The sequence below is a fragment of the Thunnus maccoyii genome, chromosome 18 (genome assembly GCF_910596095.1).
Source record: "Thunnus maccoyii chromosome 18, fThuMac1.1, whole genome shotgun sequence".
Classification (NCBI taxonomy): Eukaryota; Metazoa; Chordata; class Actinopteri; order Scombriformes; family Scombridae; genus Thunnus; species Thunnus maccoyii.
The window spans coordinates 25,815,896-25,887,984 of NC_056550.1; the positions used below are offsets into that span (position 1 = coordinate 25,815,896).

Consider the following 72,089-nt stretch of genomic DNA (forward strand, 5'->3'; position numbering starts at 1 on the left):
TGAGTGGTTAATCCATTAATCAACTAATGGTCGCGGCTCTAGTTGCATGTATGTGAAGAGTTTTGTTTACAGTGTAATTGAAGCTTGAGCTAACGTTGTGGAAGTTAATTAATCTACACCACCCACATACACACTACAAATATAACTGACTTTATATTTGGAGTCTTCTGTTACACCGTATGTGGTGACCGATCAGATTCTGTGACCTGCGGTGTTGGAAGAAGTACTCGGATGTTTTATTTAAAAGTATCAATACCACAATGTAAAAATACTGAACTACAAGTAAAAATCCTGCAATTAAATCCCAAGTAAAACTGTAGAAGTATTACCAGCTGAATTTACTTAATGTACTCTAGTAAAAGTACAAATTTTGCAGAAAATCACACAAAATTTGCACTTTTACTTTAATACTTTAGTACGGGATTTTTACTTGTAATGAAGTATTTTATGAAGTATTCAGGTTGTGCCCAATTTTCTGCAACATTTGTACTTTTTATACTATTTATATACTTTTACTTAAGTAGGCTTTGAACTTGTAATTAAGTGTTTTTACATTGTGGTACTGATACTTTAAAGTACTTTTTCCAACACTGCAGGTCACAGAATCTGATGGGTCACCAAATACTGTTTAACACCAGTGTTTTAACTAAACTAATTACCGTCACTCCTGAACTTCAGCTTGTTGTATGTGTATTGCTCAGCAGAAAAAGAAGAAAGTTAGTTACCTCACAGCCGTTTTCCATGTCGCACCGTTTCCAAAGTTCTCCTCTGCTGCAGTGAAACTCGTCTGTGAGTGAACCCGCTCATTAAATATTCAGTCAGATTGATCTAATTAAGACTGAGAGCTGGGTTTTTTTTTCTTTATGTGTGTGTGTGTGTGTGTATGTGTGTGTGTGTCTGTGTTCAGCCCCGACAGCAGCGTCTCTCTCCAGGCTGCAGTCTGACTCCCATTCATGAGGAACGGCCCCCCCTGTCAGTAAGTCCGCAGGTCAGGAGCTGCTGGTCAGACTGCCATCCCCATAGAGAGCAACTATTTCAAGTATCGATGACTGGACTGTAAAGCTCACATCAGCTACCAAATATTCCTGTTCCGGTTCTGCCTTTCACAATAAATCGCCTTTCGCGATGACTTTCAGCTTCATCACTGGTGCTCAAATTTCTCGCGACAATTTTAAAGGATGACTCTGGCGATTTTTTCTATATTTTTCTTATTATCAGCAAATCTCGTGTTTGGAGTCAAACCAACAATGAACTCATCCTACTAACAAGTACTGAGTGTTTATCCAAAGCTTGATATATCTTATTCCCCTGTGTTGTAAACCTCGGTTGTTGTCCAAAAACCATTAAAAACATATTTATGAGTCATTCTGCTGCACTGGGCAACATGTTCCTTCATTATGATTATGATATTTGGTCAGTTTGAAACAGCTCCAAAGACTAATACAGTGGAAACCGCCTATAGTGATCACATCTGTCCGGGTCAAATTGATCAATATAAGCGGATGATTATTATAACTCTTCTTTATTTCTCATGCAGATTACCATCTTATTTCCATTCGTATATTTGGGGACGTCTTGTTTGTGTTCTATTAACAGTATGGCTTCCATTTGTATGCCTCACATAAAAACTACAATTCCCAAAGAGGTGGAGCTTCTACCACCAGGGTGTGCACAGGTGTGTTGCATGTTGTCGATGATTAGAATGGGATTAGTTGTTTTTACCTGCCTGTTCAGTATTGAATCATTTCTGCTCTGTTGAAGGTCTGATAGACTGAAAGCTCAAAATAGAGTGAAATACTGCGTAGATCTAAGTGTGCAGAAATCTATTTTTATCAATTATGAATATAAAGTAATGAAACAGACAGTAAACGAATACAGTGCAGCTGTTTCAACTGCTTGTTGTTTCGCTGCTGCATCTCATTGGCTCGTTTTTGGCGGTTTGTGAAGAGCTTCGAGGAGATGACGTTTTTTGTTTCTCGTCATTGTGAACGCAGCACCAACCTCAGGTAATCAGCCGGAAGTAGACGGGTTACTGCGAGGCAATAATGGTGCCGCAGCCGCTAAGTACATATCATATGTGTATCATGGGATTAAAGTAAAAAAAATTATATAATTACCATAGTTTAAAATGTTTTTTCCATATGTTGTCATGCATGAAAAGACTCAAAATGAACACTGTAAGTGGACTAATTGATTACTATAAGCAAATTATTTAAAGCGTGTTGTACAGGTGGTGTTCCTCCTGGCTGGCATCTTTGCCTGCTGCACCTCCTCCGGTGCACACGGGGTCAGCTGAAGGGTCATCAGCTGGAGCTACCATTCACTGATGTTTTACCCAGTACATCTTCCAGTGGGGGGTCAGTGGCCAGTTGGGGACGTCTCCCTGCCATCCCCTGCAGCCGCCACTATTGGGGTGTTGAGCCCCAAAAACTGTCCCTTGAATAGGAATAATTCTGTCCTGAGCTTTTTTGATCCATAAAACTGTAACTGTGATCACAGTAAGCAGTTTCCACTGAAACTTCGATCATGTTTTCAGTCTCCAGAGAGTTGTTCCTTGTGCTTTGTGCCACATTGTAAATTTCTCAGTACAAAGTCCAAAGCGGTTGTGATATGTAGCATAACAAGCTAGTGAAGCTGTAAACAGAACCGCATTCCTGCACATGCTCAGTAGCGTCTGACCTACACAGGACTACTCTCCAGAGACTGAAAATGTTATTTGTGTTTGGAGCCTTTTCTAAACAAACTAATGTTTGTTTAGGAACTAACTAATTAATCATTACTCTTTGTAATGAAGGAACATATCACCCAGGCCCTATTGACCTGTTAGGGGACCCCAGTGTAAACAGTTGTTGTGGGTCCATGTTGGTCCCATTTCACTTTCACATAACAGTCACAACTGCAATCTCAATGCACAACTGGTAACATCTATTTTAACACAGTACGAGTCTGACTTGAATGCTGTCAGCTTAACATAAAGGCTGCAGCAGCACAAGGTAAAACATGCAGGGAAAGAGAGAAAAGTGCATCTTGTGGCACCTTCTAACATAAAAAAACCCCTCGTACATCCTCAGTAACAATCAGACCTCATGCCCTTCCTGTATTTTCAACTGTCATTCATGCCAATTGTTAAATAAGTGAATATCCAGTGAAACGCAGCAGGATTCTCTCTCTAATAACATTAAACTGAAGTGAAACCGTATGAATCATTAGTTAAGGCTTCAACAAAGCAGCAAAATAAGTTTTACTGTCGGTGATGCAGCTTGTGAATGAACAAAATCAGTCTTGTTACTTGCTGTTAAAACATTTTTAACTCACCTTTCTCCCTGTTTTATGCAACAGGTGTCAAATATAACAGGAGCATTGCCTCTTTCTGTAAACTTTCATTCATGTCTGAATGAAGCCAGAAAGCCATGACTTTAACAGCTTCATGAAGCCGGTAATGTTATATATTCCATGTCTGAAAAGGACTCTAGCGTCCAGTATGTTTTGTCATTATTTGGCAGACGCTTCAATCCAAAGCAAGCCTTCAAACTTGATTTTAAAAGTCATTTTGTATAATTTTGAAGCTAAAAAGCTCAGCCTTCAAAATCCCTCAACAGCAACCGCATCACAGTGTTTACACTTTAATTTACACTATTTATTCCCACCCTTATGCTGAGGGATTTCACCCTGTTGCATAACGCTGATTATCTCACGCAAACAAATGTGAACTGGGATTTTGGTTTGTCGTCCGCTTCCCATAGCATGCTCAGCTGCTAGCTGGAATTCGAACCACTCCCATGACGAACACACAGTGACAGAGCATTCATTGTTTCGCTTTCTAACAAATCAGAAACATGCTAATCATTAGTCAAGGATTTTATGTCACAGGATTTGATTTATCTAATCCTGGTTGTAACATTAAGGACAGATGGATGTGACTCGTTTGTGTTCATACGCTTCCATCATGCAAACAGAACTGTATGGCTGCAGTCTGTTCTACTGAGCAAAGACGGGAAAAATAGTCATTAAAAATGTGGCTCTATATCATGTAGGAGTAGATGGAGTTTATAATTTAAACCTTTACATAAAATGTATCACACGTATAAGACTATTGCTTTAAACAGCAGCATCCAACAAGATGCTGCAGTCCTCCAGACATTCTTTCAGAGTTAAAAATGTTGATTTTTATTTGATTTAAATCAAATTTCCTTTAATTTAATGTCATTTTGTGTTCTTTTAGTCTTTCATAATTTGAGTCTGTATTTCTTACTGAGCGTTTTCTGGCTTCAGTGCATGTTCTTTTTCTCTCACTGTTTCTAATGCTCATATGTGCAAAGTAACTAAATACATATATTCAAGTACCACACTAATGTAGGCTACAGTAAGTAGTATTCCACTTTTTATTTACATTTGTGAAACTTTAAAAAAATACTCTGTCTTCTCTCATTTCCTGTCATCTCTCTACTACTTTTTAGAATAAAATATATGTTTTATTCTGCTTCATTTGACAGCTGATGTTTTTGTATATTGAGATTTTACATTTAAAACATCTGACACAATGATAAAATATGATGCAAGGCTACAGTCTGAACTACATCTGCACCACCTGCAACTAATACTGGCACTGATACTAATACTATTACTATTACTAATACTATTACTAATACTATAGCTGGAAGAAGTACTCAGATCCTTTAAGTGAGGGCTTAGGTAAAGGATCCTAGTTATTGTTATTAGTATGGCTTTGGATCAGTTTGACATTTTGACCATCTTCACTTTCCTGCTTGCAAAGTTAGATATAATCAGTATTTCTTGAGATATAGTTGTACATATTATTTTTAAGCTCACTATCATTACTTATTTTCATACTTTGAAACAGAAATTATCATCACATTGAATTTGTGATGTCTAATCAGACACGACAGCTGTGTATCTTTTATTTTTCATTATTTTGTCGCAATTATAGGTATTTTTTTATTTAATTAAGTCAGTTTTTTGTTGGACTTTTTATTCTTAATTTGGGGGGAGGTCCACTGTATAAGACTGAGTCTTCTTGACCTCTGCTCTCACATTTGTTCTGTGATCTGTGACACAGAGGTGATATTTTATGAGATTGTCTTTTGCTGAAAACTAAAAATGTATCAGAGTAAAGAACAGAACGTTTTCATCCAGAGTTGAGTGAAGGAGGAAATTCTTTAAAAGGGCAAAACTTGACGTGAAGTTTACCAGCAGTGACGGAGGAGACATTTAGACCCTTTACTTAAGTTACAGTCTTTCAATTTCATTCAGCAGATGCTTTTATCCAAACTGTCATACATCTGAGAGTTGATACAACACAAGCAGGGATCTAGTCAGGACAGACAACATAAGTAATCGCCATAAAGCTGAGTTTGAGTCCAATAGGACGTAGGTGCCAACAGGCGGTGCACAGAGGCAATGCATAGAAACAGACTTTTTTTAAGTTAATGTATACCAGACTGTAATATTACTCCATTAAAAGTAAATTAATTGAAAATATTACTCTAGTAATGGTACACAAATATTATTGGCAAAATGCTAAAATAAAGTATCAAAAATAAAAGTACTCAATGCAGAAATTGGCCCATGTTATATTATATATAATATTAATACCGCAGTAGCATTTCTGCTGTGGTGGGTTGAGGTGGAGTTTATTTTAATGACTTTATTCAGTGTTGAGTAGTTTAATACAGTGGGGTCAAAGGGGAATCGTTTATTTGAACTATAATTGCATCCATAAGTAGAACAATGACAGGATGTATGACTGTTTTGTTCACTTTAATGTCATAAAAACTGGGACAAAATCTTATCAGAAGGAGGTCTGTGGTCTAATTTGTGTCAGTTAAGGGGTTCTTGATGTGAAAAAAGTTTGAGAATCACTAGTTTAAACTGTAAAAATGTATCAGATTTATAAGATATATTTTGTATGTAAAATCTTAATCTGCAAAGTAACTGGTGACTTTATTACAAATATAAATATAATGGAGCTAAAAGGGCAATTTAGGACAAATATAAGAAGTTTTTTTTCCCATCTCTGTGCAGTGTGAATATATACAGGACTGTGCATACGGTGATTCTGAGGTGTTTTATTGAGAAAGCTGTGACCGGAAGCTGGCTGTGTGACCGCCGCTGTGAGACAGCTGTGTGAGAGGAGCCGTCATGTCGCTGCAGTTTACAGATGAGGAGTTTCAGAGCGCGTGGGGGGAGCTGGACGAGCCGCAGCTGGAGGGAGGATGGGAGCTTTTCACCGAGACGATGGGAGTGAAAATCTACCGGCTTTTCGACAAGGTACACAAATAATAAAAAACTGCCGCTTTTGTAACAGGAAGACGGCTGCTACTGACTGAATGAATGAGCGGCGGCTTCCTCTACAGAGCGCCTGTCATCGCTGTTATCACCGATTTCCATTCCTTCTCCTCCCATAACCGTTTTGACATTATTATCTTCAGTTTAAATCTTTTATTGATAGCATTCACAAACACATGAGCAGTGTTGTCCTAGCGGCCAACATGGGAATTATCCGGAAACTGAGCGAGAGCTGCTGTTGTTTCTTGACTCATAAACCGGCTGTACCGGTCAAACCAAACTCCATTTCGAAATCGTTTAATTAAACGTTGCTTTGACTTTGTGTTCATATTCACAGCTTGTTGAACTTAATTGAATATATTTATGAATTCAGAAGGATCCACTCTTCAACTCGGCATACACCTCACAAGATACTGCCTCAAGATACCTTTTTGAACTAAACTAGAACAAATCAAAATAAATCCAGTTTAAATAATATCAAATTCAAATATAATTAAAACTTTCCTGAAATAAAAATGCTGTTTGTGGGCAAGTTTTGAGCTTAATATTCCATTGGCTTCCATTAATTTTGACTGATGTTTAGTGATATAGAAGCATTAAAAAGGCAAACTATAAGGAAAATAAAGCACATAAAAGGAAGAATGAGTTCATTTCCATTTTTGGCGTTTATCCTGTCCCATGCCTTTCTAAAAATAGGAACAAGTGTAAAAAAAAAGGAAGTTCTGCAAATTTGAAGACACTTGTAAGCACATTTAGGAAATCTACAATAAAAAATATTAAGAACTTGGTAATGTACTTTTTTTCTGCATTATTGCCAACAATCTTGTGTCTTAAATAAACCTTTTGAGTTTCTTAATTTCAATGAAGTTGGCACACTCAAACTATGTTCAAGACAGTCACCCAAATAAGTTTTCTCATATTTGTCTTTTTTTGGAATAAAGGGCTGGAGCTCTTCTTAAATCTCCAGAAAGTCCTAATAATACATGACTATATTCCCAAAAGGATGATGTTTTCAGTGATGTCTAAAGATGGTTTTGGTTTAACATCTTAAGGTCATGTTAGTTTCTCTGCCACTGCCCAGGAGAAAACCAAGTAACATTAAATGGCTGTTTTTGTGAATGGAGTTTGGTGGGACTTTCCTCTCTCTTTAAGTAGGCATAAATTTGGTAAAAAAAATCAATTACTGGAAGTTCAGTGTTTCAGCTTTTTACATTTAATTGTGCGAGAAGCATATTTATGCTTTTATCTGGCCCCTTTGAATCAAATCCAACACACTTCCTCACTCGCAGTGAGAGAGGGCGTAACGCAGACCGGCTCTAATCAGAGTTGTGTGGTTTGGGATTAGTTACATATGTGCTGTGGATGTGCTGTGTGGCCTGCATTTGGAAGAGAGAACTTAGCCTACATGTGCTGTTTTCAGGAAACTGGACTTTATGAGTATAAAGTCTTTGGTGTGCTCGCCACCTGCACTGCAGAGCTGTGTGCAGATGTCTACATGGACTTGGCCTATCGGAAACACTGGGATGGATATGTGAAAGGTAAAAAAAAATAAACATTGTCCCTGCCATCCAGATCAACTGCCTAAGAATTAGTCTTCCTATTCACATAATTAATTTTTATGTCCCTTCTTTGATTTTCTCAACTTTAAATATGGCTCAACATACAAACATGGTTTCACACACTTAAATAACCCTCTTAATTCTCATATCCTATCCTTGTCTTCATGCACTTCTACAGTAACCAGCAGGTAACCTGTTGCAGCTCTAGTCTGTAGTCATATACTGTAGCTGCCTTGTATGCTAATACAAAAATCCACACTGAACCCTATGCTAACGCTTGAAATCTCAGGAGTAATATGTATGTGTTTTTTACGCAGCATTTTCCTCCAACGTAGTGGTGTCTATGGTGATAGCAGAATATTAAAGTAGTTTAATAGTGTCTCCTTGTTAGAGAATATAGACCATAATGTGGACTACACCAGAATTTTAGTTTAGTTCTTTTCCCTCATCAAGGCGGTAAGATTTATGTCCCGAAGTAAACTAGTAAGTAAGTAGTAAGTAAGTACTAAGTAAGGTAAGTAGTCAGTTAGTAGGTAAGTAGTAAGTAAGTAATAGGTAAGTAAAGTAGTAAGTAAATAGTAAGTTAGCAAGTACTAAGTAAGTAGCAAGTAAGTAAGTAATTTAGTAAGTAGTAAGCAGGTAAGTTAGGTAGTAAGTTTGTAAGTGAGTAGTAGGTAAGTTAAGTAGTAAGCAGGTAAGTTAGGTAGTGAGTTAATTAGTCTTTCAGCAGGACATCTCAGACACTTTCCTTTAAATATAATTGACAGTTGAGCAGATCTAGAAAGTATTTTTATAGTGTCTCCTTGTTAGAGAATATATAACATAATGTGGACTACACCAGAATTTTAGTTAAGTCATTTTTCCTCATCAAATTGGTAAGGTTTATGTCCTGAAGTAAGTAAGTTAGTTAGTAAGTAAGTAATTAAGTTAGTAAGTAAGTAAGTAATTAAGTTAGTAAGTAAGTAGTAAGTAACTTGGTGGGTAAATAAGGTAGTAAGTAGTCAAGTTAGTAAGTCAGCAGGTAAGTTAGTAAATAAGTTAGTTGTTCAGGAGGACATCTCAGACACTTTCCTTTAAATATAAAGGACAGTTGAGCAGATTTGTGATTAACTGATTACATTTTGGTGTTGAGGCCAGTTTTTAATTTCTGACATTTGATTTTAGCCAAAGCCTTGTCTCTAAAAGCAGTAATTATAATACAGTCCATTGGCTTAAAATTCTAAGGGCTTGTATACAGCGTCAAGGAAATATATTGATTGATAGGAATGGTGTAGAGAAATGCCAGATGTTTTATTTTTTCTCCTTGACCAGTGTGAACTACAGTTAAAACACTATTTAACGTAAAGGATACAAACAATATTGCTGTGATCTGGAAACAAATTATTCAAGAACAACCAGCTAAAAGGTGAAAAATAGCAGTTTATTTAGTTTTTTTTTTAAGGGTAACAGCTCATTTTTTAATGATAAAGTAAGCTTTGTAAAACTCAGTCGCACCCAGTGCTGGCAGTGAGTAAAGTACTGTGACACAAATAATAACACAGAACAGTTGATGAGATCTTTTGAAGTCTCACATGGTTTCTTCCTCCAGTTGTACAGTTTGTCAAATTTATTTGATATGGATAATGAGAAACTGCAATGAAACCACTGCAGCCCACTGCTGTAAGAGACTAGCGTTGTTGATTAATGTCTTTATTTGCATATTTCCTGCTTTAATCAATGAGATGTGGACAATATTTCCAGTGCATGCCTCAAACTTTTAGAGAATATCACAGTATAAATATCCTCAGAGATCACAGACTAACCCACTTTTCATCGATCTACAGCTGATGTTTAGCTTTTTTATTAAATGTTTATGTCATTTTTATGCAGAGCTCTATGAGATGGAGTCTGATGGACAGAAGGCAATCTACTGGCAAGTGAAATACCCGTTCCCTCTGTCGAACAGAGACGTATCCTTCAAGTCCAAACTTATATTTACAGTCAGTAGACAGGCGAATCTCTTGAGCAAACAAAAATTGATTCTAACTGTTTTTCCCTTTGAACATCAGCAATTTTCTACAAGAGATACTGTCTCTTGTAGATACTGTCACAGAGTGTCTTCCCTAACAGACCGCACCTCAGTATGTGTACATGAGGGAGCGGAGAGATCTGGTTGTGGACAACAGGAAGATCTGGGTGATCCTGGCCAGAAGCTCCACAGGAACGGCGTGTGAAGAGAAGAGCGGTGTGCTGCGGGTGAAGGATTACAAGCAGAGCGTCGCCTTGGAGAGCGACGGCGCCTCTGGAACTAAAGGTAACACGTGATGAGACAAATACCACTATATGTGAGTGCATATAAAGTAATGCTGAAACCATCAGCTGATACTTTGATTGATCGAAAGTTAATGGTCAACAATTTTTAGATTTGATTGATTGTTTAAGTCATTCAAGCACAAATGCCGAACAGTCTCAGCTTCTCAAATATGTAAATTTAATGTATTTCAGTTGTGCTAAGTGAAACAAAAATTCACACAATCACAATATTAATTAGAATATTTTTCAGTTGTCAATATATATCATAATATGGCAAATATAGGCAAAATCACAAGGTAAACAAGTTGATTTCCAACTCAGTTATACATTACATCATAAAACAAAAACTTTTTTTTACAATTTTTTCCGAATTATAAAATTAAACAACAGAATTTTGTAAAACAATAACACGATGTTATCATTTCACAATATGATTACACTGAAAGTAACAGGATGATATATTATATAATATAATATTAATATAATATTATTTATAATTACATTATATATTATATTATAATATTGAATTATCGCCCAGTTCAACATTTGCATTTTGGTTCTTGGACAAATAAAGCAATTTGAAGATGTCATCTTGAGCTTTTGTTTACATTTCATAGCTCAAAGTATAAATCAATAATTTGTAAAACTAATTGCTCATCTAATTGAAATTGAAAAACATGAAGAATGAACTTGTGCTTTGTTTCAGTTTTCATGAATTACTTCGACAACCCTGGCGGCATGATTCCTACCTGGCTGGTGAACTGGGCAGCTAAGGTGAGTGCTGCACTTTTGTTTTACTCATCTTCATGTCAGCAGGTTGACGTCCTATTTTTACTGCTATAGACACTCACACTGCAGGTGTAAATCATTTCCAGTTTGACCAAAAATCATCTAACCTCTTAAAACCTGATTATCCTGTTAAGTAGCTTAAGGGCCTCTGGTCTTCCTGGTGCAGCGCTGCCAACTGCTCCTGACTAGTTACTGTAGAGTGAGTCACATGCAGAAAATATCCTTTCAGGGAGCACTAATCCACAACTTAACATGACTGGTTTGATTCCTATGAATCCAGATTTCACTAAGACATTACAAGCACAGATTTGAGTCTATGAGAAATATTTTATTCCAGATTTATAACTTCAAACTTTTGCATGATTTTGTGTAGAAAGAATTGGGTTTAGTTTATGTGTTTATGTCAGCTCTCTTTGTCTGTAGATATTTCTTAGCAAAGTAGAGGATTTGTGTGACAGGAAAGAAAAACATAGACTGGGAGTATTAAAAAAACAACAACTCAGTGGCGGTAAAGGCATAAAATGGTGTTTTTTGCTGATGTAGTGTAAAATTTTTGTTGTTACTTAGCAGACACAAGTAACATAACTAATAACAAATCAGCCAAAGTAGAATTAAGGAAGTTAGAAATAAGAAAAAGGCAGTTGTAGTCAGAGGTCAAACTGATTTTACAGCATTTTTATAGTTTCAGATAAGCTCTGTGAATAACCTTGAAGTTAATCCCTTAGATAAGCGAATTTATTTGATACAAGGTTGAGGGTAGACGAAAATACTTTCCAAGTGGGCTGACACATTTTTTTTTTCAAAAAGAAGTTTATGTGTTCCAAGAAACAGAAGTTCAAGGAATATTTTGACATTCTGGGAAATGTTTCTTACTCACTTTAACCATAACCCACTTTCATATCTGTACGCTAAATATGAAACTACTGCCAGCAGCCAGTGAGTTACTTTTGCTTTAACGGCACTGTTTGTGTTCAGGGTTACAGGGTTGTTTTTCCATTGTTGGACAGCCTGATACAAGGTCAGTTTGTCAGGAAGAGATCACTCAAGACCAGCATAGACAAGAAGAACTAATGACAATATACAGATGACATGCACATTTGAAGAAGCCTGAGAGTGTCAGTGAAAGATTTGTTTTCAGTACTTTGAGGATAAAACATATTAAGAATAAAATTTATGACCAACAATTGGGAAAAGGGAATTCAAACCATTTCCCACCAGCATGTCATCGTCTTCAAAATGAACATATGTTCATTGTTGAAGTGCTCAAACAGACCATTGATAATGGGCTTTAAAGATGATGTTAAAAGGGTTCACTCGCAGGCCTCAGAGAGCCCTGTCCCTCTGCCTGCTTTATGGTTTTCCACCATTATTGTTAGCAGATGTGTTTTCAGGGTGATGTCAACAGTTCCTCTCTTCGGTGCCCCTCCTGGGTGGGTCCTCTTTGCACATCTGTCACATCATTGATAGAGATGATCCTTGTGTTTTTCTTTTTTTAACAGAGTGGGGTTCCAGGTTTCTTAACAGACATGCAGAAGGCCTGCAGCAATTACAGCAACTACTGCCAGAAGAAATGAATGCAACAGACAGGACACTAGCTCAGGCTAAAGGGCTCTGATAATCTGTATTTTTTTATTATTTTAGTTTTGGGATGTTTAATGATCAAATTGTAAGTGAATGTGGCATGATGTGGGCTGCTACTTCTTGTTGAAGCATGCTGTTGGCTCAGGCATGTGCATGACCGGCCGCCCTCATTAAAAGGCTGGTGTGAAATCAATTCTGTTCCATTGTGCTGTATGAACAAACACTGTATTGTCTTTTCTGTGCAATCACTGTAAACTCCAGGGTTTGGGGGGTGGGGGGAGCTTTTCTGGAATATTTTAAAAGGTAAATTTTATTAAAGACTCATTATTTTAGGCCTTACATGGTGAAACAATGATTAGTTTACATTACAGGTCCTATGACTATCCTCATGCCAGTTACTTCTTGTTTTAAAATTGTTTCCTGTAGATGTTAAATGTGGCCGATGCAGTGTTTGTTTCCACTGGATCCCTCAAATTCATTGTCCATTTCAATTCACTTGAATTCTCTTGTTACAATGATGAGCAAATGACAAATCTTTACTTTCAGAGGAATGTTACCTCATAGATTTTTTTGTGTTTCCTTTTAAAGAGTCGATTACTTATGCAAATATTCATGTTTTAATCCTCTTTGCTGATTTATTATGGGTGCATATAGCCAAAAATACACTATCTGGGATACTATTGTATTGGACTCAGGCTATAATTTCTGTCAATCAGTTGATACAGATAATTATGGATTTGATTTGGTCATGAATAGCTTATTACTGTGTAATATTGCTGTGTCATTATAATTAATAAAACTTTAAGATTCAGTACTTTAAACTGTGTGTTTAATTTTGTCCAGTAGCCTATTCCAGTCAACACCATCCACTGTTACACACTGATGCATAATGATTAGAGATAAGTAAAATGATTAGAGCTGCAACTAACAATTATTTTCATTATCAATCAATCGTTTGGTCTATAAAGTGTCCAAAAATGTTGATCACTGTTTCCCAAAGCCAACTTATTTTACTATCATAGAAGACTAAATAAACTAGAAACTAATTACATTAATGATTAATTGTGAAAAAATATTAGCAGATTAATCCATAATCAAAATAATCATTTGTTGCAGCCCTACTTGAAAAAACTGACCTTAAACCTTTGGACCATACAAAAATCCTTAGACATTTTTATAATTAACATCAATTTTTAAGTGCTGAATAAAATGATTGCTGCAGCCCAAAACATATCTAAAAACACTGAATATTCAAGATGAACATTAGACTTTGTATATCTTAAGAAAACGCTTCATTAATACTATAATATGTCAGTTACAGTTGACTTTTAGCACTTCAGCAACTCTTCTCAACAAATTGCCAGACCAGGAGGAGGTGCAGCTGTTGGACAATATGCAGGTTATACGTTATCATGGTCTAATAGAAATATTAAAGATCTAGTAAGACATTATGAATGTTTGTATCTTTTTGTGATGTGAATGCCTCATTTAGTGTTAAAACCTAAACTTTAGCCAGCTAGCCTCCTAGCTTCTCTTCTTGTGACGTCTGTTTCTGTGTGTGACAAAATAGTCACAGAAAGAAACCCATTATGAGAAAATATACTGTGTGGTCAAGGCTAATGGAACAAAGGCTAGCTTGAAAAGTAGCTTCGACTTTATATCAGGGATTTAATTTCAAGAGGAACACAGCTGTGTAAAACCAGACTGCTAATGAGCCAGGCTAGCTGATTTATTACCTCAGTAAACACTTTCCTAATGAATTTATGGTCTCAATCGCTAGTTTCAATGTTCTGCAATACAGCATTATGTTCATTTTGTAAATTATTGTCCCATTTAATTTAAATTTGACGACAAAGCAGGGTATGCTTTAGGGCGTGGCTACGTTGTAATTGACAAGTCGTTACCCCGGCAACAACGTTGGTATAGTAACGTAAACGTGGCGTAACCCCAGACGTAGCTGCTGCTATTTCAGTGTGTTTTTAGTTCATGGAAGTTAAATATGACATTTTAGTCGCCAAAAAAAGTCTTGTTCAGCATTTGGTTGTACTAAAAGACCCTCTAAGGAGTCCGAGGATCAGTTTTTCCAGTAAGTACATTTTGTTTGAATGGTTTTAAGCCCGTTTTTCGCTAACGAAAATTAGCATTAGCATTATCACAGTTAACCATAGTCTGTAAATGCACCGTACTAACCAAGTAGCAGCTAGCATTAGGGTCAGCTTCAAATGGTTACTTCTCATCACTTCTGGCTCCAAAAATCAAAGATGGCGACGTCAAAATGCCAAACCCCAGGCTTTAAAACCAGGTGGCGGTTGGTGACGTCACGGTGGCTACAACCGTTATTTTTATTCAGTCAGTTGAACTCACAGGTTAGTGAGGTTTACTAGCTAAGCATCCAGGCTACAATATTTTTATTTGCTAGGTTTTGTCATGCAACTTTTGAATGTTTTCTGACAACTTGCTAAACTTTTTGGAAAATGTAACTAATTCTATGTAGGTTCTGGGCTGTTAGCCTGGACCAAGTCAGTTTCCCAAGTTGCGACTTTTATCAAATGTTAGCTGGACATAACAATATCTCCTTGCCAGATCTGTACAACTTATACCAAAATTAAATTTTTATTATCAGTTATATTTCATCTGTTAATGTTACTACAGCTGCAACTATTAGTGAATTAGTTGATCAACTGAAAATTAATCTGCAACTAATTTGATAAACGAAGAAACGTTTTAGTCAATTTTTAAGCAAAAATGCTAGACATTTGCTGGTTTCGGCCTCTCAAATGGGAAGATTTGATGCTTGAAAATGAAAGTAAATTGACTATTTTTGGGCTTTGGACAGTTGGTCAGACAAAACAACACATTTGAGGGCGTCACCTTCGACTGTGGGAATTATAATGGGCTTTTTTTACTATTTACTGACATTTTATTGATAAACCATTAATCGATTAGTCGAGAAAATAACTGGCAGATTAATTGATAATGAAAATAATTGTTAGTTGCAGCCCATTATCTTATATTTTAATTTACAAGAATGTGTTAATATGTTTGTAATGCTGTTGAGTTGGGGCCGCAGAGAAATAAGCTGAGTGACTATGAAGGAAATATTGCAAATAACCTTATTGAACCGAAAATGTTCATGTATTATTTCATTAATGACATGACTGATGTTTGTTTTGGTGGCTTAAAGGACACCCTCGTCCCTTTGTGTGTACATTTACAACAGTTTTTTTTTGCATGATTATTGCTATTTAGAAGATAGTTACAAAATAAAAGTTGGATGCCCTCAGGCCAGAATAAAAATTACATCAAGTTTATCTATTGAGAGGCTTATTTAAGTCTTTTCTCTGATGTGTGATTCTGGAGGAAAAGCCTGTCTGTTAAATGTAAAAGCTACAGTGTGAACATGTAGAGGAAATCAGGAGAAATATGTCTTTTCACAACAGTTGATGCCGTGACGACGTGTTTCTGCATACATAAACAGCGTGCAGGAGCAGACGACTGGGTCCTGAGAAGGTTAGTGTCTAGTGCTGTTGCTTTGGCTGATGTTGCTGCAGCTGTGTGATAATCACACTGTTGTGTACTGTGGGAAATATTCAGGTTTGAAACTGATAATCACTTCCTATCACTGTACTCTGGTGTGACACCAAGGCCTAAAAATCGAGAATTGATACTGTATAAACATAGTTTCATTGGCATGTGCCAGTTCTTCCTAGCATCCCACTGCCCAAACGTATCTGAAAAATAGTTAAACATGCATTTTTTTCATTTGTTTTTGTAATTTTTGCTTAACTTACTTTGGCCTTCATAACTCGGTTACTTTGTTTTTAGTATTGTTTTATTTGTGTTCATAATATTGCATTACCCTGTTTGAAACCCCTAATGGGATTCACCTGGTTAAATAAAAGGTAAATAAATTAAAAAAAAAACAAAAAAAAAAAACAATCTGCTGCTATAAAAGTCTTTCCACCAGATTTTGGAGCCTGGCTGCAGGGATTTGTTTTCATTCAGCCACAGAAGCATTAGTGAGGTCGGCTTCTGATGTTGGGCGATAAGACTTGGCTCGCAGTCAGCGTTCTAATTAATCTCAAGGGTCTTGGATTGTTTTGAGTCAAGTTCCCTCAAATCTTTCATATCAAACTGTGAAAACCATTTCTTGATGGACCTGGCTTTCTGAACATTAGAATTATTGGTTGGTACAGGAAAGGGCGTTATTCCAGACTGTTCCCACAAAGTTTAAAGCACACTGCTGTTTAGTTTATTTCAGTTGTAGTAGCAACAAATCACTAATATTAGGAACAATAATTATTTATTATATTTTCAATTAATTGTTTGGTCTATTTAATGTCAGGAAAAATGTATTTTGCATGTTCAGAACAAGTTCTGGATCTTAATTTTCAAATTATGTAAACAGAAAAAAGCAGCATCCTCACATTGGAGAAGACAAAACCAAAGGTTTGTTTAATTTGCTTGATTGATTACTTTAATTTTCCTTTTTTTTTTTTAGATTAGATTGTTCAGCCTTGTTTTTGCATTTATTTGATAGCAGACAGTATAGAGGCAGACAGGAAACAAGGGGAGAGAAAGGGGGACGCTGTGATTATGTGGTATTTACCATTCTCCTATCATGACTTTAATTATTAATTGATTACCAAAATAGTCGCCAATTATGGCAATAATCAGCTTTAATCTATAAAATGTTAATAGCGTTGCACTGTTCCCACAGCCCAAGGTGAAGTCCTTAAATGTCTCGTTTTGTGTGACCAACAGCCCAAAACCCCAAAGACAAATTGTTGACCCATTAATTCTGAGTCATCAATTAATCATCAGATGTAAACCTAAATTTAGCCACAGCGTTCCACAGATAAGTAGACTATTGATCACAATATTTAATCACACTGCATTCAGCCATTAGAGGTAATTTTTAATAAAAGTCCTGATATTAAAATTTAAGCCCGTTTCTTTCCTCTGAGGAATTCTCAGTGGAAATAATGAATTACAGGGTCATTTCCTTGTTGCCCTTATAATCCTCCTGATTACTCTTCTACCACAGAGTTTAGAGTGAAACCAGGCCAGAGACCTTTATCCCACAATCACACCCTCCCGCTCCTGCCCTTCGTTTTTTTTTTTTTCCTCTGCTGACCAGTCGTGAAACTAGAGTGTTGGCCCAGATGTTTCCTGAGGTAAGAAGATGGTCCTAGTTTCCTATGAGGTCACTGCGCTGGTGGAGTAGCAATCATTTCGGTGGGATTCTCCCCCCCCCCACTACCATCTATCTGCTGTCAGGGAGCGACTGGATATCTGCACTGACTCCATTCTTGAAGTTTATTTTAAAATCTAAATATTGTATTTCAATTGAACATATGTTTAACTGGAGTTGTATCGAAGCTTTACAGAGAAAAAAAAGCTACAAAAGTGAAAGTAAGAGTGATAAAAACAGTAATAACAGTCTTTCAATGCAGTTTAAAAGACCAGCAAGAAATACAGTATGTATGAAGGTACTTTGGCTTTATTAAGGTCTGACTTTAGAGATCTTGAGGACAGACCAGTTGTGGATCTTTATGGTCTGTAGCACAACATATAAACATTTTATATGGTCCGATATGAGGATCAACACCTGTATGTTTTGGTTCAAAGATGATGATTATTTTAAAGACTTGGTATAGTGTTATATTGCACACACAAAAACAATATTTCACATTGGGGAGATATCAATAAGGTATATGCTTTTTTTGTAAGAGGATAACAGATATTCATAAAGATTAAAAAATAAATGATAAATTGAATAGAAACTGTTTGTATACAGTACTGTTTTACAAAACTAGAGGGTTTTCTTTAAAAAATCTGTTACACACGCAATTACCGCAATTTAACTTACTGTAAAACTAAATTACAGTAGGTTGACTGTCTTTATAGTTACAGTAGCAATATTGTAACTGTAAAATGAAGTAATTATACATAACACAATGATACTGTACTTAAAATCACAGTAAGGAAAGTAAGGTTTGGACATCCTGAAAAGAGATAATTTGGTTTTTAGGTCAGTCAGAGACAGTTTTCTCTTTCAGGAAGCGGTATGCTCATGAATGAATGGCTGTGAAGTTTGTTTTAAATGTCCACTGACATTTAACTGACACTTTCAAGACTAAGCTGCTCTACAGGAAGATACATTCACAATTTACCATCTCCGTCTCACAGCTCAAACAGATCTCTGATGTTTTTACTCCCTCTGCTGGTTGAAGTTCTGTATCGACTGTTTGGAGTCTTTATGTGCAATCTGTGCACATCAATCCTGAAGTCTCCACTGCTCCCTTTTATAAATCAGTTAACAGATTCACATTTTTATCGTTTTGTTATGGAACATTGCTTTCAACACAGTGCTGGAATATCTGGGAACATTAGCAAAATTTATTACATTTCTAAATTCTGAGAGTTGAAGAGATCCAAACATGGCGGTCACACTCGTAGCCTCGAGGCAGTGATTTGTTTACAGAGCCAACTTTTTAACAGTTCAGATGTTTGATTATTGACTTTACAATATTTACAGCCAGTAATATATAGTTATATATGTGCATTCTGTTACAAAGAATTTATGTTTAATCACATAAAGAAATCTGATTCAAGTCTGATTTATGGGTCAAATATGCTTTTGATGATCCACCAGTAAAATAGTGAATGTTATAATGTTTGCGTAAAAAACACAGTATCAAAAAGAAGTTGAACAAAACATTAAAAAAGGTCTTAATATGTGTATCAATAGGATATTGAACAATAAATAGCAAAGTTGGATACTAGTCAGAAATACGACAGTTTGCTAAAAAAAGGGGAAACATGTAATGATGTTGGGTGATGCAAATAAAATTTAGAAATTACACAAAAAGTCATGAAAGTGTTTATAAAAATTAATTTTTTTCACTATATAAGGACGTCTATGTGATTTCACCTCTTTACACTGGTGATATTTGTTGTCAAGGGAAATATTCCAAATGAAGTGAAACATGTAAAGTATAAAATGGCTAAAACAGACAATTATGTTGCTCAGACTTTTAGCTAAATGTTCAAAAATAAAACACACTTAACTGAACTTTTCTCCAGTACACATACATGTCTGAGTATTGATCCGGTTTCTTTAGATAGAGTCCGTTGATCGGTCATGTGACTTACTGTACGACATGTAGATTACCACGTTAAATATTCAAAACCTGTTATTAAGATATATTTTGTCTTAATGTTGTTTAAACTGCTCTGCTCCTGAAATTGTCACGTTAAACTTTATTAGAAAGTTTGACTCTGAAAACCATAAAATTTATTTGTGTACTTGTAGTAATTTTTAGTACTTCAGTAATTACTTTTGTCTAAAATGAAAACTCATTGTTGTAATTTAACTTTCTAGGCAAACAGTAAGTTAGTGATTAATGTAACAATACAGAAAGTCACCTCTCTCTCTCCGGTGGGTTAGGAGTCAGAACTTCTCTTCGGTTTTTGATGTTAATTATCCGACTGATTTGATCTGAAATGGCGAGATTTAGTTTCAACAAAGTTCTCATCCGTTTGTTTGGGAATAACATTGGTAGCAGTGACAAAAATCAGACGCTTAGATCTCACTTTAATGCAACATTTTATCCCCTGGAATGTCTTGGGTGAATAATATTCAGTCCTGGAGTCTTTCCACTGCCAGTCTTTTCACGAATGGAAGACAAATATATTTCTTGGCTGGCCATTGTGTTTCAGAGTGAGGTTCTTTTGATTGGTAATATACAGGGCTAATTAGTTTAAGAAAGTGATATAGTTTTTCTGCTGGACTGCTGCTCCCCCTTAACGTCAGCTCAGATTTCCCAGGTGCCTTGCTGTCTGCCAGAGGTAACAAAATAATGGCTCTGCTTGGAAGCCTATTTTTCAACGTCGTTTTTTTATTTTTTTTGTGATTTTTAATAGATTACTATTATAGATATTTGTGTACTCAAGGGAATCCTTGATCCTGAGTAGGCTTTTTATGTGTTTTCTTATTTTTCTGCACTCTGCTTTGCAAAGCAGCAATATTTTGACGAAGGCCTTCTAGCTCTAATGTACATGCAGATTCACATGAGCTCATATAACCTCTGCTTTGGATTGTTTCTTTTTTAATATACAGTGCAGATTACACATTTATATGCCTGAACATTATTTCCTATGATGTCAGGACACTCTGATGGCTGACTTTCTTACATCTAAGCCACAAGTGTCATTACATCTGTTAAAATCTCGAGTAATACAGTGTTTTTGTCATTGATTATTATAGATTAGGGCTTGGTGATATGATCGTAAGTCTGTGTTATAGTCACATGTATACATTTATATCTAAGAATAAGTATTTTAGGCTGCAACTATAATGATTATTTTCATCATCGATTACGCTGACGATTCTTTTTTTGATTAATAGATTAGTTGTTTGATCAAAAAATAGAAAAATGACGTGACAGTCAAAAATCTTGTTTTGTCCCGACCAACAACCCTAAAGATATTCAGTTTACTGTCATAGAAGACTAAAGAAACAAGAAACTATTCATGTTTGAGGAGCTGGAATTAGAGAATTTGGACATTATTTTCTTAAAAAATGACTCAAAAGTATTGATCCATTATCAAAATAGATGGGGACTGATTCTTATTGATTCTGTCGATGAATTGTTGCAGCTCTAAAGTGTTTTTTAATACATCAGTACATGACATTTCTTGTCTTGTCCTGTCTTACTTTTTATGCTTTTCCTTTTCAGTACGACTGATGATTTCTGGACTGGACTTTCAGCATTATGACTGTATGACTGGTGATTTCTGGACCGGACTTTCAGCATTATGACTATATGACTGGTGATTTCTGGACCGGACTTTCAGCATTATGACTATATGACTGATGATTTCTGGACTGGACTTTCAGCATTATGACTGTATGACTGATGATTTCTGGACTGGACTTTCAGCATTATGACTGTATGACTGGTGATTTCTGGACTGGACTTTCAGCATTATGACTGTATGACTGGTGATTTCTGCACTGGACTTTCAGCATTATGACTATGACTGGTGGGTTGGTTGTTATAGCTATTCTCAGTTTAATTCTACAGGTTGCATATGAATTTATTCAACTGCAATGGGAGTAAATTTAGGCTGGTAAGACATTCACAGTGTCTGTAATTTGATCCATTCTGTCTGTCCTCCATCCCTTCCCTGATAAACAGACTGAATTGCCATTTAATTGAATGTAATTTTGTTATTTCAGTAAGTAAACTCAATACAACCTGTGCAGCTGCACTGATCTCATCCATCCTTGTTCATGATTAATTGACAGTTAATTAATTAACCGTTGTGTCGTGAGAAGTGTTTTTAGAAAGTCTAAGTTCAGTGTTTTTATTTGTGCTACAAAACTTCTTTAAAAAAGGTTAACACATAACAGCCTGTCTATGGATACATAATGAATGTAATAAAAAGTAATTTCAACTGTAAAGTGAAAAAAAAACTTGGACTGATAACAGCTAATAATGATCTGATGTCAGCCTAATATTCACCTTCAGGCTACAGGAGTGACATAATGCAGTTTTCATTGCAGTCAACCGTCGTACAACTCGGTGTCAACATTACTAACTTTAGCAAAGCTGCATTTCTCCTGCCAGTCTTCTGCTGAGTAAATCAAACACTGAAACATTCTGAGGTAATTCAGCCTTCAGTGAATGATAATTCATCAAAGCTTAAGTGCTTATTCAGATGACTGATTTCCTATGAAAGAGGGAGTTGTCTTCAGGCGTTGTAATTTAGATGTGATCTATGTGTGCATTTAGAAAACTACAAGGAAGGTCATGGGATTTTTTTTTTTATACCATCGGCCTTTAACAGAACTATATGTTTAACGTTTCTCAGTACATTAAACAATGAATTACATTATTTCTTAGTAATATCCAGCTGTGCTTCTCTTTTGTAATTGCCATTTCAAACAATTTTAGATGATTAGAAAAACTTTTTTTTTTTATTTTAGAGACATTCCTGCCATCTTTCTTGCACAGTCTCTTCTCTAGAACCAGTACTTTATCCCTTGTTAATGAATTTTCTCTTTACAAGCACACAATATACTGTCTCAGTTGCTTTCCTGCAACCACCAGGAGGGCAGGCTTGGGCTTTTGACACTGTACATTCTGGATGAGGGTCTGCTTTATTGTCCTACAACTCAACAAAATCCAGACAAACAGACATTCCTGTGCTGCTGCAGTGAGACATTGATCAAATCACTATTTTACGATCATGAAGTCGTCTGGTAAAGCACAGCTGACAGAGAAGGTTGGAGGCCACAGAAAGTTTTTTTTTTCTTCTTAAATGTACTGCTGGACTTGTGTCCTCACTGTATACACTCTGGAGACCTTTTTTAAAGGTTTTGTGTGTGTGAAAACAGCCGGCTTAGTGTGGATGGAGAAGGCCAAAACAGAGAGATAATTATGGCTTTTTGTGCACATAATCTTAAGCAAATGCGACTATGACGTGTTAAAAGCTGCTTTGTCAGAGGACATTTGGAGATCTGAATCAGATTTAAAAGACAGGTATTTTGACTCTATGAAACATATAATTTTCTATCTTGTGAAGTTGGTTCCTTACATTATGTAGTTTTCTGTACGAGGCTATTAGACTCCATGTGAAAGCGAGCGTTACAACAATATCTGTTAGTGGTTTCCAAAGAATAGCGAACGGGAGATACACTGCAATTAAGACCTCCTCCTCTTTACAGTACACTGACAGTAAATGCATCCTAAATTTAAAAGACTTAACTCTGCTGCTTGTCTGTGCTAGTATGGATTTGATTGCATAACAGTAATGCTCATGAGCTGTTTTCCTAGTTGTTTTTTTTTTTGTTTTTTTTTTTTGCATTCATTAAAAATAATTGTGTTTTCTACTGAGCAGACCACAGACTGGCACCTCCTCTGAGTCGCAGCTCCTCTCTGGGCCAACATAAGCCCTGCATACCAAGGAGGGGACTACTTTGTGTTTACTTCTCCATACCGGCACAGACTGAGGGTCCTCTCCTTTTTCTTCTGTGGTTTCTGGCAGCCAGCGCCAGATTCCTCCATGTCTATCACTGCAATCAGCAGGCCAGACCCGCAGTCAGCCAAGCAGCTTGAAACAAAGCAGCATGAACGGCAGAACATAAAGTAGGTGAAGCGTTTCTTTTTTGGATACTGAGAGGTGGAATCTGTGTTTTCTCTCTCGGTTTCATTTTGCCGTTCTTTGTCACCCACAGGACAGTTTTTCTCTTCCTTCATAAGCCAAAGTGCGGCATGCACTGTTTCCTCCTCAGAAGAGGCACTCAGAGCTGCATAACTTCTCTTTCACTATGTTGCAATACCCTAAACACCATCTTGGAAGCGGTGGTACATTTTCTCCAAGATCTGTCGGTACACTGAGTGTCTGATTTATTGTGATTGCTGATCGGCTCCTGAACTGAACCATTATTCTTACTAAATGAAACTCCCAGGATCCCACACCTCACATTATGTCATTACCCCCTTTGCTCAAACACACAGGCAGCTGTGGCTCAAGAGGTAGAGCCGGTTGTCCACTAATCAGAATGTCAGAGGTTTGATCCTCCAGTCCACATGTTGAAACGTCCTTGGGCAAGATCCTGAACTCCAAATTGCTCCCAAAGGTTGTGCCATCGCCATGTGTGAATGTTGGCATGTAGTGCAAAATGCTTTGAGTGGTTGGAAGACTAGAAAGGCGCTATATAAATACAGCCCATTTACCTACACATACAGTAAAAGCAAAGTATGTGCTGATATGCTAAGTGTTTTATTTAAATGGCAGAAGGTGTAAAGCATCCAGAAAATAAGGGTGTTGGTTGAAAATGCATGTAATGCAGAGACATGTTTACTGAGGAATGATAAACAGCATGATTTGCACTGGCACCATCCAAAGTGCTTTTCTTGGAGCACTTTACCTTTACCCTCTGTGATTATTTGGATTAGGCTAAATTATACTAATACTGTACCACTCAAGAAGTAGAAATACTAGACCTGCAATAAGAGTAACAGTAGAAGTTTTTGTCTTTGAAATATTGAACAAGCTTTCGACCTGTGACTGGTGTTGGAGAAGTATTAGGCCTACAATTCAAATTAGAGTTTAAAAGGCAGGTTTTAGTGTATTAGACAGTTCCTACACTGCAACTACTTCAACTATTAATTAAAGCCACGTATATACAGAATCAGAATCTGCTTGTCGGATGGTTGAATAGCCTCAGAAACCACATCTGTCCAATGTCGTTGGGTAACTTTACGAAACCAACGATCCAACATTCACACCCATTGGCCGGCTGGTCTGAGGCAACAAAGAGTTTTAACTTCTCTCTCCAGTTCTCTTTTATCGTTCTTGACACAATTATTTCTGTCAGTCTTCATGTTAACAACTGAGTGCAACTCTATGAACGTCCTCCGGGAGAGACCGTCTGAAAATACGCCCTGTTATCCCCATATTTTAACAATATCACGTCACCCCCCTCTACGATGGTCACCATTTCACTCCACTTCCAAGTGTGACTGTGCGGAACAGCTAGAAACACTTCTGATTGACGTTGTAGGCTGTTATAGATGAATAAGACAATCCTCATGAAAATTGGTCCGGCTTTTGTGTTGCTGAGTGCTTCTTCTGTGATAAAAGCACTGGGGAAAACCAAAGTTGGGAATGTTTATACTCTCCACACAGTGGCTTTAAAAAGCAGTCTGATGATAAGACTGAACGGTCATTTAGTTTTCACTTCACGTCAGCTGTTTTCTTTTTGAGCAGGGCAAAATAACCCATTCAGATTAGAAATGACTGATGTATCCAACCCATCAACATAATTATCAGCAGCCATAGATGCTGCATTAGTTGTTGCAATGAGCAGTTAACATGTTGATCAAAGAAATATGTCGATTCAAGAGTTGTTATAAGTGTAAATCAACTTAAAACATCCTGTACAGCTACATTAAAGTTGCTGTTATTTTTCTAGCTCTTGCATAGGAAGTTGACATCCACATTCTTAATCTCACTACAAAGATCTGATTGGCCGGAGAAACAGCAGCCATATTTGAATTGCTGAGAAAATCTGAGATGTGGGCATCAATGCAGAGGTCTGAAACCAAGAATAAAAACAAAAACTGTCTCTTTATGAGGGATTATTTTCAACATTTAAATTAAAATAAAGAAAAAATATTTATTAGTCCAGACATAAGAGAAATATTTGCTTAACTACTCTGGAAAGGGTCACGTTTTAACACGTTCCGATCGTCATGAAATGTGTTTTACAATGAATGATAATCCTCAGATCAATTAGACAACAAGATGTTAACAAAAGGATCATTTCAAAGTGCAAAGAGCAGATTTATGAGTTTGTACTTTTTAACATATAATTATGCCTGCGTAATATAATTTTTTTGTATCTTAATTTTCTTTAAATGTCTTGTTTACCCTGAGGTAAGCACTCTTAGTCTGTGGTTTGTTGCATGCTGCATTTTACACTGTAATTATCAAATTAACCAAGAATGACACTGTGCTACAGAACTTTGTGGACACTGATGAAGAGAGTGTTTTTATGAAATTAGGGCAGATATGAATCTCTGTGGCTCCACTGCTGTTTGGGTTTCAGTAACCTCTCACTTTCTTTTTGAGCAGTGAAACAGTTTTTAAGAGAAATGTTTGTTATTTCACACCAAGCGCACGGAGCCAGCAGTAAACCCGTCTGTGAACTTAAGTGCTCTTCTATAAACTTCTCAACAGTGTATTCTCTAGTAAAAAGAAAAAATGCTGTGTTGGTCAGAGATGGATAGGTGGGCATTTGGGACCAATAAGCCCAAAGTACACAAATACCTCAAATGAGATGTCTCATTGTAGGCTGCAGACTGATTTACTGATTCCCAGAATCAAAGGCCAGTCGTCCTCATATCGTCGCGTCTCACAAACAGAACGGGAGTTGAGGGAAGACACACAATGGCCGTGACAGTATTACTGTTATTTTCTTTCCGCTGTTGTTCACGCCACACTATCAAATCACTAGTAAAAGATATAACTCATGTGCTGCTGCAAGAAATGTCAAAATCCTTTTTTTTTTTAAACTTGGCTGCTGTAAGCACATAAAACTCGGACTGCAACTAACGATTTTCATTATAAACGATTAATCTGTTGAGTATTGTTTGGACTATGAAATGTTAGAAAATAGTGAAAAATGGCGATCACTGTTTCCCTAAGATGTCTTGTTTTGTCCCGACCAACAGTCCACAAGCAAAGATATTCAGTTCACTGTCATAGAAGACTCAAGAAACCAGAAAATCACAATCACTCACATTTTAGGAGCTGGAACAAGAGAATTTGGGTGTTTTTTTTATTAAAAAAATGTCTCAAATTGACTAATCGATTATATAAATAGGTGCCAATTAATCTACTAGTTGCAGAGCTACATAAAACAATGCTTTATGATTTAAAAAGTGAGTGAAATGTCAAAATTTCAACATAAAAAGTGCATATTTGTACTCTTAGCCTGTTGGAAGGAAAGTCAGAAAAATGAAAGATGAAGCTCCTCTCCACCTCGCCTGACCTGATCTCTCTGTACGACGGCAGTAATGAGCAGTAATGACTGCACGTCCTCTCCCTGCTTTCCAGTAATGCACTTAGATATGATTGAGTCCTGCTCTTTGTCGGCTCTTTTCAGACACGTGCCTGAAAAACTACCCCATTACAAACCCAGTTAACTGCAGTAATCCGGGCTGTGGCGGGAGCACATCTTGCAGTATCATTAATGCCACTGCTCATTACGACTTTGCCCTTGGATCCACACATACTGGAGGGAATCGAAAGTGTTTAATGGCTGCAGCCATGGCAACAGAAATTCTGTCTCTTTCACTATTTCCTGGAAAAATGTATCTTAAATGACTGCACTGCACGCGGGCGTTTGGTGTTGGTGTCGGTTCAAACGTAGAGATATGTTTCAACTCTTTATTTCCTCATCAGCAAATGACGCACACGCTGGGTTTTGGTTTTTAAGTTGGCTCAGCAGTGAACTGTAGTCTTCTGCATCCACAAACAACAGAGTTAAAAAAATGAGACTTGTGTACATAAATTATTCAATCTACCTCAATTTAATCTGGTTATTTTGTCAGTTTGTTTTTGGAATCAGAAGATAGGCGGAGGTCCGGATTCTCAGGGTTTTCCTGAGCTTGGCATGTATCAGCTCTGCCGCCGTTAACTTTGTGTTTGTAATTAGTTTAATTCTACAGTTATTAAGCCGTCTCACAAATACTGGAAGGAATTCAAGCTGCAGACTGGATTCTTACAGAGCTTGCCATTCAGGCTTGTCTGGATGAGTCTGGTGCCACGGTTCTTACGTGGGATGATTCCACATGTTGTAGTTTGTTTTAGCTTTGCAGCTCTAAACTGTCAGTGGCACACACACTCTTCAAAATAAGCATGTGTATATACAATCACTAGCAGGCTGAACTGTACAAATATTGTGAGAGGAAAATGCTTGACCCTCAAATACCGATCTCAACACAAGGCATAGGATGAGCTGATCTAAAATCTGAGCTTGTTAAAAGAAAATTTGGATGTAGTCTTTGATTTAGGTCCGCTTTTTGAAGTGTAATAACATCAGCCAAGTCAAGTTAAAGTCAATTTTTTTTATATATAGCGCCAAAACCTTACAGAAGTTATCTGAGGGCACTTTTCATATAGAGCAGGTCTAGACCGTATTCTTTACAATGTTATTTACAGACACCCAACATTCCTCCATGAGCAAGCACTTGGCAACAGTGGCAAGGAAAAAGTCCCCTTAAACGGAAAGAAACCTCAAACAGGACCGGGCTGTAGGTGGGCGGCCATCTACCTTGACTGGTTGGGAGGAGGGTTGGTTGGTGGGGGGTGGGGGAAGAGAGAGAGAGAGAGAGAATAGCACAATGCATGTTCCACACTGAGATTGGTTACTAACAATAATAATAATGATAATAATAATGATAATAATAATGATGATAATTAAAGCTGCAAGCAGCGTTTGTCGGGACCTCGCACTCTAGCCCGTCGGGATCAGATCATTTTGCTTTTTAAAAATGATTACAAGTGTGGTGTGCTTTTATTTTGAAAGTTTGATTAACAGGATGAGAATTTTCTGCAGGGTGAGACATGTCTGTCTTGCTCACACCTGTGTCATTAAACTGTTTTGTTTTTTTTTTGTTCGAGGGCCAAATTTGGGGCGAAGTCTTATTTTGAAAGGCTAATTGCAGACTTCCTGTTGGATTTAGGTCAGGCGTGTCACCATATGATTTGTAGGTTTTGATGAGATGAATTATTGAGTTTTGGTTTGATCTCTCTACGACATTCCTATGGGCCGTGGTGGCCATATTAGTTACATAGGTGGCGCTAGAGAGCACGTTGTGGCACTTTGGGGGTTAATTTTTACATTTTATCAAATTTTTCACCAGACCTGATGTGTATGCCAAATTTGGTGAGTTTTTGAGCATGTTTAGGGGGTCAAGTTAAGGGTGTAAGTGGCGTAATAATAAAGAAAGAAAGAAACAAACACGAAAAACAATAGTGTACTCGCCGTTAGGCAAGGGCTACTGTTTTACAGTAGTCCTTTGCCTTTTGGGCTCGGTTTCTAATAACTGTAGCAGTGGGTGTTGAGCAGGATCATGGGGGCAGTAAGTGGCTTGCAATCACAGATCCAGACTCTACAGCTCCGGAGGCAGAAATATCTGGAGAAAGCAACAGGAGGAGACGAGAAAGCAGAAAACTACAGGAGAGAAAAGATACTGAGTTAGTTAGATGCATTAATGAGACATGAACGCGCACAGATGGAGAGGGAGAAGAGGAGAGAGGAGCTCAGTGCATCATGGGAAGTCCCCCTGGCAGTCTAGGCCTATAGTAGCATAACTAGGAGCTGGTCCAGGGTGGTATTCCAGAAAGCGGGTTTAGTGAAAACTCTGAGTTTGTTAACCCTGAGATGAGGGAAACTCTAGGTTTCCAGTTCAGAAAGACAGCTAATTTAAACTTGGGGTTACCATGGTAACTATGGTAACTGACGCTAACCATTAGTGGAGGTTTACTGTCTGTCAGAATCTAAATCTTGGTTGGATATTAGTTTGTTACTCAAGGATTATCTAAAGTTACCGCTTTTATGCGCATTAGTCATTTCTTTGAACAGTGGTTTTTTTTATTACACAGTGTGAATTCAGCCTCAGCTCAGAATAAAACCTCTGTATGTCCTTCTGTTATAACACTGTGACTCTGTCAGTTTGTTAGAGCAGCTCCTGCACTGAAAATGTTTATTGCATAATGTGTAATCTCAGTTTAAATTTAGAAAAGTGATGTGAAGCTTTAGACACTGTCACTAATGATGTGATTGGTCACATTGATGGAACTCACTGGCCGACTCACACATGTGCAATCTAATGCAATCCAATACAACAGCTCTGCCATAAATTCTACTTTTGTCAGAAAGGTGACAATGTTTTTTGACCAACAGTTAATTGTTTGGTCGATAGAAAATGTTGAAAATGCCCCTTATGAGTTCACAGAACCCAAGTTGATGTCTTCAAATAGTTTTTGTTTTGTCTGACCAACAGTCCAAAACCCAAAGGTAAACAGAAAACAACAGCAAATTTGAGAATGCGAGAAGTGGCAAAAGTTTCTGTCAATCGACTTATCAATTAAGCGACTAATTATTTCAGCATGAAACCATAGAAGAGACTACATGTTTACACAGAATCCTTTCATGATCTATCAATAATCTAAAAAAGAATTAATTCAGTATTTTTCTATTTTTCTGTTGTGTCCTTAATCTTATTAACTTTGTTTAAAACTGGCAACGCTTACTTCAAACAACCATCGCTCAGAAAGATAAGAACATCTTTGAAGTGACGGGATGATCGTCATTTCCTTGAAGAATATATGACACTGATTATTTGTGTTACCGTATCATCTGAGCTCTTTAAGTGGTTTACCTGCCACCTTCTCTGAGCCCATCCAAGTGGATTGACAGGAGCAGCTTTGCCCTTTGTAGTCTCCAGAGAGGCCGGGGTGGACGGTGCTTTGTTTAGTCTGACCCTAGTGTGTTTCTTCTCCTGCTAAAGCCTTTGGAGACGCCAATCTCAGAGTGCCTGAGTGACTGGCAGCACATCATTCACTGTCAGCTCCCCAAAGCCTCATAGACTATAACCCTGATTCTCAACTGGTGCTACTGTCCTACAATAGACATCACTGTTTTCAGCAAAAAGACATAAGGACTGGACTGATGTTGAGATGTCTCTAGAGGAGTTATAATAACCCTTTTCTATCTAAGACATTGGTGGGAACCATAGGGTTTGGTCTCAAATCCTCAGAATTGAGCATCAGGCAGCAATATTGTATCAATACTTTCAACTCAGTGGTGAAATATATTTGGACCCTTCACTTAAATGCAAGTAGTTATACCACAATGTGAAAAAGGTCAATTAAAAATTAAAGTCCTTTGTGGTCACTTAAAGGCACACTATGCAGGATTGTTGTTTGTAGACACAACATTCAAAGTTGGCCCCTACTCCTCGGCTCAATGGCACCAGAGTGAGAGAGAGAGCAAAGCGGTGGTCAAGCAAGCTAGAAAGCGAATGAAGAGAGGGAGCGGCGCTAGCGAGAACAAAGCAGTGAATTACATAAATAAAATGTTATTTTGTGATTGTTTCACAGCGGTTATTTTCTAGAGCATAAATAAACACGCTCGTATCTCTGCACAATCCTGCAGGAAGGTGCCATATTGCTTGATTTGGTGTGAATGCAGCAGCTTCATCTGCTGTCCGCTGCGGCCTCTCTGCTGTGCGTCTGTGTGTAGCTCAGCCCCGCCCTCGGTCAAACGCACACACAGACCTGCAGCTCTTTATACGTCCGTGACACAGAGACAGAGAGCAGAGCAGAGCAGAGGAGAGAGACAGAGCTGTAACCTGGTCGCTACGCTATGAGTCCCGGCCTCACACTCTGTGCGCTGTTAGGCTGACAACCAGAAATGTCCCGAACACAGCAAAATAATAAGAAAATACAGACAGAGGGCATCTGTAGATACATACTTAGTCACACACTTCTAGTGGGTCATAAGTGATGATTGAGAGGGATTACTGTCGTATGAGTCTAGACGTTTTTTAGGAAAATCCTGCATAATATGCCTTTAAATAAAATGATATATATGTACAAGTATTGGCTTTGATCACCTGGCCAGTGACAGAGGAAAATTAGTCTCATCTTAACCATGGCTCATCTTTGGTCTCTCTCATAAAACTAATAAGCAAAAATATTTGGATGTAATACTTTGGTATTAAAAGTAAAAGTAGAAGGCTGAAGAATTGTCTCTTTCAGAGTGTTAAATGATACATGAATGTGTAAGCAACATTTTAATGTTCTAATTATAACAATATAATTATATTTAATATATTGCTCGGTAAATGTACAGTGACTATAGCAACATTAAAGCATCAATAATCGATATTTTCATAACAGTGGATGAGATGGTAGTGTGCGATGTGAGAGGCTAACAGAGAATTATCAGCGACTCTGCAGCTCCTCCTGGCTTTACGGTCACTGTCAGTGCTCTCATAGCATTGTTTTCGGCTGCAGCAGGCAGCTGTTTTAGGAGAAAAAGCTCTAAAAAGTCACTGTACACTACTTGCTCAGCACCAAACGGCAAACAGACACAGTTAGCTGTAGACTAGCTGCTGAACATAGTGGAGCATTTAGCAGCTAAAGAGCCAGATATTTCTCTTATGAGCTGTAAGGGTTAAAAAATGGGATGTTAAAAGGCAAAATAACTGAGTCAGAGCACTTCCTTGTTGCTGAAACGCATAAGGTCGATACCTCAGCACGCTAAGGAAAGCACAGTATAAGTCATATCAGGCAGCACAGAAGCAGACTCCCCGCCAAGCGGAATCAAAAAGACAATAAAAACCATCCGACCACAGACTCCTCAGCTTTCACAGTCAACACTTTCCCGTCTGTCCTCACCAGCTCAACCTGTTTGTTGCTGCAGGAAATTCTGTGAAATGGGTTTAAATATTAAATAAATCAACTTCATAGAGGTAGAGGAACTACTGTCTGTCAAGCTGTGATTGTCATAACTCGGTCTACTTCGCTGCAGTTCTCTCTCGCAAACTCTGCAAAGGCCAGAAGATTGAGTGCCATTGTTATTTTTAAAAACTCCGCAGGGAAAAGAATGGAAGTTTGCACAAAGCCAGTTCGGGCATCATGCTTCAGAAATTTTTAATGCTCATTTTATCACCACCAGTGCTGTGAAAACTGCTCAAATGATTGCTTAAATTATTATCTCATTTCATTTTTATTTGTTACACATTCAAGGAACTTTTTTTTTTTTTTTTTTTATATCCATATTTTTGTGATTTGATGCCGTGACCAGCTGGTGTTCTGCTTTCTTTTTTTGGCTTTTTCAGTTCAGTTTTAGGCTTTTTTTTAAGCTATGCTTTGCCTTAATTGACACAATATTTATATTTTATTTGTTTGCCTTTTTTTCCAGATGATTTGCAGAAACAGCAGCGGCGTTTCTCTGTGAGGCTCTGGGTGGTCCGAGTTGGTCTTCTCCCGCTATGGGGAGTTTCTCGGTTGACTGTCTCTGGACCGCTCAGGTAATTTGAGTGACTCCTAATTAATTGTTACAGCATGGTGAATAGCAGTCCCCCCCCACCACCCCCTCCTTGTCTTTACTTGCAGACCTCAGTTTGGCGTCAGACTGACATTTAAAGAGAAAAAAAAAAATACAAAATTGTAACTGTGAGTCAGTCCCAGGGTCGGGTACCGGGCCTCTGTCTCTGAGCCACTATTTTCATACTTGAGTGTCTGGGAAGTTGAATTGGAGCAGTAAACGTTCATAGTCGGTATGATGGATTTTCACGGCGCTGTTAAGAATCGGTCGGAGCAGCTGGTCGGAGCAGAGCGACGTCAGGCCGAATGTAAAAACAGACGGGAGTCGACGGTGGTGATTGGATGTCATATCTATCATACAGATGCATCATCGTTCCAGTCGATTTAAACTCTCTGGTTTCTCTCACTGGTTTACACTGATTGACTAAAGAACATTAAAATGACATCAACCTATTTCTGAAGTGAAATTCTGGAAGAATTCAGTCATTTTTTTTAACCAGGAGATATTAGTCCTGGTTGACAGCTAAATCAGCCTTTATTCCATCATCATCTCGGTTATGGCACCAAAAAAAAAAAAAATTGGTATAATCAGATGAAAGATTATTTCACAAGTTAAAACAAAAACTTCCACGGTCCTCTGAATGTTCTGTCTCTCTGTCTAAAAATAATTTTCTTTTGTTATTTCGACATAAAAGTCTGTAGCTGCTTACACTGATTGAGTACAAAACATTATAATAGCATCAACTTTTTGTGGTGTGAATTTCTAGAAGAGTTATGTCATTTCTGACCAAAATAGATCCCGTCTGAAAGTAGTTCCATCGTGGCAATTTCTCAGTGGTGACACCATAGAACAGTAAGTATAATCAGATGAAATATCACTACATGTGGACAATATCCTAACTGATTCGTCACACCAAGGAACTAAATTAAACATACGTACGTTCGCCAAAACTTCCACAGACATTTGAATACTTCGCCCTTTTAACTCGGTGTAAGCACGAGTCTACGGTTTCTAACTCTGAGAATGTGGAAACAGTAAAGTGCAGACTAGTGTGAACGTTAGTCCGTCAGAAAGAAAACACGTCGTTGCTGATTCTTCTTCAGCGCGCCGTGTTTTATTCACCAAACATCTTCGGCTGTCTCGCCTACATCGGGGAGGTGTCCGAGGCTGTTTGGTTTCCTTACATACAATTAACTGATAAATCACCATGGATACCGTAGATAAAGCACACAAAACAACATCATCATCCTTTAAAAAAAAAAACAACTTTGGATGGAATATAATTACTCCTAGTCGATGCGAAGTCTGAACAAGAAATATCAAAGCCTGTAAATAACAATCTTTCATCTTAATGCATCAATGGGTAAAAAGGTTGAATATTCATTTTTCAATACAAGGCAACAAATTCTGTATTTATTCAGCCTCATTTTTCAAACTCATTTTTCAAAACAGAGTATACTCACTCTCTTAATATTTATGTATAATTCTAACTCATTTCAAAGTCAATCTGTGGTTGACATTAACACATGTTGTGAGTAGTATTTTTTTAAGAAACGAGTGATAATAATGTTGTTTTCTACACCTGGTATCTATGATGGTTTATCAGTCACATGACTGATTAATGAATTGTATAAAAGAAAACAGGAAACAGTCTCAGACACCAGACGTGATGACAGCTGAAAACATCTGGTGAGTAAAGCACGGTGTAGTAGAGACAAGCTGTGTACTGTATTTCAGTTTTGTAAGCATAAATGTAGTTTTTGTAGACATAATACTGCAGTTGACACTGATTTGCTCAAGAATATTAAAATGGCTTCAACTGTTGAGCCATTTCTCAGTGAAAAGCTTAAATAACCAGATAAAACACACATAAAACATCCTGTATTGTGTAATTTGTCTCCTATCAGATGTGTTTCATACCGTTTATAGCGGGTTAACTATCCCTTTAAATATTTCCTCTGAGTTATTAGGCTATTATAACACAACTTTGCATCCATGTGATGAACTTTCTTGATTTGTTAAGTATATAATTAACTGGCTCAGACATTTCCGTCTGGTTATTTAATCCACTGACCATCTGATTTCCTGGAATATTTACTGTATTGAGATACATGTGATGATATCGTGATATAATATGTTGTGATAGAGGATTTTCTTTCTCCGTGTCGCCCGCTTCTATCCCACAAACTATGATATTCCCTTTTAACTCGCTGAGCACATTCTTTTTCTTTCTAAAAATACTTTTGTACAAGTATCACTTGTTCATTTTTAGCAATAAAAGCCCTCAGCAGAAGTTACATAATTTAACCCTTTCAAAAACGGTGAGGAATGTGTTGGCAGTAGCCTGGAAAAAGTTATTTTTATTGATCCATAGTCTCAAATTAGTTTTATGGATACAATAATAAGTTGTATTTGTATCCAAGAATGAAGAAATCTTTTATAAAATTGAGCAGATTTCGAAGACAATTCTCTCGTCTTTGCCTTCATATGAGCGTTTAAGCGCAGCGTCTGTTTTTCTTTAATAAAGCACCAGCTTGAGTCACAGCGTTGGCAGGGATCGACCATCCCGGTTGCTGAGACGAGGTAAAGATCTTAAGCTGGGTGTCTCTGCTTTGCACCCAGTGGGCTTAAACATATATCACACTGGCAGTAGGCTGTTTGCTTTCAACCCCCCCCCCCGTCCTCCACTTTCCCTCCCTCCCTCCCTCCCTCCCTCAGCCAGGCCGGCCACTGATCCCCTCTCCGTCTCTATCTCACAGTGAATCCCTTCTGGTCAGAGGCAGAACGTTGAGTTTTCACAGTCAAACAGCACCCATGCTGGCGGAGAATTTCTTTGATCCCCAAAGAGCTTCTACCAGGTCAATGATGTGTATTTAAACCACTTAAATCTGACTTAAAACAAACACAATAAAAGGAATAATCAGTACTTTAAAGTAGGCAACTGAAGCCTTAACAACACACAATCCAAAGAATATGACATTGTGGGATCCCACTGTTAAATTACCAAGTAATCTCAATGAAGTGCTGTACTAAACGCCTCCGAAATGACCATTTAGCATCAACACCGGAAAGAGAATTTAACATATGTGGCTTCTGAATAAGAACGTTTGTCTTTTGCGGCCCAAAAGTCTTGACCTCCAGAGTTTTCACATGGCAGGGGGGATAAGATGGGAAAATCTGCAGTTTATTCTGAAGGAGGGCTGTTCTGGGTGTGAAGACTGTGAGCTGTCCTGCTGACCCCTGTGACTCCTTTGATCACTGGACCTCGGTGACAGTGCACCATTCCACGCCAAATTGCCAAATCACAACACGGCGGATCATCTATCAATCTAGATTTCCCCCAAAAGAACAACATTTTATCTGCAGCAGATCTGAAACACTACAAGAAGAAGAAGAAGAAGAAGAAGAAGAAAGAAGACAAAACACTCAGCAGCATATAAAACATTTGTAACACATTTTCTGAAAACAGTAAGTTGATTAATTGATTAGCTGATTGACAACAATTTTGATCATTCATTCATTGTTATCATTCATTAAAGGAAAATGCCAAACATTTGCCTGTTTTATATCAATACAAATTGAATTTTTTTGTGTTTTCAACGCTTTATTGGACAAAAACTACTCTGGGAAATTGTGATTTTTCACTATATTATCATATTTTATAGACTGAAAAAGATTGATCGACAGTAAAAATAAACCTGAAGGATTTGAATGTAAAATTTAGGATTAACGACAGTCAGTAGCTTTGTAACGCTGCAATTTGCGCATAAAAAACCTGAGTGAAAACCAAAAATTTGAAAAAAAAGTTGTAAAACTAAACAACAAAACAAAGCATCAGATCTGTGTGGAGCGATGAATACATGAAACAAACAGAAATGTCATATTTCCATCACGTTTTCCACGTCTGAGCTTTGACCGCCGCTCTTTTAACGGATACAGCTCAAGTCTTTTAACTGCACCCACGTTGTTTCCCTCACTTCCGTCTTTTCCTTGTGTCTTAGTCCCTCCCACCGAGGCTGCGTTGCAAGGAAACCGAACGAGGAGAAGAAGAAGAAACGAGGAAATATGTTTTTTTTTTTAGAGAAATGAGACGTCCTTTCCTCAGAAGTGTCTCGTGAAGCGATGTCCGTTTCTGATGACGCTGGCAGCTGATCGGCTGTCAGTCGGCTTTAACAGCTGTAGACTTCTGATGGTTTATGTCTACACACATGTGCACTGTGGTGATACTAGTAAAGGTGAACAGTTCTAACTGCCAGAGCAGCTTTTACCTGTTCAACAAACACCTGCACATGAATAAAAACCTGCGTTTATATTATTTATTCATCATTTCCGTGTGTATTCATTGATATTCTGATTGTGAATTCATTATTTAACAACCCAGAATATGATCAGAGTGTCTTTTGAATGCTGGAAATTATTTATTAAGCGAAATGTTTGAGGGAAAAAGGAAATTATGTAACTCATAAGAAACCCGACGCTCAGGAATTTTCAGCCTCACATGTGACTGAATGGAAATGACGATAAATGATGTCAAATATAAATGTGTTTAAAATGTGTTTCTTGCTGACAGACAGACTCTCTCTGACTTTAATTTCATCCATAATAACAGTTAATGGGGGGGAAAATAACAGATCATGAAAAGAAAAATCTTTCTTGTAAATGAAGAAAGTTGTTTATGGTTCTTTTGTTGGTCAGACTGACAAGTCACAGATTTTTAACCAGATGGTGAATCTGGGGGAGCGATGCACACTACAGTTTAATCTGTAATCTGGCTCCACTCCGGTATGAAACTGCAGCGATGTTGTGATGTATCAGTCCGATCAGCTGTGGCGTCCAATCAATAACTGCCTTCCAATCCAAGGAGACATGTAAAAGACGGTAAAAGACATCCTTGAAGGCTCCTCAGAGCAGATATAAGAGATGTGAGACAACCTTCAAAGTGGCGGACCAGAAAGACTTCCGGTTCAGGATGGAGGATCTTTGGAAGATCAAATAATAGATATTATTTGATCTTCCAAATAGATCCTGACCTCATCTCATTGTGTCCTCTTCGTCCGCAATGGTCTAACGGCACCAGATTGGAGAATTAGCGCCACAAATGGTCTATCTTGATCAATCAACTCCTAATATTCACAGTAACAGCAGTGGAGGCGCAATAACTCTTAAATTTGTTTAAAACTTGAGCTGCTGTTGGATGGGAACATGGCTGTACTTGTCCTACTATGACAACATTAGCTGTGAAAAGGCCTTTTAGTTCATTCATGTTCAGTTAATGCAAACATAATTGTTCTCCTTGTGTACAAAAACCAGACTACATCTAAAATAAAATGAGAACTCTTGATTAAATGTTGTTCTCCATGAAATTAAAACACTTGCATGTGCTGTATAGTTTTTATTTTATTTCTCTTTGTCCTCTGTCCTCTGTACTTCCTGTTTCTTTTTTGTCACACATCAGGTTTTGGGAAGCGATCAGTTGCAGGAGTCCATTTTTCAGCTGGGCTGTGATCTCAATACTTTCTTGTCATCTCATTTTTTTTATTGACGTCAAATACACATGAATGCAGCCGGTGTCTGCTGTGGATCTCCGTAGGCTCCATGTCGGGTGTCTGGTGAAATCTTTACGTCGGAGCGTGAGAAAAAATGCTTCAGAAAACAAACAGCACTCAGGCCGAAGTGGCAGGAAAACGTCTTTGTTTCTGTGTGTGTGTGTTTATGTGACGGTCTAATTTAAACTAAAACAGATCTCAATGGTACAAATTGCCTGTTAATTCGCTTGTGTGCAACACAGATGTTTGATTTCATTGTCCAATAAATTTTGACATAAGAATCCCTCTTTAAAAAAAAAAAAAGATCAAATTCCACTTTGAAAATAGTTAATTTGTTACACCGGTGGATGTGTATAAGCTTAAAGGGTCTGATTGTTCACATTCTACATGCCGCACGTACAGATAAATGTAAAGCTAAGTGACTTTTTTATGCTCTCGCAGGCTCTCCAGGCATTCTGGGAATCAGTAGAGTGTATAAATCAAGCTTAATTAGACACCTGAGCAGGTAGGATCTCTCACTAGTATTTTTATGTTTGACAAAAGAAAGATGAAGTCGAACCACCAACACATTTTCAGAGTTTGACTGTAGGGCCCTCGGGAGGAATGTGTCTCCCACTAAAGCGTCACCTCTTAAAGAAAGCATATTATGTTACATACAAACATGTCATTTGTGGGACACTGGGGTGGAAATGTCTCCCTGGGGAGCAATCAGACTGACTCCAGCTTTTTTTTAAAAGTCTCCTCTCTTCGCCACTCCTCATTTTTCAGACCCCCTTAGAATTAGTCGAAATCCAAGCTTTTTACTATTCGCCTTACCCACACAGCTCAGTTACATTGATTAGAAATCAATTAACATTTTCCTGTTTGAAAGTCACTTTCTGCAATTCAACTCCACTGTAGATAAATCAGAGCTTTTTTCTTTTCACAGCAGAGAGTCTGCATTACTTCTCTAGCTCTGACTTTTAACAAATCTAGAAATGAAACAGACTTTTATTGTCTCACAAGAGGAAATTCAGCAAACTAGAATAAAAACAATTAAAAAAAAGCAATAAAATAAAGAGTCTAGTAAGTGCAAATACTCTACACACAATAGCAAATAACAGTAAAATATATATATTTATAAACAGTTTTTCATATATAATATATTCGAATTACGTGTGTTTATTTCACATAGAAAAAAATAAATGTTGACGTTGTTACACATAATTTTTGGAAACCTGTATCTGACCAAGAATAAGGATATAGGCGATATTCTATATTTTGTTATCGTCAACAAATCTTATGAAGTCCAACAATGTGTTGGTCCATCCATTTCTCAGTTTTTAATCATTTTAGGACAATATGGACCTCAGTGGGAGGTTTGCTGCACACCAGTGATTTTACTGGACACCTTGACCGTGTTGCCCAGTTTCGATGCCAACTGATGGATCATATAGAGAGTGAACATGTTTAAAACATCTGGAAATCACAAGCTGACTCAATTTTCTGGTCGTAGACTCCAAATTGTTATGAAATACAGTGTAATTTATCAGTTTTACAGCCGTTTGTAGAGACATTTCATTACCTTTAATATGCCTTACATTTAGGGTGTTATTATTATTATTTTCATCATTGATTAGTCTTCTTATTGTTGTCTTGATTCATTGATTATTACTGTATGTCGGTTTACAAAAACTTGGCCAAAACTGGAAAATGCTGCTCCAGATATTCAATTTACAATTACATAAAGAGAAAAATAGCTGATACACATACTGGAAAACCTGGAACCAGAGAATGATTGGGTTCTTTTGCTATTAAAAAAATGACCTAAATGATTGATTGATTATCAAAATAGTTGTCAGTTAATTTTGACTAATCATCTAGGTAGGTAACTAAGGGAGCAGTTAACAATATTACAAGCTGTATTTGTTTTATGTGCACTTTATGCAAAGCTTTAGACAACAGACTTGCCTTATTATTTATATTCTGCAAACATTTTCTCATCAGTTATCAATCTATAGGTTAGATTTATTTATAGCAAAGGTTACAGGTCCTTCACAATAAAAGACGGGATAGTAACAAGAACAAGAACACAAGGGGCAACGCGTCCTTCATTTTAAACTGGACTCTGAGGACGTCCGGTTGTTACTATATGGACACAACATGTCAGAGTAACAATCTCTGGAGTCAGACCTGAACCCAGTCCAGCCTGTTTAATCCAGTAACAGAAAGGGCATCTTCCCAGCAGGACCCAGGGTGGCTGTGTAAGGTTGCACCCCAACATTTATACACTTGGCACAGGCAACAAAGCAGCCACTCCTCTGGCAACCACCGCCGGTCATTAAGCATAATTTGTCTGGTATCCCTGTGTTGAAAATGCACAAAGGAGGGTGAATAAAGCCAGCATGAGGTTGTCTTCTGGGCTGTCATGTGGAGGGATGGTGGGGGGCCCCCATGCCGGGCAGTGGTGGTGGTGGTGGTGGTGGTGAGGCGGAGGGAGGGGGGGCAGACAGCGACAGAGAGGCTGGCTGGGGGAGCTCCCACAGGACTGCTTGGGGACAGCAGCAACCCGAGAGGGACGCTCCCCCCCCCTCCTTCACCCCCTACCTTCCCCTCCAAATCCCACCTACAACCACTGCACCACCCCCTCCCTGCAGCCATGCGTCTGACGGTTAAAACAACAGCCCCTGCGGCCAGCCAGGCTCCAACTCCCCTAGTGGATTTATGCCTTTTTCTCAGTTCCCACCACCCTCTCCTACACCCGTCCCTCTGTCTGCTGCTCCATCCTCCATCGGCCAGAAACACTCTCCTCTTTCTGAATTTCTCTCTCTGTCAGGGCTACAACAAGGCACTGACCCTATGTTGAGACTTTATGGATTACAGATTGTTGTTATTAATTGATTAACCGTATAGTCCTTAATATAAAATGGTGACAGTTACGTCCATCAGAATTTCCCAGAGCCCAAGCTGATGTCTTTAACTGGCTTGTTTTGTCCGATCAAAAGTCCAGAATCCAAAATATATTCAGCTTATTGTCATATAAAATAGAGAAAAAGCTGAAAATTAGAGAGGATGGAATCAGGAAATGTGGCAGTTTTGCTTACAGAATGACACAAATGATTAAGATTGTCAAAATAATTGTCAATTAATTGATTAGTTGACTTTTTGTTTCGGCACAAACCACAAGTCACTTCAGTGAGAAGTAGACAGAGTAGAGATCATCATTAGGTGCTGCCAGTTGAGACGCAGCTGCAGTTACATTCTTCTTGTTCTTCTTTCTTCTTCTGTGATGTTGATGATGCAACATATAGTGAAGTTTGCTCCAATGTAAATGTTCAGAATGATCCCAGATAGTATGTCTTCATTCACACACAAACACAATAAACTCTCTTAACAAAAATAAATATGATTTAAAAAATTGTGCAATACCACCCGTAGAGCTGTACATCGAGACCTCTGCACTGTTGACCAACTAATCATAAAACTGAAAAGCAGGAATTTATGTTTGAGCTTTTATTACCAGCTATTCCAGAAACAATAAGTAAAACAAATAAACTAAATGGAACCATTTGAGGGTCTTCAGCACATGTTTTTAAGTGGATGTGGCTCTGCCGTGTCTGTTTGAGTTTTGAACACTTGTTGAGAAACTCCTGATTTAAACCAGCAGAGCTTCTGTTAAATAACAGGACGCAGAGACGTCACTGCCCGAGTGTCACGTTTTATGATTAAAGGGAAAAAGAGAGAGAGAGAGAGGAAAAAAAAAAAAAAATTATTCTGGCTCCTAGAAATCATATGAAATCCCGTCTGTCTCTGCGTCTGTTTGGATCAAGCGGTCACATGTTGGACCGACCGAGGTGTGAACCGGAGGAGGTGCGACGAGCTCACGGAACGAACAAAGTGAATATAGGTTCCGTCATATCGTTCTGCTTGTTACCGCAGTTTAACAGCAGCTGATTGTTAAACAAACATGTTGGTTTTGTCTTCACAGAGGCTGGAAAACGCAGACTTGTGATGCTTTATTTAATCTGACGAACATATAATCTTGTACATTAATTTCAGATTACTTGCTCCATCTGAGGCTGCAATGAGGATTATTTTCTATTGATTCTTCTGTTGTTTCTATTATTCAATGAATCATTTAGTCAATATTTTTTCCCCCAGAGCCCAAGATGATGGTATAAATTGCCTTTTTTGTGTGATCAGCAGTCCAAAATCCAAATATATTCAGCTTATTTTCATATAAAACAGAGAAAATTGCAACTATGAGAAGCTGAAATCAGGAAAAACGTTGCCTGTCGATGTGTAATTGATTAGGCGACTCATCATTTCAGCTCTACTTCCATTGTCTTAACCCTTCTTCTGTTGGACTGAAGAATCGACCTTCAATCCGAGAACTATATTACCACATACAGTAGATTGTCCTTCAGGGGTTCGTTTTTGTTTAGACGTTAGCATGAAATCACTCCCTCCTCATTTCGACTTGACACAGAGCAGCGACTGAAATGAAAGTGAGGTATGAAGTCATGTGTCTGTTGCCCACCGCTCTGCTCAGCGTTGGAACGCCGGGCCGGTGAAAGTGACTGCCTGTCTGTCTACCTGCCTGTCTGCCAGCGCTGCCTCCCTGAGCGTTTGACACGCCGAAGCCACGTGGAGACCCCGCTGACGGTCTCACCCCGGTCTGCTGCTGCTGCTGCTGCCGCCGGAGCCGTGGAGGTGAGCTGGGAAGCGCCTGGGTGGCAGGGCAACACACGGGGCCTCCCTGGCTGGCGCCTGTAATTTTACCTTCCCATTCATCAGCCAGAGATATTAATAATAACAGCACATCTGGATTCACTTTACTGTCTCGTGTTAACCCTTTCCACTGCAGCACTGACTGCTGCTGCTGCTGCTGCTGGCAAGGCCCAAACCCCCAACCATCCCTCCCAACTCAAGTCCCATTCCTCTGGCTGTCAGTCTTCATTTCTCTGTCTCATCTACTGCTTCACTGTTTCCCTTTTCAGCTTCACAGAAAGCCAAACAGCTCACCTGAAGAATTTCATGTGCGCTCACGTCGATGTGTTTGTACGGAGGAAAAAATAACTAATTTGTCTTCTCGATTTTGAAATCTCCCTGACATTCTCTCGTCCTGCGGATCTCTTAGATTTAATGAGGGTTTATTTTGATCTTGGACTTAGATATAATAAGTGGTTATTCTTCAGGTTTTGGCTTATAAGCACAACACTGTGTTATCTCAGAGATCCATTATAATACTGGATAACTTTCGCCACAAACACTTTCATGCTCCTGCAGATGTCACTCAGTTCATAAAAACTCAGCTTCAGGGTTCTGGAGCGCCTCATGGACATAAGTTGATGCACAAAAATGCAAAGTTCATGGACTTCTAGTGAGAAAGGAGGCTAATCCTGGCTGTCTTGGATTCAGCTTGGGGAAATGTAAACTTCCTGCTGACTGAACTGAACTGCTCAGGTTAGGCTAACCCATTGTCGCTAACTTTGGGGCTAACCCCCTTCACTTTAATTGGCAGGTGGGACACAGGGACTCGGCTTGAGTCTTGAGGAATTGTAGCATTTATTCACTGACGAATAGCCTAAACTGTACACACACTGCACTGCTATGTTTTACAAACACGTCTACAAGTGGTTACTTGTCTACCAAACAGCACATAAAATTACATTGTTATACTTGTGTGACATAGCAAAGCTCATCCCCTTTTTGTCTTTTTAATTACATATTTCCAAACATCTCGATTTGTAAAATACAGTGGAAGTGCAAGTGTCAAAACTGCACAAAATTCCAGTTAGGAGCAGATGTTGGAGGCTGTTAAGTTCCTATAGTAGAAAAGGTCTAACTGTGATAGATAACCATTAAACATCTGTGCCTGGTTCTTGTCATTCATGTAAATAGAGTAATACATAAAATGCTTGTCAGACCTTCAAACAGCATCTGAAAATCTGAACCCCCCCCCCCCCCATCACACCTCTCACATTTTTTAGGTGTCTTCGTCTGCCAATTTTTGCAACTTTCCCAAACCGTCACTTTACTCCACTTCACGCAATCATTGCTCAGGTGTTGCAGGATTGAAACCTTCTCTGTCAAGCTCTTTTTTTTTTTTCAGTCTTCACACAACTTCTTCTGTCACTTTTCATGTAAACAGTTGAGTGCAACACCATGAATTCCTTTGAGGACAGACTGTCTGGAAGTGTTCGCCGTTATCCCCATTTGTACTATTCATTGCGTTGACACTACAAAGACACATAAAAGACAGAGTTCGTGGAGAAGCAGCCAGAAAGAGGCTAATGTTGCGTTCACACGTACGGATGCAAAGCAGTCGTCAGTCTCCTGCCTCTCATCAACCAGTAGTTCTGTGTACGTTGCATCGAGCACGTCGCCGGCGTACCAGTAAACCAACAATGTCAGCGATTTGTTTCCACTTCCATCATTGTTCTTTTAATGGTTCCCGGTAGCTCATTAAATACACATCGTAGAGAGAAGCCGGAGACTGTGACAATCAGCTTTTTCCTCAACTTTTGTTTGAAGTTATTTCATGTAGTGTACTGAGGTAGTAAACAACTCCCGTTTCCACAGGAATCAAAACGAGTGTGATTAACTCTTTGCTTGGCTGTTGCTTGCTGGGTGCTTTTTTTTTAAATCTCTCTAGCTGAGCCTTCGCTGTGTCATCATTTGAGTCTGCATGTGCAAGAGGGCAGGCCTTCCACCCCGCCTTCACATGTGGCCATTCACAACAGGTACAAACACTCTTACTTTCCAGTGTGTCCTCTCTCTAGATGGCTTAATCTTTGGCAAATTCGCTAAAGAAAGAGCCGATTAGCCGTCCGTCCGACACAAAAAGAGCGCAGCAGTTTGTTTCATGTCTACATGAGATGGGGCATGTCGCGGCGTAAAAACTCAGACGTTTGCCTGGCTGTAAGCCGCTGCTCAACACACGGGAGTCCGTAGACACCTCTGCAAATCACCCTACTGAGCTGTCTATAGGTGGAGCCAGGGCCCTGCTACTGGCCGCCAGGCTTGGCTCGCCGCCTGTTGTCCGAGCCTCCCGCTGGTGGCAACAGGTGACAGAGGTCTGCAGTGTGTAGAGCTGACAGCCCCCTCGCACCCGCGTAGAAACACTTGCTTCATTACCAGAACGCCCCCCTCCCCCTCACCACCCTCCCCAACCCCCTTTTAGCCCTAGAGAGCAACAGGGCAACAGACAGAAGTAGAGGGAGGCTTTACTGCTGTTTCTGTGGCACTAAACATGAGTTTGAGAGGAGGCAAGTCAAAAAAAAAAAAAAAAAAAAAGCTCAGTGTGCATCACTCATCTGCTCATGAGTCAACACTCATGATGTCACACGCTGCCCTGCCAGCCTCACACACAACTATACTGTATTACCAATTTTCGCATAAAAGACCTTATTTATTAAAAAAAGGGGAGAGTCGGCTCTTTTTCCATGCAGTGGACTGAGCCGTACCTCCCAGAGAGACCTGACTGTTAAACCATCGTGCCACAAACAACCTGCTAAAAACACTTAGAGTATTTCTCCCATACAGAAATAAACACTGGCCAATTAGTGTTCTTATTTTTGGAACTATTTTAGCTGCCAGAGGAATTGAAAATATAACCGAGCAGACATGGCCTGACACGGAGGACTGCAATTTCAGCCCCTGACGTCTCCGCGTGGACAACCAGAAGCTGCTATATCTATCAAGACCGTACATCAGCCTCGAGGATAGTTTATGTCTCTGAAATGAATCCTCGGGGTGGAACAATAGCGCCACTATTATCCGGCGCAGAGAGAGATGAATTCACATGAAGACAGGTCATCTTGATTTATGAAGTGTGAATTAGGAGCTGAGAGTTTGAGACCAAGGTGGGGTCGGTGAGGGGGTTTTGCATGGCACAAACAGACGTCTGTGTTGTAGGGGCTGGAGACGCCGCGACCTCCCGTCATCCCCCCGCCTCCACCGCCTCCACTACTATTGCTCTGACTCCTGGGCCTGTTCGCTCATTCACAGGAGCCTCTGGCACGGCTGCAGCTTTGGCTTCTGATGATCTGTAAAAATCCAGCTAGATCGGCATGTGGGGATCAACGCCTCGGCTTTGGCCTGGCGTTGAAATGCGCTAAATGCCCCCGCTAGCCGCAGAGGACGCCTGCTGTGTGCCTGTGCTGATCGTCAGGCTTCATTTATATCACACGGCGGGTTGATGGAGTGCTGAATCATCTATCAAGTGCAGAAGTATTTACTTGGATTCTAGTAAAATAAAGGCTGATCAAAAACTGCTGACCTGGGCAGCGCATGCTGCTTCTGTGTGTGTACTTGCGGGTGTGAGTCCATACCAGAGTTTGACCAAATCGAGCTGATGAAGATTTTATTGGATTAAAATTGACTGCAGTAAGGGAAAACAGCGAGAACAAACTCAAATCATCATTTTGGAAACTCGAAGATGGTCACAGATTTGAGATAATGGAGGTTTTAGTGTCAAGGGTTAAAAAAAAAGATCCAGGAAGTCCAGTTTGAGTAACCAGTCCATGAGTTCGAAGGTTTATCAGACACCAAAACACTTTACCGTCATGTATAATATTATGAGAGAAGGTTTTACTTCTCTGGGAAGTTATCACGACGGCAGTTTTATCTTGTGTTGCAACAATCATGAGATTAACCGAAGTACAGCGTTCATGTTCTGTACGTTTTGCAGGTATTTGATTCGCCAAAGTGTCAACTTCTTGGATGACGCTGCATTGCATGCTGGCAAAAGATAAGCCAGATTCAACTTTTTTTGGGGGGGGGGGATGGCCCGGCAGCTGAGCTGAAAGTGGTTCCATTAAAATGAGTCGGTCTGAATGCAGCCTTGTGCCACGTTCGTGTCAGATGGGATGGATGGTAGACATGGGAAAGATTCAGGACAATTCAGGACAGTTGTATGATTACACAGTTGGTTGATTGAGGGTCCAGCGAATGTGGGTTTAATCTCTTTTCTGCTTGACTTTCAGGCACTTATGTATTATGAAGCGCCAAGTTGGATATATTGGAGTTTCCTAGTTGTAATTATGACTTGGATGTTGACCTGAACGCTATTTACTTGTTGGAAATAATTATGATAACTCCAATATGACATGAACACAGAATTAGGCCTCACTTCCTGTTTGTGTCTGTTGTGTTTTTCGATTACTGCCAAAATAATGTGGCTTTTCAAAATTATTAGTTGTAATCTAAGAGGCCATGTGTACTGTTTGTAAAATTGTACTCAACTCAACCTTCAACCAGTTAAATTCAAAATACTGGAAAAATGATTATAGCAGAAAGAAAAAAAACGATATTTACAAAGAGCCAAAGGCTCTGAGGGGTAAAAGCTCAGTATGCCTAACATTGTGTAATATTTAATACCTGATTAACAGTGCAGGAGATTTAAACCCCATCAACCATGTGATTGCTCCAGGACTTAAGTTTTGTAAGTTTCAGGTTATTTTAAGGCAGAAAAAGAAGAAACGTCACATATTTTCTTCTCCAGCTCCTCTAAAGGATCATCGTCTATTTGTTTTTCTTCTGATATTGACAACTGAAGCACTAGTATACTAGTTCTGCCTTTCTTCTGACCCTGTCTGTCACCCATATGCCCAAGTACAAACTCAGTCTTCTGACTAATCACTAAGTATTTTGAGTTTTGGCGTGGCTAATAGATCGTGTACTATGACTTAATGACTTTGTTTGGGTGCAGAGTTTCTGTCTGTGAAACCTTCATGGAGGAATGGAAGGAAAACACTCACATACCAGGCTCTGGGTGCTTTGAGCATTTGGGCATCAACTCTGCAACCTATGGGAAAAATGAACTAAACATGCTAATTATAGTGCTTGTTAAAAGCCACAGATATTTATGAGTGTTCTGCACAACCTGAAGATGACTCTAATGGATTTGACTTAAACGATTTATTTGAGTATTTAGTATTTATTTGAGTATATATAGATAACTAGGTTTGATAATCATAATGTACTGGTAAGAGTGCCAATACATTATCAAAATGTTATTGTGAATAAGATTTCTCTTAAATTAACTTGTAAACATATAAACAACCAGTTAAATCTTTACAATAGATTTTTGCAGACTGAAATAGTCATTAGTCATAAGGACAGAGGCTTGTCTGAATGCCTGTTTCAGGTTGATGCAAACCAAAATTTGTTTGATATTTACTTCCTGAAAAACAAGATTGACTACATAGATGTAAAAAAGTGATTTCAACACTTTTGATAATAAATAGATAACAAATTCTTTAAATTCTCCAACAGAAAATAAACAGTGTGATATGCAAAATCAAATGGTCAGTGGTTAGTCGTCGCAATTAATTTTAGTTAAAGTAACGATCTCGAATTCTCTGTTTTGTTCTCTTTGGCGACGCCTGTGGTGATAAGTGGTAATTGCAGGTGTGTTTTTGGACTTCACTTCCCAGAGATCCAAACAGTGTTGCCTGTGTGATGCATGCATGTATAATAAGAGCTCAAGAGCTGCTCAACCTTGCAGCCAATTTTTCCCAGTGGTCACTCGCTGTATTTCAGCGAAAAATCCCCCTGAGGCCCAAAAAGCATTTTCCCCCCTCTTTTACTGTTGTAAAAGAGACGTCTGTAAACTGTTGACAGAACACCTTGAACTGCAAACAAGGTCAATTATGACTCTATTATGAATTTTTGATCCTTGGAGGTTTTATACTTGTAAAACTTTCCCTTAGCCAAGAAATGTGATTTAAAAATCTATGACATCATCACAATGTAAAGTCTATGGGCAGAGCGAGAACTTGCGGAAACACCACTGCGCATATTCATGGGCCGCACGATGCTGAAGCAAACCCGGAAGCTAGAAACTTTTTTGGCGTATCTGCCATGCAAGCAATTATTATTGGACTGAAAGGACGCCATTTTTGGTCCAGTATCCAGCTCCTTTAATACATCCATGGTGTGACATCAGTCAGTTGGCAGTTGGCAACGCTAGCAGGAACCAAAAAAACAGTACGCCGCTTCACAAACAAGTGAGTTGAAGATGAGTGAGTCTGTAGCTCTACCTACCCTCTCTGGCGGACCAACCACTGCTGGGTGGTGGAAAACGTGTCACTAACTGAGATGTGATTTTCCCAGGAAATGTCGCCACTGTCACCCAGTTCATAATACTGCAAACGCAAGAGCTTTCATCAGTGAGCCATAGGCGCAATCACCATTGTGTTTCCCCATTTAGCGACTTAACAGACATTTATTTTAAATGAAATTCTTCAAAATTATTACTTTAAACTGGCAGCAGAGGTGATTATAGTGATTGTGTGCTCTTGGATTGCAGAGGAATGGAAAAAAAGTGCTAAACAAACTAGTAAATTGCACACCTCCCAAGTGCCAGAGTAAACATAGTGGCACCCACTTCATGTCTGTGTGTATTCAGCTTGGCACTGTGGCCACAATTAGCAGGAGGTGTGAAACAACGTACCGAGGAAGATAAAGCGTGTGAAAAGGTGCTTTGTGTTTCCTGAATCACTCTTCAGTCGCTCTAACTGCTCTCCATTATTGATAAGTTTCAGGATATCGAGCCTCAAAAGTCCTTTTTTACAGATTTATTCCAAAAAAACAAACAAAAAAAAAAGACTTCTTGGGTCTTTGTGGTTTGCTCCTGCATGGATGAAAGCTATCAAAATCCTTGAGTCCTTTTTTTTTTTGTTGTGTTTTTCTACCTGAGCGTGCCTTTTCTTGGTACCAGCGCTGAAGGTGTCTGCCAAGAGAGAAGTCTGCTTTTTCTCACTAAATGAGAAATCAGCAGGGAAGGCTACAATGACCCGCGCATGGCTCAAACAAGGAGATTCATTTTGAATGCTATATCCTTAAGCGCAGGTTTAAAAGTCCTCTCAAGAACCAGACCCCCGCAAAAAAAAAAAAAAAAAAAAGAGGTCATTACGTCGGTGGGTTTATTAGCCAAGGAAACTGTGTTTTGTTAACTCAAGAATAAAAAAACTCCTCAATTAAGCAGGCGTCTGTCTCAAGTAACCTGTCTTTTTTAGGGAGGAATATTTCACTATCAAAATGTTCCTGTGGTAAAACAGTAGGAAGGGATTAGAAGAAACAAAAACAACTCAGCATTAAATGAGCCTGGCAATCCTGATGACACTTAATGAAAACCATATTTGGATTTTAACCCCTCCTGACACGTTAGAAATGAAATATTACAGCACGTTAAGAGAACTAAAATGCCGATTTCATTTTAATGCTTCCTCGAGTGTGCGACTACTTCATTTAAATTGCTCAAAAGTAAATTGCTCTTAATCTTTTATTTGCATGATTCATTGAAAATTGGTGATTTCATGAATATTTGAAGAGGCTGACGTTACCATGTGAATGCAATGGATTGAGCCTATCTGTCAAGCTTTTTTTTTTGGTGTGGGGGGGGGGGGGGGGGGAAGCGATAGTTTATGATACGTGCTGGTCAGATGAAAAATATACGGGTGACATTTTCCAGACTTTTCACCATCATTTGACCGTAAAGTAAATGAGTCGTGTGGTCAAGTGCTTGTGTGAATTAGCTCATTCAAAAATGAAACAGAGATGCATTTATCTAAAGCGAATGGTTTATGGCTGATGTAGCAGCTGGCTAAGTTCTTCCATTAAATTATTTTTCAAAGAATGATTCTCTGAGCATGAGTTTAGACAGGTTCACAAATTGTGATACTTTCCATGGCTGCTGCTTAGTGAGCGTTGTTTATTTGGGAGCTAATTTGGCCGGCTTTATTGAGAGGCTCGCTCTAGCACGGTAACAGGCAGAAATATTGTCCCACTTGAGTTGGACACGAGCAGTAAATACGCTGCAAAAAGTGTCCTTAACACAGGCCGTTTCATCTCATAGTTTGGCTGTATGTTGCGCTTTTCTTCAAAAAAAAAAGGTTCTGCAGAGTAGGTGAGATCATGTCACTTCATTGTTTCCTGCATTGTTCATCAGGAAAATGATTCTTATAAACTGGACACAAGTTAAATAAACTCACCCTTAGTTTCCCTTTAAGTATCTTTCAGTTTGTTAAAATCATCTCATTCCACTCCGCCTGACATTATCATGAACTCTGTATCAGCTGCTTCCAGCTCTTTGTTGATGTTAAGTGAAATATTCAAACCCCAGACTGAGTGTTTTTACGGCTGCAGCTTTCTGTCAAATGCAAATATTATCCAGATGTTTTGTGCATCAGTATAAACACATTTGCATACATATACTGTCTGATCTTCACTTGAATTTCGAAATACAGGTCTGTGTGTGTTTGAACAGAACTTGGATACATAGAATGAGTTTGTAATGACTGAGGTGGGTTTAAAGACAATAAGGCAATAATTCACTTAACAATAATAAGTGAATTCATTTATTTTTCAAGGCTGAATAGTTGTGCAGTTGGAACATAAAGACACTTGGAGAGTTGCCTCCTTGTCATTGAAACAATCAAAGTTGACTAAACTCTACAAGCAACAAAAAATATGCATTCTGGAGTGACGTCTAATATTAAGGTCATGGACCTTTAAATCAATAATGTAAAGAAAAGACCAAACAAATCATTTGCAAGCTGTATCTCAATAAAAACAAATACCAAGTGGACATAAAACTGATAATTTAGGTGTTCTAAGTGTATTATTTGATTAAATAGGTGGTTATCTAAGTTTAATTTAGCTGACAGAAGAAAGACTTGATGTCATGTGATTGAATCTGTGAAATCCTGAAAAATACCACAATGTTCAAATACTCAATTACAAGTAAATGTCCTGCTGTTACTTAATTATACAGATTTCACAGCAAAATATTGAAAGTAAAGGTTCTAATAACGCAGCAGAATGGCCGCTCACTGTCAATGTTATATTATTTTATATTATATTAGTGGATTGTTGTATTCCTAAGTGTATTAACATGCAGCATTTTGGTGTAATCTTGCAGAGAGGGAGCTAATTTTAATGATTGTTAGGTAGTTTACTGTTCTAAAACTGATCACACGTTTTGTATGTAAAATATTAATCTGCAGAGTCTCCACAGCTGTCAGATAAATATAGTGGAGTAACATGTTTATGTCTCTCTGAAATGCATCTAGTCAAATACACTCTGAGCACAAGAACCTCAAAACTCTTCTGAACCAAGTGACACTTTGTGTTTTATAAGAAGTTTCGGATGTTCTGCAGGAACTTAAACTGAAGCTCCAGCAGAATGAAAGACTTTGTGCATCATTCCTACTGTGACACTGATTGAAGGAAGTCTGGAAAACCGACAGGGGGCGTCTCATCTCTCCCGGCATTCCCCCCCACCTCCACCACCGCCCCCCTCCTCTCCCTCCTCCTCCTCCCCCCTTCAGCGCGGTGGAAGAAGGAGGTATTGGGGATCTCCTCCTAGACAACAAACCCATATTCAAAGAGCGGCACACGAATTACATCACGCTCCGTGCGGAGGATATAACGGAGGTCGCGGGTTAGTCGCACCGCTTTTTTGCAGCGGAGACAAGAGGAGCATCATGCCGAGCCCGCGCGCAGGGAGCCCGAGGAGACTTCTGAGCGCTGTCACGCAGTTTATCATAAAAACTAGTTTCCACTGACGCTGCAACGGACACACGTTTTTTTTTTTTTTTTTTTTTCTTATTTCCCTCACGGATTTATATCATGGGAATGTGTGATTTTTAAGGGACACTCACGACGCAAGTTTGGATACGGCTCACGCGTAATTGCGCACAAGAAAGTGTGTCCCCCCTTCAGCGCTCCCTGACTGCTCCCTGTGCGCACTGATCTCACCGCTGGACCTGTCTGACATGGATCAGTCTCCGCAGTTTGTAGCCATGTATCTATTAGTGCTATCCCTCGGACTGATGATGGACAGGGGGATTTGTCAGCACTACTACCTTCTCCGCCCCATACCGAGTGACAGTCTGCCTCTTGTGGAATTAAAAGAGGATCCGGACCCAGTCTTCGACCCCAAGGAGAGGGACCTTAACGAGACCGAGTTGAAGAGCGTCCTGGGAGACTTTGACAGCCGCTTTTTGTCCGTTTTACCTCCAGTCGAGGACAAATACACCGGGAACGACGAACTGGAGGACTTTGAGATCCTAAAACCCGGTGGAGTACTCCCAAAGGAAATCAGAGCGGTGGATTTCGACGTCCAGTTCGGCAAGAAGCACAAACCCAGTAAGAAACTGAAGCGGCGGCTGCAGCAGTGGCTGTGGGCGTACTCGTTCTGTCCGATCGTGTATACCTGGACCGACCTGGGGAACAGGTTCTGGCCGCGGTTCGTGCGGGTGGGCAGCTGCCTGAGCAAAAGGTCGTGTTCGGTTCCGGAAGGGATGGTGTGTAAACCTGCGAACTCGACCCACCTGACGATACTGAGATGGAGATGCGTGCAGAGGAAAGGGGGACTAAAATGCGCGTGGATACCGGTTCAGTATCCGATCATCACAGACTGCAAATGCTCCTGCTCCAGTTAAAAAAAAAAAAAAAAAAGACTCTGCAGCAAAAATAAATTATAAGCTCATTATTTTTGTGATTCTTGTTCACATGCACTACCGAGTGTAGGAATGTATTTTCTGTATATGCGGTGCCATGCAGTTCTATATAGCTCCCTGTACAAAGTCAGTATTATTTGTAACCAGAGTCTACTTTATTTGTGGAGAATTGGTTATATATTTTGTATTTATGGAGATATGGCGCATAGAGCCACGTAAGGACTTGCAGTTGTCCATATTTGGATGAAGCAGATCGACCTCAGAGTTAAACGTGGGATTATTGATACAGTTGTGTATCAATGACTTGTTTTATCCTGTAAATTAAGGAAATTTTTTTTGCTATTTATTCTTTATATTCGTACAATAAAACGACACTGAAATGATCCTAAATGTATTCTTTTCCCTTCTTTTTGAACACTTATGAGCTGTGGGTCGGATACCATTAAGTCACCTGCTCACAATGTGTAGGTCTCACGCTAACACCATTTTACGCATCAGGTACTTTTCACAATCATGAACTTATATTGCAGAACCATTGTGTCTTGTTTATTGTGTGTCACAGTTTCAGCGTGAAACATCATGTGCTTAAGAGGATTTGGTGATAAATAGAATTCTTTTGGAAGTAGACGAATTAGTATATTACAAGACAAAGCTCTAACCAGTCCTCTCCCGGCCTCCAGGTAACCGACACTGATCTTATCACTGTAAAAAAAGTGCCAGTCACATATCAGACACGTTACATGCTGATAAAGGAAGAGGCTGTGATTGGACTGATTGAAGGAATCAGCAGCTGCTAACAGTTCTCACTCACTTTCATCTAACACAGACCCTCCTCCACATTTGCAGCCCAGCAGGAGTTTTCTGCTCCACAGTGAGAGAAGCAGATAACTGCAGCATCTGTGACACCGTCGACGTGTAATAAATTAGTTCTCTAACACCGGTTTATACTGTGTGATGAGTAACCCGTCAGCTGGTCTGTGTTTAAAACCCCCTGTTTGACAAGAGTGACGATGAGTAATTTCTAAAGATATAAAAAGAACAAGAATTTTGTAGATTTATCACGTAAAAGAGAACAGAAACTTGTTCTTTACTTTCAATTCTACTGTATTCTTCTACATAACTACATTTCAGAAGGAAGTATAATGATTTGTACTCCACTACATTTATTTAACAGCAATAATAACTAGCTACGTTGCAGATTTAGATATTAGATACAAAAAAAATGTGATATATCGCTGTATATTAAAATGAGAGGTGAAGGAGTGTTCAGATTCTTTACTTACAGAGAGTAAAAGCAGCCATACAGAACATTATTATACTGATGCATAAACATGTCAGCAGCATTTTAACCATGTGTCTGGCTGAGGTGATGCTAATTCTAATGACATTACATAATATTACATAGTTCAATCTATAAGAATGCATCATATCTTATTAGACGATCATATGTTTTGTGCATAAAATCTTTTTATCTGCAAGGTAAGATAAACATAGTGGAGTAAAAAGTACATTTCCCTCTGAATTGCAGTGGAGTAGACGTATAAAGTAGCTTATAGTGAAGTACAAGTACCTCAAAATGATATGTATGTGAGTAAAAACTACCCAACAGTGTAGGAAGTAGTGAAGATTAGCTCCGCCTCCTGCAGCTGGAACATTAGCATGATGCAAACACATTCGTGCATTATTAATAATATGGCGACATTATATAAAAATATATGTCTTTTGCATGTTAATTAGAAGACATTGGAGTATAACTTTGAATGCAGGACTTGTAATCGAGTCCAGTGTGGCGTCGCTTCCTCTAATTAAGTCAATCATGTGAGTACATCTTCCATTGTGTGAAGCACAAACATCAGAGATTGCTTCACATCTTGTGGCCGTCAGGCACCTTTTCTTCACTTCACTTCCACCTCATAATTTCACTTTTACTGACTCTGAATCTGATGATGCCAGTTAATCCTTTAAACTCTTGAACTCTTTCCACAGTATACGATACTGTATATTCTGCACCACTACATCACATAGATGGTTAATATTGTAAATGTCTCAATTTTATCAGCATTTCCCTCAAAATTCAACCTGACATGTTTGGCTTTTTTTTGGGAAACTTCACAGACTATCACTAAAATCTGAATACATTTGGCCACACAACACGACCTTGTAGAGACGGAGCTTTTCCTCTATTAAAATTAACAACAGTATTTCAATAAATTAGTTTCTGTAATCGTCTGAGTTTTGCTTTTGAGTTGTTGCTTCTCTCTCTCTCTCTCTCTCTCTCTCTCTCTCTCTCTCTCTCCACTGACAACGACAACCCCCTCCCTCTGTTTTTCCACAGCCTCAGTCGGGCAGACAGTGGGGCACCAGAAAGCCTGTGTTTTGTTTTAGTTGTGTTTAGTCCGTAATGATGCTCCTTAGCCTCAGAGCCAGCTCTGTACGTAGGCCTTACACATGCAAGCAGACAAATCCCTGTACTTGTCACCGAGAACAGCAACGTAAGGGTGAAGATCCCCCCCCCCCCCTCTCCAAAACAGCTTGTGATGCATGTGTGTGTTGGATCCTACGTGTTTGACAGTAATCCTTGTTTTTTCAGCGATACTGTTTGCTCTGTCGCATAAAGCTCTTGATGATCGCTTGACAAGCTGTGCGGATATCCACCTATTTCAGGTTTTGTGTGTCACAGTCGGACGTTAAAGCTCCCAGAAGATTAGAGTCCTGTCGCTGCCTGGAAAATATGCAACAGTAGTTTCTTGTAACTTTCTTTTATACTCCAGTCTTAATTTGTCTGCTATTATTTGAAGTAACAGGTGTTTTACATCCGTGTCACTGTAAATCTTATCTTATTATATTTATAACCATTCAGTCAAGTGTTTCTGAGGAACAGGAGTCGTTCCTCTTCAAGTTTCGATCTTTCCCTTTTTTCCCTTCCAGTGTTTTCCCCCGCCGTAGCGCAGGCAAAGTGCTGATGCTGGTCAGATGATTTGTGTGTGGAGTAATACGTGTTGACAGAGCTCTCGGTGCCTGCTAATACCAGCTGCAGACTGGAGGATGCAGGGCTGCTAATGCCCTTCGTCACTTCTGAGCTGGCTCTCTCTACACTCTCAGCCTCGTCGCTCACCGTGACGCTGGCCGGCCTCTGCTGCTGTCTGCAGATCTCTGCAGTCTGAGATACCCCTACAACGTAATGCTTTTAGCCACCAGCAATCCATTAACTTAATGATCTCCTCGGGTATGGGCTTATTTTATTGCTTTTCTACTCCCTCCCCCCCCTTAACCTAATCAACTTTTTTTTTTTTTTTTACTATGCAGATATTCTCAAGCCAAAACCTTGTTGCTGATTAAATTCTCCTACAGGGTTCAGATATTTTTCCTGATCAAAGCAAACTTCTCTTTGTTAGCTTTGCCAACAATATCAAACACAAGCCGTTCATTTTTTCTTTACAGATGATAAAATTAGTTTTCATAACTTTGACTGGCTCATTAATAGGCCAAAGGTAGCCTCCGTGGCACCTTCATCACAAATACAATAACAATCCGATCAAGCCGGCTCGGTTTGTAAAAAGTCAGACTGCAGAGCGATGTTTATTCAGCGATTGTGACGTATTTCAAATAATGCTGTTAAAACAGTTCAAGCACATGAAAGGATGTGCTGTAATGATCAGGCTCGAAAGCTCTGACTACACTTTCACCACCACACTTGGACCTTAACTCTGTAATAAAATGATACACAAAGCTTCAAAGACCGAGCGTCGACTGGCAACAGGAGTCACTCTGTTGTTAGACACATTTTGTTTAAAATATATCATTTAAAAAGCCGTAAACAAGTCCAAATTCAAGGCTTGTCAGAGTTGAGGCCACGAGTGACTCAATCAAAGATTATATTTCCAAAAAACATCATTTGGAAAGTGAATTACATCTATTTTTCATTCGCTCGTGTACAGTGCGTTTCTGTTCAGTTCATGATGGCGACGCTGACACCAGCTTTACAAACTCATGTTGAGCAGAGAAGAAATTGTTAATGGTGATCCAAAAAGTTTCACAAGATACCAAATATGGGAAATCTGGGGGGAAAGTTTATTAAATCATCAACAACAAAATCAGATGTCAAGAAAATGTCCAACAAGATTCTAAAATTAATCGTAACTCAAAGCAATAGCTAGCTTTTTCCGTACTTCTTCAGTGGATAGTTTGCTCCGTTGCCATGGCAATAGCGTAGTTGTCCTCACGTGACCTAAGAATGGAGGCAACTGTACTCAGAGGAAGACGGTGACATGTAGTTGAAAGCTCTGAAAAAAGTAATTTACTAGTAGTAAAGTTATGTAAAGCTTTTCGTTATTGTCGAACTACCGTGTCCGAAGTCAAAAATGAACTGTGTCACGCTCGTTTTTTGGTTTCAGTCAGTGTACATATAAAACATGACATTAGATAACAGTAACAGTGTCGTGAAATGTCAAAAATTGTACATAACATAACCTACAAGAATGTATTTATTTATATTTATGCATTTGTCCCAGAGTTGTAACTTTAAGGCCAGTTGTTGCTTAGGAAATTAGCCAGAATTTTCATGTAAACCCAACAGATTTGAGCATTCTTGACCTCAGAGGAAACAATCTTCACTCTCTCTCTTACTCTTGTTGAAGTTATTTACGTTGTACTACATTGTACATCGTAAATAACTTCAGTACAAAGTCTAGAGGTCGTGATATGTAGCGCAACAAGCTAGCTTGGCTGTAAACAGAACCTTGTTCCCACACATGCTCAGTGGCGTCTGCCACAGAACTACTCTCGCTGTTTTTAGTCTAATGTGACCAAACTCGTCATAATGAAGGAACATGTCACCCAGTGCAACGGTGTGGCTCATTGACGTGTTTTTAATAGTCATTTTTGGACAAAAACAGAGGAATAAGACATATCAGACTTTGGATACACACACAATACTTGTTAGTAGATTGTTGGTTTGGCTCTGCACATGAGATTTGTTGACAATAAGAAAAACATAGAAAATTACCAGACTTATCCCTTAAATAAACCTTGACTTAAGATTTAAGATTTGTATAGCAAATTAGGAAACTGCATGTTGTGTTCCCTCACTGACATCAAGGGGAAAGATGAAGAAAGAAAACCTGCACAAATGGAAAATGTTGTACACATAAATCCCAATAATAAAAATTTTTCCTCATGTTTTCAATCGGTGAGTTGAAATCTGTCGTAAACATGTCTGACCTATTAAGAGTTGTCTTTCACAGCTTGTCAGTGTAGACGAGCCCCCCGCTTTAATAGGATTTGTCTGCATACCTCTGTCAATATGATCAAATATAAAGAAATATAAAGAAGTTTCATTCATTCGCTGCTGTCCAGATGTCCAGCTGTGGCTGCAGCAGAGGCCTCTGGGAAACAATCCCTGAATGAAGGCAGGTGTTCGCTCGCAGCTGTTTCTGCTGTTAACACAACTCAGATATGAACCTGTCGCCGGGATAAAGCCTTGTTAGTCCCAACAATTTTTTTGTTGATCATCACATAGAAAAGTTTTCCTGCTCGTACACCGTCCGCAGTTGGAGATCTGTGACCAAGAAAATACTGGTAAGCATCTTAAATCTTATCTGTATGTACTCTTTTATTGCAGCTGCTTCGTGATTTGTTAATTTGCTAATAAGCTAGCCATAATGCTAGCTGCGTGAGGCTAACATGAAGCTAGGGTTAGGGTATTTTACTCTTGTGTATGTTTACTAGATTAACTACTGTGCTGTACTCTCTTTGTGGACTTCATGTTGCTCTTTGACTACTTTGTTTCTTCCTTTCATGAAGAACACTGAAACTAATTCCGCAATATCTGATTTCTTGCTATTGCTTCATCTTTTTCTGGTTTGAATTTATTGTCCGATTTCACAGTTTTCACAGTGTCACGATTGCCACGACTAACATCAAAGGCCAACTCCTGTCTTCAGCCTTTATTTAGAGGTGTTTCAACTGTTTTTTTTAGCCCTCGGGCTCTGTCGCGCTCTGTTGGACAGTCGGTCCCATTGTAGTTATTTGTATGTTATTTGAGTGTATTTCCTTCCTCATGTCAAGAAAGATGGCTTCCAGTGTATATAGTAGTTGTAATCAAAGTACTCAAAAGTATAACTTTAACCAGGAAATTTTAATAATAGAACTTTTAAAAAATCTTTCAGGTTCCACGTCACGCAGCGATCGATCCAGGTGCGCCGAGGAGAAAACGTGGGAAGGATAAGAACTTTTGACATTTTTCATGCTACGGTTTTTGGTGTCTCAACCCCCCTCTCCTCTGTGACGACAGGCTCTTTTTGGCTCGGCTTTGTTAGAAACAGCTATAAACACTTGTGCCTTCAGATGTGGTTGGATGACACCTCATTCAAACTAGTTTGTTTCAGACATGTCCTCAAGAAACCCTTCTTAAAAAAAAAAATAAAAAATTCTACCCGCGACAAAAAAACAAATCATTTATGCCTCAGTAGATGGCTCGACTTTAAACCAAACCTCACTGATATCTGTTATCAGATGGACTGCTAACTAACCTGCTTGGTGGAGGAAATTTAGAGGTAAAAAGCCTTTTGGGTACTTCAGCAAACCTAAAACCTTATATGTCCATTTGTTTTTTACTCTGGAGTTGCTTTTTAAAAAAAAATATCAGTGTTATTTTTTAATATTAACGTTCTTCCAAGTTCCAGAGATCAGCGAGCTCTGGATATCAGAAGCATTTGTCGCTGCCCTGCATGAACAGTTTGTTGGTGTGCAGTCCACTGAAAGGCAGACACGTCCTGTCAAAAGTTTTATTTGTTTGGTAAAGGATGCTGTTTGGCGTGCGGCCCAGTTCATTGTGCTCTCCCACACATCAGATAATTGGAGGCTTTTGAAATATCCTCTCTTCTGCTGCTGCTTGCTGCTGCTGCTCCCCGTCCTGGTCACGATGTTCAAACTGAGATGCGTGGCAAGGTTGATGTTGATTTTTCCAGCATTTTTTTTTTGTCCGCTGTAAATTTCGCCGAGCTTGGGTTTGATGACTTCTGGGGGGGGTGATCCTGCTGTTTGATGTCCAGAGCTCGTTAATCCAAACCTCATCTGGTATGCAAGGTCAGACCCTACTTTGATGTTCACGGGGGCAGCTCTGCCAAGTCTAGAGAGCCGAGAGGGCACTGTTCGTTTACGAAAGATCAGGAACCGTAGCAACCCTGACAGATTTTGGCTTTTGTCCATCAACTACTGTGAGGATGAGGTCTGGTTTGTTAAAAGGGGCCTCTTAGCTCTCCTAGCAGCTGAAAGCGCGCACATGAACATTTCCTGAGAAGCTGAATCAAATACAAATCATTTCCCAAACACGCAGGGTAATTGGAGGAATGTGTGTGTAACTTTCATGTTTTCCTCAGGGTGCCGCCAATACAGTTTATAAGACGAAAGCTCTGTGATAACACAGAATATATAAACGAAACACCAGCAGGTACTACTTCTGTTTTTGTTGATATTAAATTTTAAAATTTACACTTATTCCTCTAATTCCTCAACCACACCACAGCAAATAACAGTGATTATTAATTTATTCATTTTGGATGAAGTACTTTTTTATTTCCAAGAGCTCAAAACCCTTTTTTAGTATCTTTTGATGTTAGAAATAGATATGAATGAGTAGAAACAGTGTGTTTGTTATGTAAAATAAAGCAACAACAGCCCCCACTTTGCACCCAGCGCAGGAATTCACTGCAATTAACTCTTCAGCGTCGCATGTAAATATGAAGGTTTGGGGCTCCGCGGGCAGGCGGGCCGGCACTCACTCACACACAGGGATCCTGGGCCTTTGTTCTCCCAGGGCTTTGGCTGGCCGCCACACTGCCTCAGTTGGCGGCACCTAGCTATAATTCTTTCACAATGGCTGGCGTGTGAGCCGTCCATCATTCCTCTCCCGTGTCTCTCTCTCTCTCTGCTTCTCCCAGTGCGCACCCTCCTCCTCCTCCTCCCTCCTTCTTCTCCACTGGCACCTCAAGCATATTCAGGTTTACCCTCATCAGCGCATGCCAAGTCTTTCTTATCATCCTGCCATCTTTTGCACAACTAAACAATCAGCCTTAAGATATTTATTAATTCTACAGTCTTTACACTTGGCTTTGATCAGATGTTAGGTATCTAAAGAAATCATTTCTGGAAGGTTTGTTAGATCTTCAGCTGTTCTGCAGGATCTCTGCAAATTGTTTCCAGATACACCTCTTTTTGATTTAACCACACACCTTGAAAAACTTCAGAAAGTAATACCAATAGTACTGCTCTGTTGATATTATTTCTGGTTCCTAAAATACCGTTCAGCATTCACTCGATACCGACATGATATTGGATAAACTCACAGCGCGTTTCATATCTTGGGTCGTTAAAGGTGTCAAACCCACAGGATGCTTGCAAGAGAGTTATTAAAAACAGTATAGATGTGGAAGTTTGATCACATTCAGATCCAATTGTTACTCTGTGCTTTAAGATTTAAGACGATTCACAGTCATGTTGTGGATTATATAAATTATGCCATTTCTTTTAAAAAAAAGCACATTGACAAATTTATGGCTGGTATTTCTGTAGTTTCTTTCAACCATTTAACCACAGAATTCTGGGTTTGAATCTGGACAAAGATCATTTATTGCTCCCTTTCTCTTGCCCAGTTTTAAAGGCAGAAAGCCACAAAATAATATTAAAAAAGAAAGAAAGAATACTGTAGAAACAGTAACAGACATGGTGACACCAAAGATAATGTGTCCACTTGATGTTCGCCAGGAAGAAGCCGAAAGAGTCCTGTTTTGTTTGATTTGTTTTGTAACCAGAATTTTGTCTTAGACGTTTTAGTCCAGATTGGTTCAGGACAATATACAAAACCTCGGGTCCTTGGCAGCCACGAGATGATGGGAAGCAAGATGAAGCATGGCGTCTGGTTTGGGAAACTGGGGATAAGTTTGGCAGCGTTCCTGGATAGGCTCAGCTGGATGGTTTCTCTTTTCACTGGATGTTGAACATTACATGGATACACTCCAAGTGTTGTTCAAACAGGTTCACAGGAATTCATAATGCTTAATATGTGGGAGATTAAAGCGTCACTACACGTCTACGTCTTTGCATCATGACCAGGTCTGCCAGCAGTCCTGCTCTGGTTGGACGGATGGATGGATGGATGGTGCACATTTTCAGACCCCTAGAAGGCATAATGTTGTACAAGGTTGTTCACAAGAAAAGTGACAAACAGTTATGTCGAATGAAAAAAAAAAAAAAGAGAGCTGGAGAGGGAAGTTAAGTGTGAAGTAACATCGGAAAGGTGTCGGTGAGGCGGTTTCAGAAGCTATTTGACCATCTGACAAGTAATTCTGATGGAGTATACTGCCCCCCCCCACCCCCCCCCCAGTGATTATCCAGTGTTGCATTCTTGGTATAATTATAAGTTCAAGTATAACCAGTGGAACTATAAAGTTTGTCTCTGCTTACTGGCAAATGTCATGATGCTGACAGTTGACCAATGAAGGAAATGGGCCAAACTCTGCGCTGGTTTGCAGCAGATGTGGGAGATAACGTTGAAACAAAAAGAAGAAGAGGAGAAATAGGACGGTTAAAAAAAGATGTAGGGGCCTCGTCATACTCCCATATATCTCCCCTGAGAGTATCACGTTGTGGCTGTCACAGAGTGAGAAAGAAAAGGTGAATATGTGCAACATACCGGAGATTATCTGAAAATAACAGTTTTGACAGTCTCGCTCAAACGGCGGGTTCATAAAACATAAAAGGTTATCAGGAGCAAAAGCCCTCCAGCGCTAGAGACTGAGACGAAACCAATTTCACGTCTCCATCCTGATGACGGAGCACCATCATTAACACGCCTGTGGCTTGCTGATATAATTGCATTCTGTCAAGGTGCTGCACAAACATGTCACATAAATACTGTATGTTTTATGGGAAAGACTACTTAAGGCCAGATATTTCAGTAGTGAGATGTAAGCAGATTTTTCTGATGCAAAGGTAAAATTTCTTGACTGTTTAAAGAAGACTTAACTGACAAGTATCTCACATTCGATGTGCACGGTCTAATACTCACACTACATGGATTTGATTTTGCAGACATTTCATTGTTTGTCATGAAATACTTCCAGCATATAAATCCTCCCAGAACCACAAACTGTTGTTTTTAATATTTCTATTTGATAACAATCAAACAAACAAGATACAACATGTTAATTACTGAGGTTTAGTTGTTGGTAAGCATTTCATTTTTACTTTGGAGAGAGCCAGACTAGCTGGTTCCCTCTGCTTTTAGTCTTCAAGCTAAGCTAATTGCCTCATAGCTCCAACTCTGTATGTAAAGGATACGTCTGGCAATTTTCTATATTTTTCTTACCGTCAACAAATGTCATGTGCAGAGCCAAACAAACAATGAACTGATCTACTAACAAGTATTGTGTGTGTGTATCCAAAGCCTGATATATCTTATTCCTCTATGCCGTAGACCTCCATTGTTGTACGTTTTAAGTAGAGACCTGAAAGAAGAAACTGACTCAGACAGCCTTATTTCCTCGGGCAGGTCGTTCCAGAGCCTTTGGGCCCTGATAGCAATGGTTCTGTCCACTTTAGTTTTCAGCCTGGACTCTGGAAGAGACATAAGACCTTTGCCTGAGGATCAAACTACGCAAAGGTTCATAGGGGATTAAAAGGTCGAAAATATAATCTGGAGCCAGGTCATAAGGAGCCTTAAAGGTAATCAATAAGATCTTCAAATCAATCCTAAAACAAACAGGGAGCCAACGCAAACAGGTGTGATGTGATCGTCACTCTTAGTTCTGGTTAAAAGCCTGGCAGCTGATTTTCTGCGTAGTCTGTAGTTGTTTTAAAGTTTTTTTGATTAAGACAAGAGAAAAGACTGTTGTAATAATCAAGGTGTGAGGAGAAAAACATGTCAACGAGCCGTACCACTGCACTGACTGACATGTTCTTTCACCACAAAGTGTTAGTTTGTTTAGAAACGGCTCCAAAGTCTAATAACAGAGATCACATTTTCAGTCTCTGGAGAGTAGTTCTGTGTAAAGCAGAGGTCAGTGCACAAGCATGGGAATGTGTTTCAGTTTGAAGCGCTTGACTAGCTTGTTGTGCTACATACAACCTCTTGACTTTGTGCTAAAGGTTTTTGAGAAAGTTGTGGAGGTTGTGATATGTAGCACTCTGAACTACTCTCCTGAGACTGAAAATGTCAAATGAAAAATGAAGGAACATGTCGCCCAGTGCAGTTGTGTGGCTCATTGATGTGTTTTTAATAGTTTTTGGACAACAACAGAGATCTACGGCACAGAGGAATAAGATATATCTGACTTTAGATACACACACAATACTTGTAAGTAGGATCAGTTCATTGTTGGTTTGGCTCCGCACATGAGATTTTTGATTCTGGAAAGAAAACGAATATGTGTTGAACTAATTCAACTGAGGATTTACTGGATATAAGGGATCTCGTCCCAAACAATGAAAAGTAATACCATTCTCTAGAAATAACATTTAGACATGTAATTTGTTGCTGCACTTTGCTTTATTGTCACATTTACAAATGTGAGGTGCCCTTTCATAGCCTACTGTTGGAACTTGAGCATTTTCACATGGTTCACGGTTCATTACAGGAACGTAAGAATAAGAGTCGACATTTTCTTGTGCTGATCTTCCCCTCCACCTGTTTTGTGAGCAAAGCAACTCACTGAAGTCTGACCAGAGAGAGAAGAAAGCTTATAAAAGGGAAGAACAAGCGAAGCAGGCAGCAGAGGATGGAATACTACAGATTTATCACCCAGGCCGTAGAGTGGAAAGAAGTGCTGCTAGTCTGGAGAGTGGGTTTCCACTTCAGTTTAATTCAGTGTGAAGTGTTTGAGACACACAAGTGTGGTTTGGGGAGATAAATGGGAAACCCAGGCTTTTTTCCGTCAAGAGTGACACCCCTCTGTATTCTCATCTATAATGAACTCTCTCTCAGTAGTATTTGGCACAGCTGGATGCAAGTTGTTGACAGGCTTCAGCGGTAATTTGCAGCAAGTAGATTCAGTATTTGAAGTATGTCTTGTTTTGGGTTTGAACTTCAGATTTATTTTTAGCCGCTGACAGTTTCTATTTTTTTTTCTGACCTGACTGGAAGCCATCAGTTTTGAATTTTCATTGAAGGAATATTAATGACAGCTGCTGCTGAACAGTATGAAGAGCTGCACTGAAGAGTATTTCAGGGGATATCTGCCATCTAGTGGTGCAGATGTGTGCAGATGTTTTCAACAGCTGCGCTCAATATGTAATTCAGACAGATCCTCCTCTGCTTGTCTGCAGTGATGATGGATACAGATTGCAAACTGCCACATTGCTGTGGTCCGTGATTAAAAAGCACAAGTGTTCAGCATGTTAACTAGGACTAATATTAGCGCTGGCATTAGTCGGGCCTTTATCTGATATATTTAGATCTAAGATAACACTCGAGGAATCTGCTGAACAGTTTCAACATGGTAAATCAAGATCCCAGGATATTTCCACCAAATATTTTGCCAGCCTATAGCCGTCTGAACCTCAAAAACCTTACATTTACATTTTTTGAAATACTATGCATGTCCTCTATCTGCACTGTAAATGGCATGTGTGATGCTAAATGACTTGGCCCTCATATTCTGAGGTCATTAGCACGTTAATGGCTGCTTTATTACCATAGCATGTTAACCTGAAGCGCTGCTTGCAGCCTGAGAAGAAACTGAGGAGCTGCATGAAAATAATTTCACCGCAATTATATCAGCCACTTTGTTGCGACTCCTCACTGCCCAGCTGTCTGCCGCCTGCTGCCAAGAAATGGATTAGTTTCGCTGCTCCTCTAATAAGACTGTTAGAGCAACAGCGTGAGGCCAAATAAATGAATGAAAGCTGCAGATAGAGGACAGAAATAGATTAATATTTTCAGACTGCGGCATGTCTCTTCATCCAGTCATAGCTGGAAAACTGGCAGAGGCAAGGGGAGATTCTCATTATCTCTGCACATGAGGTACGGTGAACAGCCAACTGACTCTCACCATCATCAAAACCTGTCAAACGCTCCCACACAGGACAGGACAGCGTCAAACAGAGAGTGTTTTGTATCCCCTGAGGGCAGAAGTACAACCCAGGCGGTAATAAAAGTCAGGCAGACCATGTTGGTCCTGTAAACGTAATCTGCAAAGTGTTAATTACAACCCGGCACCTCTGTGGAAGCTGTGTGCGCTGGAGGTCAGCTGAGTCGTCAGCGGCGTCCTGATCTCCTTCCTAAACAACACGGCGCGAGCCATGGCGACAGCCTTGGAAACGAGATTTTCTCTCTGTTGGGGATCCTGTTTGAATGGGCTGCTTTAAACAAATTAAGAGCCGGTCAGATGCTGTGTTTGTGTGACCCCTTTCTCCTCTGGGGTAGGGGGGGGTGGAGGGTGGTGGTGGGGGGGCACAGCCAGAGATCCTGTGTTGTTTACTGTCATTCATGTGGAGGGGAGAGGGTTTGTGTGTTTACCACACACAACGCCTCACAGATGACACATCTGCGGAGCTGCTACCATTAGTCAATTAATCAATTAATAAGTCAATCGGCAGAAAATTAACCACTATTTTGATAACTGATTAATTTCAATAGTTTTTCAATTGACAAAGCCAAACACTCTCTGGTTTTAGGTGTTCCAATGTGATGATTTCCTGCTTTTCTTACTTCTATTTTTATGATAGTAACCTGAATATTTTTGGGTTTTCAACAAGGAATCTGAAGACGTCAACTTGAAAAAATGATTAATTGAAAAGATGATATATTACTTGCAGCCTTATACAAGTGTTCTCTCTTTTTTATATACATTTCTTTTACTGTTTCTAATCATTTACATCCATTAATTATCACCTCTGTTCGACCCTGCGTATCATTTAAAGCAGTTTTCATGCGCACTCACTCCAGTTTTCAGTAAAACCATCCCTCCTCTCTTCGCTCAGACTTAATTCAGAAAGCTCTTCCTCTGTCTACCTCTCTGTAGCCCCAGAGGACAGGGTTCAGTCAATGAGCCCCTCTCTCAGATTTTGTTATTTTGTTATTGTGTAATGGCCTCCAAAGGTTGATGGATGGCTCCTCTACAGGTCTCCCTGAGGAGCAAACCCTCTATCTAGACATTAATCTACTGCTGTGAGACAGACACGCTTGTTTAGCTAGCACAAAGCCCAGTAAGCTGTTGTCTCTGAGAAAAAGCTTGCCGTCTCCAGAGCCACTGGAGGCTGCGATGGCTGGAGCCAGAGTAATGACCTGTGAAATCCACCGATAGAGTTGTCCTGTTGCACACAGGTCCGCCGGCACCGGGCCTTGTTCGCGGCCTGCCGCTGATTTATCAGCGCGCCTCTCCTGGTGCCACTGGCTTTGTGGAGTTTTATGAGCATTGACCAAAAGTTCGCAGTTTAAAGTAAAAAAGAAAAAAAGCTTAGAAAGACAAGAACATGCTTTCTACTTTTACTTCTTTTGTGGATTTTCCACTGGAGCAACTTGACATTAAACTCCTAAAACAGCTTGAAATGCATTAAAGCAGAAAAATACAATTATTTGGTTAAATTGTTACTATATGAGTTTCAGTTCCAGTGGTGTATCATAGCAATGGTTTCAAATATTTACTCTCCTCTGTCCTGTGAAATTGTCAATATTTTCTCTCCTCCTCAATCAGATTAGGATGTGAGGCTGAATGTTAAGGAGAGGAGCCTTTGAAGGTGGTAAGCAGAGTAGCTGTGTCTTCCCCAGAGCAGATTATAGAAAGATCAGAAGGGTAAACTTCCCGCTGGCACCTTCTGTCTGCTAGATACAGTTTGACTTTGTTACCTCAGTTTCACAGCAGAGGGAGATTCCTTCTTATTCCTGCCCTGTGGGTGTTAGAAGAAACTGCTCGCTGGGATAGAAACAGCTTTTTTTTCATGTCAAAAAAATCGCTTTTGAGCAATAACTTCTCTTGTTTTTTTGACTTCATATTTTAGTTTCTCCTTTCCTCTCTGCTGTTTAGATAAGGTTCTTTACCACATTATAAATTAAAGCCTGATTTATAACAGCACATCAGAAAATGTGTTAAATGTCAAAAGTCATGATAGACGCTCTGTGCAGCAGTGATTTGAGCTAATATTAGCATGCTAACATGTTTGAATTGACAGTGTTAACATGCTGATGTTTAGCAGGTCATGTTAACTATGTTCACCATCTAAGTTTAGCTTTCTAGCATGCTAATTAAAGCCGAGGCTGATGTGAATGTCATTAGTTTTGCAGGTATTTGGTCATAAACACAAAGTAGACAAAGTAGAAGGACCCTGAGGAGATGTGACAGATCCTGTCTCAAAGCTGAGATTAGATGCTTTCCTTTTTAATACTTGAATGCTTTTCCCTCGGTGATGTCATCAGGAGACACATCGTTATGTGCTGATGGCCACTGCCTTTTTTTAACTGTACTGTATGTTAAATGTATAGCTATGAATGTCCTATGTACCTATTTTTAACAGGTCAAAATCTTGTTATATTGAAGAACATATTCAGATTTTAGCCAAGACTGCAAAAACCAATAAATCAGCAGCGGCTAATCCAAAATTCTGCCAACAAGGAAAAGACAACAAGGAAAATCTCTACATTGGTTCCCTGTAAACACTAATTGACTTTAAAACCTACTAATTATTTGGTGCATGGGTTTGCATTACAATGTGTCGGGTTTGCTGGTTATGAAGATCATAAGGTGAATCCCTGCTAACAATCCCCATGAAGCCCCCATCAACCTTTTAAAACAGCCTCCTAGTAGAGCCGAGAAAAGCATAAAACATTAATATTATCAAACCCAAGCTTCAATCTTTTTATTCCAGCTTTTAAGGAGTTGTAATTATTTTATTTATGTTACGAATTAAAAATACTCAAGAAATGACTGCATTTAGTTGATAATTCGTAACCTCAGAACCATATTTGCCTTACAAACCCAATAAATAAATGTTGTGCTGCTGATTCAGGATTTTATTTACTTGTTCTATCTTCACATTTGCATTTGGATCCAATGAATTCTTGCAGCACTCATAATACGGCTCAGACATCTCCGTCTCACGTCTTACAGGTAGCTTAGCGGCAATTGAAAAAGTGTTTATGGAGCCAAGGTGACATCAGATACCATGACTAATCAATATGTTTTCTCTCTTGCCTGCTTGCCCTTCAGGTGTCCGTGAATTCAGAGGGAAGGAGGTGGAGTTCATCTGGTGTAATAAAAGTAAAGCTCGGAGGGAAAATGTGACAGATGTTGGAGGCCTGTGCCAGTGAGAAAAGCGAGAGTGGGACTGTCAGACTTGTCGACTCCGCCGTAGTGATGGATGGAGAGTGAGGTAAGACGGATGACATCGTCTGTCTGAGGCCGTGTTGTCATAGTGGAGGATTGCCGCTTGTCTTAACCTCTCAATATCAGAGAGCAAACTGAAGTTTGTTTACACTGCTCCAGTGGAGTGATTTAGAATGAGGGGCGAGGGGAGACGTGGGTGTAGAAGGTATGCTCGCTGGAGGGTCGGATCAGGTTTCTAAACATTCCCTTTGAAATCGAATAGCAACCGTCCCCGGCGTTTTAAACTCAACCAGGCCGCGTTCGGTTACAATCCTCAAGGTAAAGAGGAGTCCAAACAAAAATACAAACAGAGAAAATTAAACATCAATATCAGTGTAGGCCTTTAAATACACATAATCAGTCAACATCATGCCTGGATCCTGCCCAGTGATAAAGCAGAATATTAAAAAAGAAATGCCAAACAAATGATCAAAACTGTTCCCAGCAGACATCTTTATTTTGACGCTACTGTATATGTTGTGTATTATGTTATGTAGATTGTTCTCAGGCTGCAGAGGTGAGTAAAACCGTTTTCCTGCACGTGAAAAGGTAAGTAAAACAAGTATATTTGTTGCGTCCCGTGTATCGATTGCTCTCTTCACACATTGCATTATGGACAAAGCTTATTTCTGGCTTTTAAACAAAGGCCGGAGTTAAGCTGATTGATTTACCGCATCTTGTGTTGCTAAAACAATACGATGTCCCAAGGAAAAAAAAACACAAAAAAACATCCCTGGAGATGAACTTGCTGAACGCTCTTCAAAACAACACGGGGTTTGGGGTGTGTGTTATTGCGATGGAAGATGGATTGGAGTCTGGCTTATTTTGCCAAGAGTCAGGTGTGGGGCGGTGGGGGCGGTGGGGGTCAGGGAATGGTGTATCGGCGCTGGGGGTGAGGGAGGAGGAGGAGGGGATATTAGGCTCATTTCCAACCCCGGCCTGAAGTCAGTGCTGGGTTGGGCTGTTGGGTATATACAGTATGTGTGTGTGTTGGGGTGGTGGGGGGGGGGGGTTGGCGGGGGGTTGGGATTACACTGTCACACTGTTCATACTGTTTATGCATACCAGGCCACTGTGAGTGCCTCTTTGTCGCGTAAGTGTTTACTTGAATTTATTTTGGGAGAATTCCACATGACTGGGACGGGGATCTCTATAAATTATGGAATCGAGCGCTTTGTGTAATGATAACTTCTGTCAGTTAGTCAGTCTGTGTGACAGTGTTTTTAAGAGTGTGTAAATACAGGGGTGGTGAAAGAGGGAGAGGGGCGTCTGTGTGTTGAATGGTGCTGCAGACTTTCTTTTTCATTTCAGCAGAACAATAACAATACTTTAAATTGAACTTCTTGCACCACTTTCACCACGTTTTCACCAGCAGCGACATGTACAGTATCTAAGCACATTTACATGTCTGTCGCACATAATGAGTATCTCACATCTATTCCACTATATTTCACAGGGGAAGTGTTGTACTTTTTTGCTCCACTAATTTCATCTGACAGCTGTAGCTGATTGTTTTTATATACAAACATTTGTAAAATATGGTGCTTTGTTATACTCCACCTCCA

General features: G+C 39.3%; 3 protein-coding genes across 3 annotated transcripts in view; 2 read left to right on the forward strand and 1 right to left on the reverse strand.

Moving 5' to 3' along the window:
- tmem100a (transmembrane protein 100a) overlaps positions 1 to 808 on the reverse strand; it is a 4,284-nt gene extending 3,476 nt beyond the window's left edge. The window contains exon 1 of the mRNA XM_042392899.1: positions 726 to 808. The gene's annotated coding sequence lies outside the window, so the exon portion shown is untranslated. The remainder of the gene's footprint in view (positions 1 to 725) is intronic.
- A 920-nt stretch (positions 809 to 1,728) lies between these two features.
- Positions 1,729 to 13,348, forward strand: LOC121883611 (phosphatidylcholine transfer protein). The gene is made up of 7 exons (XM_042391973.1): positions 1,729 to 2,006; positions 6,043 to 6,288; positions 7,727 to 7,844; positions 9,735 to 9,814; positions 9,987 to 10,158; positions 10,864 to 10,931; positions 12,446 to 13,348. Exons 2-7 carry the CDS (start codon positions 6,160 to 6,162, stop codon positions 12,518 to 12,520), a joined length of 642 nt encoding a protein of 213 aa, XP_042247907.1. The 5' UTR covers positions 1,729 to 2,006; positions 6,043 to 6,159; the 3' UTR covers positions 12,521 to 13,348.
- A 19,725-nt stretch (positions 13,349 to 33,073) lies between these two features.
- Positions 33,074 to 54,552, forward strand: LOC121883610 (noggin-like). Its single transcript, XM_042391972.1, has 2 exons — positions 33,074 to 33,154; positions 52,866 to 54,552. The coding sequence occupies exon 2, from the start codon at positions 53,483 to 53,485 to the stop codon at positions 54,149 to 54,151; it is 669 nt and encodes a 222-aa protein (XP_042247906.1). The 5' UTR covers positions 33,074 to 33,154; positions 52,866 to 53,482; the 3' UTR covers positions 54,152 to 54,552.
- The last annotated feature ends 17,537 nt before the right edge of the window (positions 54,553 to 72,089 follow it).

Coding starts and splice junctions, on each gene's coding strand:
- LOC121883611 (XM_042391973.1), top strand. CDS start 6,160: ATGTCGCTGCAGTTTACAGATGAGGAGTTTCAGAGCGCGTGGGGGGAG. Junction 6,289..7,726: donor TCTACCGGCTTTTCGACAAG/GTACACAAATAA, acceptor TGCTGTTTTCAG/GAAACTGGACTTTATGAGTA. Junction 10,932..12,445: donor TGGTGAACTGGGCAGCTAAG/GTGAGTGCTGCA, acceptor TTTTTTTAACAG/AGTGGGGTTCCAGGTTTCTT.
- LOC121883610 (XM_042391972.1), top strand. CDS start 53,483: ATGGATCAGTCTCCGCAGTTTGTAGCCATGTATCTATTAGTGCTATCC.